This window comes from Pinus tabuliformis, chromosome X, assembly GCF_031772625.1.
Source record: "Pinus tabuliformis cultivar Carrire ecotype Pingquan chromosome X, CPIR1, whole genome shotgun sequence".
Taxonomy (NCBI): domain Eukaryota; kingdom Viridiplantae; phylum Streptophyta; class Pinopsida; order Pinales; family Pinaceae; genus Pinus; species Pinus tabuliformis.
This window is the reverse complement of record NC_142308.1, coordinates 333629754-333701842: the sequence shown is the minus strand read 5'-3', so window position 1 is coordinate 333701842 and position 72089 is coordinate 333629754. Positions and strand designations below refer to the sequence as shown.

The 72089-nt window shown below is 38.4% G+C and overlaps 1 protein-coding gene and 1 non-coding gene across 9 annotated transcripts; both read left to right on the top strand.

Annotated features, from left to right (window-relative positions):
• The first annotated feature begins 22001 nt into the window (after positions 1 to 22001).
• On the top strand, positions 22002 to 31099 carry LOC149139814 (protein EXPORTIN 1A-like). Of its 8 annotated transcripts, XM_089448296.1 has the most exons (8): positions 24598 to 25121; positions 26501 to 26569; positions 26664 to 26729; positions 26844 to 27093; positions 27225 to 27289; positions 30323 to 30439; positions 30802 to 30894; positions 31056 to 31099. In XM_089448296.1, exons 4-8 carry the CDS (start codon positions 26982 to 26984, stop codon positions 31056 to 31058), a joined length of 390 nt encoding a protein of 129 aa, XP_089304422.1. In that variant the 5' UTR covers positions 24598 to 25121; positions 26501 to 26569; positions 26664 to 26729; positions 26844 to 26981; the 3' UTR covers positions 31059 to 31099. The 8 variants fall into 8 exon arrangements, with proteins under 8 accessions (XP_089304421.1, XP_089304419.1, XP_089304416.1 ...); XM_089448295.1 differs by lacking the exons at positions 24598 to 25121; positions 31056 to 31099 and adding an exon at positions 22002 to 22317 and having other exon boundaries at positions 26501 to 26551; positions 30802 to 31017; XM_089448293.1 differs by lacking the exons at positions 24598 to 25121; positions 31056 to 31099 and adding an exon at positions 22002 to 22317 and having other exon boundaries at positions 30802 to 31017.
• A 38270-nt stretch (positions 31100 to 69369) lies between these two features.
• On the top strand, positions 69370 to 69441 carry TRNAI-UAU (transfer RNA isoleucine (anticodon UAU)). Its single transcript has one exon. It is a non-coding gene; the product is annotated as a tRNA-Ile (tRNA).
• Positions 69442 to 72089: the final 2648 nt, after the last annotated feature.

Genomic DNA, 72089 nt, shown 5'->3' with positions numbered 1-72089 from the left:
GTGCTATGCAAGGCGTTTTTCCAACTGATCCAATGAAGACTTGTAAATTCAAAAACCTAATTACGTTGACCTAATCTGCTAGCTGCCAGTAAAGAGAATGAACAGAAGTGTGACCTGCAATGAAACCATGTAATTTAACTCATGAAACTAAGCAAGCAAAAGTCTGAACTTGTAACCAACTTCTACACATGAACATCAAACAGTAGCGATTGCATGGCAAAGCAAAATCAGTGTTTTTGTGGGCAGTAAGGTTATCCTGATCCTAGCTCCTGATCCTACTGAAGGAGAGGTGAAACCAGAGATGTTTGTTGGCCCTTTTCTTGAAGCTCTTTTCCTGTTAACAACCTATCAACTAAATCTGAGCATTCAAAAGTCTTTCCAACCATTAATAGTGACCTAGTTAATCAACAAACTTTAATCTACTTAACAGAAATGTTTTTACAAATGCATAAAGAACAAATAACAATACATAAAGGAGGCCTTATCGCTCAGGTTGGGCCCAACCCCAAGAGCTGCAGGATCCTATAAAGAACTCAGATCTGATGCAAAATAAAGCTGCTTCACATTACTCCAAAATAATTTTCACAAAAGTTGTACAACAGTAGCTAGAGAAAAAAACGAGTTGAAGAAGGACAACACTATAGTGAAAATACAATAGTTCCAAAAGCAAACTACGAAGGCTGAGGCCTTTTGATTTATACAATACGAGGGGGCTAGCAACCCTCCCAGATTCAAGGGACTCGGCTGTTCCAACTGCAGTGAATAGTCACTCTTTCCAAAGCTGCTTGGCTGCCTCTATAACTCGTTTTGGTGGCCTGTTGAGCTCGGAGTTGAGGGTGAAGATTTTGAGGAAGGGTCATTTAATGCTACAGATAACCTCCCTATGAATCCTCATCTCAAGCTTGGCTGTCACGTGGGCCATAATTGCTTAGTTTTGCTCCAAAATTTGTCCAAAAAACCTGAAATGACCACGTATTAGGCTCCTAGGTAGAGTGACCACCCTTATTCGTTCAAATAACATAAAAATACTAGAAAAACATGCATAATCTATGAAAAATGGAGGATTGAACAAGGACAATTAGGCAAAATGAGCCCAATAAGTTACCCAATTTGGGGGCTCATCATCACCCCCCTGCTAAATCGATTGCTCATCCTCTAAGCAACTAGTCCAGCTCATCATCCTTGATGGCTTTTATCGCCTCCCTCACGTCCCAAGCCTCTGCTATGATATCCTCTTCCCGGTCATGGAATCCTGCCTTCCTTTCTACTTCCTCCCATTGTCTACCTTCGTCCTCTTCCTTCACTCCTTCTAGCAATCCCAGAAGTAAAGGAGGAATGAATTTCAAGCAAATCCAATTGGCCTGCAAGTTCTACATCAACTTTTTGTAGAGAGGGACCCTTGCCAAGGCCTCCCTCATCCTGGTGGGAGAGTGGTATTCTTTTATCTTCAGGCTATGAGGCAGTGTGTTCCACCACCTTGTGCAGGCATGCATACAGTTTTCTCCCAACAGTCTCTCCATGTCCTCAAAATGGGCAATGGCTTGAGCCTGTTGCTCAATGTATTCCGGTAGATCCTGAGGACTGTTGGCCAAGTGCTGGTGGGCGCTTATTACTATTGATGGGTCATCTGGCTCTGCTCTGATCATGAGAGGCTCACTGAGCTCTCTGCCTATGATATTGCGGACCTCTGCTACTCTCTTCTCCTCATGGCTCATCCAAGAGGCCATGGCCATTAGCTCGACATCTCCTATCACTGTGTTAGGATCCCATGCTTTCATGTCCGGAAGGGAAAAGTTGTGCAGGTAGAACTCTGATAATTTGGCCCTATCCTCAGATGAACTACTGCCACATAGAGCTGCAAACTGATGATAATTTTGGAAGGGGGTGATGCCCCTTTGAGCCAAGGTATTGATTTGAAATTGTAACCACTGGTCCTTGAGGTATAGGGCATAGGATTTTGCAAGTTACCTACACTGCAGAGCTTCCATTGCCCAGCTGGCCATGCAGGCCAGTTGGGCCTCCTTTTCTTGTATCTGTTGTCTCAGAGATTGTGTCTCCAATTGTTTTTCCTGTAGCTGCCGATTCAGTCTCTCAATTTCTATTTGCACCCCTTCCTTTCTTTGTTGTTCATCAGGGGTATCTCTGGCTATTGTGTGCCCCTCTTGCTACTATTTTTCCCCCAAGATGTGAGGCATGTCTTCCTTCCTCCGTCCCTGTAATTGTAGCTGCTGTCTAAGCAACTCATTTTCTTCCTGTAACCTGACTCGCTGGCAGTTTCCCACATGTTTTTCCATAGCCAATTCTCTTCTTGCCTCCTTGAGTTGTTCCTCCAGGGGACCTATATCTGCTACTCCCTTAGACTTAGCGATTTTCATTTATGTGTGGGTCCTCACTCTCTCTTCTTCTAGTGCAAAGAAAAGTGGCACTGTGAATTTTTGGGGAATGATCTTTCTGGCCTCCAAGAAGTTATAATAGGAGCCCAAGCTGGGCTGGGGGCTAGGTTCCATAATGTGCTCCACCTCTTCTTCCTTTTGTGGTGATTTGGCTGCCTCACCTTCCATTTCTTCGGTCTCCTTGAGCCTGGCCAATGTTTCCTGTAGAATAGTTTCAGCATCCTTTAGAAAGGCTCTTGAGTCAAACCTTTTCATTCTCTCCCTCCAGGTGGATGTCTTCGGGCTTCCCCGCTCATAAGTGACGGATGCCTTGGAGGGGGACCTCTCCTTTGGTGTGGTAGGGGTGTCTACAATGGTGATTGGTTCTTTGGACAGTGGTTGGGGTCTGCCGGTTTTAATCCTCACGCTCCTTCTCGCCTTAAAATATAGTGGAAGCTCCCTCTTTCACTTCTCCTTCTGCTTGGGCGATGTGCTTAGGGTGGCCAGCACAGCTGCTGCCTCCCTAGCTAAAATCTCGGCCGATTTCTCCTTTTGCTACCCTTTCCCCAGACTTCCTATAGAAATTCCTGTAGTGGTCGTTTTCTGGCTTCCTGTAGAAGCAGTTTTCTGGCTTCCTGTAGAAGCAGTCTGCTGGCTTCCTGTAGAACCAGTTTTCCCTGATTTGGCTTGCTTGGCTAGGGGTGCCTTCTCTTTGACTTGTGCTGTGGTTTCCTTGGGTGTGACTTTACTTGTTTGGCCTTTTTCAGTCCTCTCTGCCCAGGTTTGCAACCACTTCTCCCTTGGCGTTTGTGTTTTTACTTCACCCACAGCTTTGGCCTCAGCAGCTTGTCCTTTTTCTTGCTTTTCCTTTTGCTTTTCCTGTGGCTTTTCCTGTGATGGTCTGCCCTGGGTTTTCTTACCCTTAGCCTCCTTACCCCTAGTTTTCTTCTCTGCCTCAATTTTCTCCTTTTCCTCACTGCTGGATGAAGTGAGTTCTTCAGCCAGAGTCTGGATATCATCATCCTTGGTCATATTACGGAAAATATCCCAAGAGATAGGGACAGTATAAGTATGGAGGGAATCTTCTACGAGGAGCTTGATAAGCCCATGATGAGCCAGCTGTTCTGGTGTCCCCTCCTTCATTTTTGTGCCACAGTCAATCAATGATTGTAGGAGGAAGTATGGGATGCTCAATTTTTGTTCTGAGGGAAAATCCATCTTATGCCTGAGCTCGGTTAACAAGCGGAAGTGATAACCATACACAATACTAAATCGCCCCTCATAGGTAATATATTTCATAATTTGAAGGCTAACCTCGCTCCAAAATGGTTGAAGGGTGGCTCTCCGGACCCCATTCTTATCCTCTTAAAATTTTTCTTCTGGTAGGAAAAATTCCTTTTTGGCCTTTTGGCCCAATTTCCTTTCCTATTTATCCCAGGGTATCCCCAATGGAAAATCAGTGACCTGACTAATGAGTTGTGGGGTGAGTTTCAAGGTCAATCCTCTGAAATTTATAGTGGCCAGTGTTTCTAATTTGGGCTGCAGGGACCTTAGGAACTCCTCTGCTATCTCATCATCGTGACCCTGGATTCTATCACAGAAGGTCGTCCAGTTGGCACGGGTAAACAGTTCTACCACCTCAGGAGTTTCTCTCAACTTCTTGGTATCCGAGGGTTCCTTTCTGATAAACCCTCCTGGCATGGTGAAAACACTCTGTTTTTGGCTTGAGCTCTGGTTAGAATGGAAATTTTGGTATGGTTTCCTCCTTTGATTCTCAGGACAGGGTTTCTCAGCTATTTGTATCTCCCCCTTCACCAATTCTCTGGTTATAATACTGCTGCTGCCCCAAAACTCGACTGGTCAAGAGGAATTAAGCTCTCACAGACAAAGTGCAGAGCTAATTTTCACACCAACCATACAACAGTCACAATTTTTTTTTTATATGTGCACAGGTGAGCCTTACACCGGTTTATCGTTATAATGGGGAGAGTTTGCTAACAGGAACCATGGAGGTGAATATGACGCAGCACCATTTGAAAGAAATTATGTGTATTATATAAGCAAACCACCATTCTTGACCCACAGGTAGATTGGTTTTAATTTTCCCCACTTCAAACAAGCTAGTTCACCACCTTTCGAAAATTAAGCATGGGGATGGCGTGTTCGAGCCTACCTCTCTTCGAAATTTCCAATTCTGACGCAACAGACACGGGTTTCTCTACTCCGGGAGCTTTCGCTGTGCTTCCTATAGAGCTCCTTCATGTAGAGAGGTTGTGCTACTTCTGGAGGACATCACGGCGCTGCTGAGTAAGTCTGGGACGCAGAAAGAGTTTGAACCAGGTCGAAAAACTTAGGCTAACGAACTGTAGAGGAGGAGGATGCTCACGTTGCTGAAAACCGGTGGTAGGCGTAAATGACAGTGGTTAATGCGAGTGCTCTGGCTGAATGGTTTTGAAATACGGCACAATTCATGGCGCGGGGGATGAGGTGTCCAAGCCAAGCCGTTAGATAACGTCACGGCCATCATTCCCCGGCGTGTCTCTGACCGCCAATATCTATCTCTGCCATTACCTGCCGTCATCCCTGTCAGTCCGTCGATTTCACTGCAAATCTGTTGATTTCCCCGACTGGACACTTCCCATGTGTCGGCTCCATGTCCTTCTGGTGGAATTGATCGTAACCATGCTCGTTCGGATCCCATGAGGCAATTCTACTGGCTGTGGGTGGCCAGTTGACTGGCCATTGCATTCCTTCAATCCGCCCCATTCACAGATATGCAGTGTTCATAGTATAGCTTATGCAATCTGACGAAATAAGGTTAGGCACTTACCTGTGTGGCCATGAATGTGTTTCGCAGGTTTTTTAACGTGAAACAATGGTTTTTCTCCCTGTTGCTTCGTGCACAGGCATTTGAATTCCCTCGTTCATTGGCTGATGTTGGATGCAAGGCTTCAGGACCCGGTCCTCTGGTGGTGAACGTTGCATGCACGGCTCTGTCTTCTCTCAGCTGGCGAGGAGGTGTTCATATTTACGTGGAGCTGGTTGCATGCCTCCTGTGTTGATTTCAACTGCTCTTGACTCCATAGTGTGTATTCCAAGCAGATCAACTGCTACAGGATTCCTGTAAGATATCTTGTAGTTTCTTCTCCTCCTGGGATGCATGCTGAAACGGGCAAGGCTATAGTCACGGATGAAGGGTCCTGATGGAGCTTTAACAGGTAGAGTGTGCGGGCCTTCATGTGTTTTGATTTGTCCCTTGGAAAAAAATTGCAATCTAAGGAAAACAAGACTTTTTGCATGACTGTGCAGGGATACACGACCAAGTTGTGGTAATGGCGGTGGAAAGAGATGAAACAGGTGATGAATGGGAAAAATGGGTGGCTGCAGGCCTCACCAACAAACTTTAAGCTTTAAATCCTTCTCCAGAATCAATTTTGGCCTACCCAAAGGTTCTACAGGATGTTTCCTGTAGAAATACAAAACTTCCTCGAGAAAGCCCTGAAACTTCCTGTAGGAGGTTGAATCTTGGCCCGAATGTGTTCAAATCTTGGGAAAAGTGAGTGGCCATGGAAGGAGTGTCGGTGAGGATGCCTGGTAGCTTGGGATGGACCCCTGTCCTTGAGTTGCGCGACCTTCTTTATCTGCATTATATGCCTGCAACCTGCAATAATTTCAAAGATCAGACCTGTTTTTCCCTTTTTTTTTTTTTTTTTTTTTTTTTTTTTTTTTTCTGAGAGACAGCAGGGGCGCCTCCATGAACTTTTCACCCCCACTATCTGCCGTGGGTGCCTCAAATAGGTTTTCACCCAAGGATCTTTTTATTCAAATTCTTTAATTTCTAAGAGATAGCAGGGGCACCTCACTGAGGTTTTCACCCTCACTGCCTGCCCTGGGCGCCTTAGCAAGGTTTTCACCCAGGGATCTTTTTATTCCCTTTTTTTTTTTTTTGATGATCAAGGTGTAGTGGGAACAGAGGCAGAACCCTGCTCTATTACCAGCACTGATTTTTCCACAGTTTCAATGAATTCCTACCTTGAAAGGGGTTTCTTGTAGATATTCAGTCGATGCCCATTGACAAGCATGGGGATGGCCTCTTCATCAATGGTCCTGATAAGTACTGAACCAATTTCGTTACATTTCTCCATTGTATATGGTCCTAACCATCTTTTCCACGACTTTCCTTTGAAATCCTTGTATCTTGAGTCATACAGCAGTGCCCAATCTCCCGGCTGGAATTGCTTCTCATTAAGGTGTTGGTCATGCCATATCTTTCTCTGGAGTTGAACTACCTCTAAGTGGAGAAGGGCCTGCATTCTGTGTTCATCTAACCTATTCAGCTGCAATAATCTTTCACGTTGAGCATGGCTGAGATCTAGGTCCAGCTGAGCTGCCACCCTCAATGTATTGTACTCGAACTCTATGGACAGCAAAGCTTTCTTCCCGTAGACCAACTCATAAGGTGTGAAACCAGTTGTAGTCTTCCAAGTGGTGTTGTATGCATAGGTGGCCTCAACCAGGCGATCTGCCCAATCCTTTCTGCTGCTGCTCACAACCTTAGTCAAAATCCCTTCCAATGCTCTATGAGTGACTTCCACCTGCCCATTTGCTTGAGGATGATAGGGGGTGGAAGTCTTGTGCTTGATCTTGTGATGCGAAAGCAAATCTTCAATCAGGTTGGAGGTGAACTGGCTTCCTTGATCGGTGACTAACTCCCTTGGGTATCCAAACTTGTAGAAGATATTTTCCCTCAGAAACTCAGCCACCTTTTCTTTTGTTGCTGCTTTGATTGCCTTCGTTTCCGCCCACTTGGTCTGATAGTCGGTGCACACAATGATGTAAGACTCTTGCTTTGAAGGAGGGTTGATAGGACCCACAAAATCCATGCCCCACTTCTCAAATGGCTCGAAAGTCACTTGAGGTTGGAGAGGCATTTCATCCCTTGGAGTCGGTTTCCCCATCCTCTGACATCGGTCACACTGTTTGATGTATCTTCTGACATCTTGATAAAGAGTAGGCCAATAGTAGCCTGCCTGTAGAATTTTGAAGGCAATCCTTTTGGCTGCAAAGTGGCCTCCACAAGGTCCATCATGACAGGTTAGGAGGATGTCAAAGACTTCCTCCTCCCTAACACAACGTCTCAAGATCTGATCTGGGCCAAGCTTGAATAGGTTGCCCCCGATCCAAGTGAACGGGGCACTCTTCCTTACAATTTTGCTCTTCTCTTTTGAGGATAGATGCAGAGGGAACTGTGCTGAGACCAAGTAATTTTCTATATCAGAAAACCATGGAGAGAGCACTGAGATAGCAAACAGATGTTCATCGGGCATCTGGTCATCCACTGTTCCTTCTTCACCTGCAGGCAAGTCCAATCTAGACAAGAAATTAGCAGCAATATTTTGCTTACCTGGTTTGTCGAAAATCGTCAAATCAATTTGCTGTAACAAAAGTAACCATCTAATAATACGAGCATTGACATCAGGCTTATTCATTAAATATCTAATCGCAGCATGATCAGTATGTACAAATGTTTGATAACCAGTGATGCAGTGTCTGAACTTGTTTAGGGAATGGACTACGGCCAGGAACTCTTTCTCGGTTACAATATAGTTCATTTCTGCCTTGCACAGGTTTTTGCTGACGAAGTATATGGCATATGGGAGTTTCTCCTCAGCTTGTCCTAAGGCTGCCCCTATGGCTTTGTTCGAGGCATCAGTGTGGATGTGGAAAGGTAGGGCCCATTTTGGACCTCTCAAGATCGGGGTGGACACCAGCTTATCTTTCAATTCGTCCAGTGCCCCTTGACAGTTGTCAATCCATTTAAACTCAACATCTTTCCCTAAGAGTCTAAACAAAGGCGAGGCTAGCTTACTAAAGTCTTTAATGAATCTTCGATAATATCCTGCTAAGCCTAGGAAACTCTGAACATCTCTTACCTTTTGAGGAGGTGCAACCTTTTGGATGATAGCAATTTTATTAGGATCCACCTGTAATCCTTTTCGAGAAATGGTATGTCCTAGCATGGTTCCTTCAGTCATCAGGAATTCACATTTTTCGGGACTAAGGGACAGGTTCATCTCAATGCACTTGGTTAGAACTTTTCCTAGATTGGACAAGGCTTCTTGGAAGTCGGACCCATAAGGAGTAAAGTCATCCATATAGATTTCTACCGAATCATGGACCAACTCAGAAAAGATGCTCAATACTGCTCTCTGGAAAGTGGCAAGAGAATTTCATAGCCCAAAGGGAAGGACTCGGTAGGCAAAGGTACCCCAAGGACAGGTGAAGGTTGTTTTATCTTGGTCTTCCGGGCTGATTTGGATCTGGTTATACCCGCTGAACCCATCTAGGAAAGAGAAGAACTTCTTCCCTGCCAGTCCATCCAACACCTGATCTATGAAAGGCAAAGGGAAATGACCTTTCTTAGTGGATTTGTTAAGTTCTCGGTAATCTACACAAATTCTCCACTTCCCGTTCTTTTTGGGCACCAGCACTAGAGGCGAGACCCACTCACTATCGGAGATAGGATAGATGAATCCTGCATCCAATAATTTTTGCAATTCTTCTTTGACAATGTCCTTTAGGGCTGGATTCATTCTCCTCTGAGGCTGCCTGACCAGTTTACAATCTTCTTTAATGTAGATGTGATGGGTACAAACCGAAGGATGGACTCCTTTCATCTCCTTATAGCTCCAAGCAAAAGCATCTAGATGATTGTGCAGTAAGCTACACAGCTCCTTTTCCTGGGAAGGAGATAGGGAGGAGCTGATCTTTAAAGTTTTTTCAGGACCAAACTCCAAATTCTTAACTCTGGGAGAGGTTGGATCAGTCACACAGAGGTCCACTAAGGTGTTGGCTTGGGTATCTTCCACCAATTCCTCTAAGGACAGTGCACTGGGAGGTGGATTTTGCATCAAAGTCTCAATTAGATCATCCTCAGTTTGAGGGCCTCCCCTAGTGGTTTCTATTGTGCACAAGGGTGCAGAGTAGACCTCATCCTCATCTCCTTCTTCCAACCAGAGTGGTAAGTCATGTTCTAGCAGAGGTTGGGCAGGAGGGTATAGGACTAGCTGCTTGGACATAGGACCATTCTTGATGGTCATGTTTCCAGCTCGGCAACTGATGTAAGCATCCGCAGTGGCTAACCAAGGCCTTCCCAAAATGAGGGGGTATCCAGTAAGCTTTGCCTTTGGTTGAAGTACCAAGAAGTCTGCAGGATACTCCCAAGAGTCAACAGAGACCAAAACATCCTCCACAATCCCTTCGGGAGTCACAGTGGAGCGATCTGCCAACTGCAGGACTGTCGAGGTCTTCCTCAAGGAAATCTGAAGGTTGAGTTTAAGCATGGTGTCCCTGGTCATCACATTAATGGCAGCCCCTAGATCAATCAAGGTATGGGGGATGATGGTGCCATTGATGTGGACATCAACTACAGGACTCCCAAGGTCCAAATACTTTGGACAGATTACTTGCCCCAACATTAGATCAGACAGTTGTCCTATGACATTGATAGTCGAGGCATCTCTCTTTCTCCTGCCTGGGTGCCTGAAACACTTCTCCTTAATCAATTTGTTGTATATCGGTACATCTTTGATGGCCTGGAGAAGTGGTATTTTCACACACAACTGTTTCAATTCCCCTAGAAGTTCAGTCTCCTCTGGGTTTGGTTGTGTGGTTACTGTTAGTCGTTCAGGAAAGGGTGGAATGGCTTTGGGTTCAATTTCCTATTTTTCTTCCTTGCCCTCTGGGGGAGGAGGTTGGCGATCTGGAAGGGTCTTCCCAGATCACAGGTTGATCTCCTGGATCTCCACAGCATATGTGGGACATGTTGTCTCCCCAGTGTATACTTGCTGGGCCTGTCGGTTGTTGGGGTTTGGGTTCGGTTGGGCAAGCATCTGGGGTCATCTTGGAGGAGCAGGAGGTAATGGTTGTGATTGAGCCAGTGGTGGAGGCAGAATGGCAGGGGGAAAGCTATATTGGGGCCTCCACCCCAGTTGAGGTGCATTCCACTGAGGTTGTGGCTGGACATGTGAGTGAAGCGAATGAGCAGCGGGTTGAGAAAGGTATTGAGGTGGGTAAGACCACGGAGGAGGTGTAGACCAGGAAGGATGAGCAGGGGGACCCCAAGAAGGCATGTGAGCAGATTGGTTGGGGCTATAATAAGCTTGGGATGTCCCTTGCATCCCCTGCTGGTAAGGTCTGGGTCCATGTGGCCTCCTTTGGTTGAGGAAGTAGAGAGGTTCAGTGGGTGCCTCAGTCCCTTGGTACATGGCTTTGAATCCGGGTAAGGTTGGGCACTGGTTTGTGGGGTGGTCCTCCTCACAAACGAAACATACCTCTACTGAGTGCAATGGACACTCGTTCTTAGGGTGCTTCCTCATACATCTGGGACAGAAGATGGCCAAAGCCCTCTTAGCTTCCTCTTTCTTTTGTTGGATTGGGAAAGTATCAAGTTGCATGGAAATGGTGTGTCTCATCTCACTTTTGAGGTCTTCCATCTGATTATCAAACTCATGCTTGGAGAAGGTAGTACTAGCTGAAAGTGGTTTCCCCCTACCTCTTTTCTGGGCTGCCCTAGAGTGGTTTCTAAACACAGTCTTTATGTCCTCATAAGGTAGTTGGTAAATGTCTCCTCCAGCTAGCATGTGCAGGGTTTCTAAAAGGTCTTCAGGGACTCCTCGGAGCAGAACCAACTTTAGAGATTCCGGGTCAAGTGTGCACCTGGCCCGTTTATAGCTAAGTTGGAACCTTTCCTCATAGTCCTCTAAAGACTCATCATTCCCCATGGTCATCCGAAAGATTTCTCCCTTGGTTTCCTTTGACCTACAGTAATCTCGGTATTTGTTGTTAAAGGCTTGCTGCATCTGAGCCCAAGTAGTGATACTATTTCCAGGTAACCCCATGAACCAGCGTAATGCTACATCCTTGAGGGTAGAGGGAAAGAGTTTCAACTTTTGCTCATATTTTGCATAGTCATAAGTTTGACAAAGGACAACAAACTCAAACAGGAAGGTATCGGGTCTTCAGTGGTCAATCCATGGAAATGAGGTAAGGTTGAGGGAATTATCTTCTTCATTTTCATGTCCCCGTTAGTCTCTCGGATAGGGAAGGTACCTTCTATTCTCTCGTCATTGTTTCTACCATTTCTGTTGTCAGCCATGGTCTCAAAAGAAATGTTTTCTTGCTCTTCTTCTGTTATAGGATCTTCGTATATCTCAAGAGGTTCACCTATAGGTTCTTTTGGATCACTGCCACCAAAGAAGAGAGAAGGGTGACTCAGTGAAGTGGTGGGGGTGTTGGGTAGGAATTTTCCAGTATTATCTCTGTTCCTACGAGGCATGAAAGGATTTTTGGTTGTTTTTGCTTTTTTTCTCTGCTTGTACCTGCAAAACTGAAACAGATGGAATTGCAACTAACTAAAATCTATCTTGCAGAAATGAAAATGCGGAATTGAAATGAAACCAGAAAAGACTAATCTATTTTGCTAAAATCAAATTGCGAGAAGGAAATACTAGACTACACTTGCAAAATTGAAATTCTATTTTACGCTTGCAGAATTGAAAGGTTAATCTACGAAAGCAAGAAGTGTCTAATTTAATTTTGCAGAAATGAAATTGCAGAATGGAAATGAAATAAACTACTTAGCAAAAGGTTAGAGTAGGAAAATAGAAGAAAAGCAGCAATCACAAATACTCTGACGCTTCCCTGGCAACGGCGCCAAAAAGAGTGGTGAGCTCGAGTATTGTAGCAATAATGTTGCACTACTGGGACTCCCTTCTTTACTTTTATCAACCTGGTAGTTCGTAACAAACTTGGAAGCAATGGTGCAATATGCACAAGTACTAGCTCTTGTCGCAGCTGTCACTTGGTCAGCTGGCACAAGTCCGCTAGGGGCTTAAGCCAACTTCTATGAGATCTGAGAAGAATTTTTTTAACTGATGGATGAAAGCTAACTTAAATAAGGCAGATCTACTTGCAGAAAGAAACTAGAAATCTAAAAGGAAACGTAAATTCTAGCAAACCCTAATTCTACCAGCTAACCCTACTGATGCAAGAAATCAGATCCAAGCTACTAAAAGAAATTCCATTGATGTTTAGAAAGGTAAATACATGTATCTAAGCTACTTCTACAGTAACATCTGAAAAAACATCTTTTTGTATTTTTGAATAAGTTGCTAGAGTTATTATGCATATGATTTGACTGTTTTGACTGTGCAGAGGTGGATTGGTGAAAGGAAATGCTTGGAAGAGTTCGGGAAGGTTTAGAGAGGGCATAAGGGGTCCCTAACACCCTTCCAGAGAGTTTCACAGAGTTTGGCTATCAAGAAACCTCATTCGTGAGCTTCTACAGGAAGTCTGCAGGGGTTCTACAGGATGTTCTGGAATTTCTACAGGATGTTCTATGATTTTCTACAAGATGTTCAGAAATGGGATTTTTGGTGGATGAATGGAGAGGAAAAGGAGAAGGAGTGAGTGTGGAGGTAGGGTGAGGGTTGGAGATGGTCTAGGACTTGGTGGATGGAGTTGTGGACAGGTGTAGATGGCTGGATTTGGTTCAAAGAAGACTGAAGCAATGATGCACAAAGAAATTAGGGTTATGTGAGCAAATGGCGAACGTAAGGCAAGGATTCTAAGTAGGGGGTGGAGTGGATAGTGCTGATGAAGAATAAGCAGATGAAGGAGTGGTACAGGTGCTCTGCAAGGCGTTTTTCCAACTGATCCAATGAAGACTTGTAAATTCAAAAACCTAATTACGTTGACCTAATCTGCTAGCTGCCAGTAAAGAGAATGAACAGAAGTGTGACCTGCAATGAAACCATGTAATTTAACTCATGCAACTAAGCAAGCAAAAGTCTGAACTTGTAACCAACTTCTACACATGAACATAAAAAACTAGCGATTGCATGGCAAAGCAAAATCAGTGTTTTTGTGGGCAACAAGGTTATCCTGATCCCAGCTCCTGATCCTACTGAAGGAGAGGTGAAACCAGAGATGTTTGTTGGCCCTTTTCTTGAAGCTCTTTTCCTGTTAACAACCTATCAACTAAATCTGAGCATTCAAAATTCTTTCCAACCATTAATAGTGACCTAGATAATCAGAAAACTTTAATCTACTTAACAAAAATGTTTTTGTAAATGCATAAAGAACAAATAAAAATACGTAAAGGAGGCCTTAGCGCTCGAGTTGGGCCCAACCCCAAGAGCTGCAGGCTCCTATAAAGAACTCAGATCTGATGCAAAATAAAGCTGCTTCACATTACTCCAAAATAATCATCACAAAAGTTGTACAACAATAGCTAGAGAAAAAAACGAGCTGAAGAAGGACAACACTATAGTGCAAATACAATAGTTCCAAAAGTAAACTACGAAGGCTGAGGCCTTCTGATTTATACAATACGAGGGGGCTAGCATCCCTCCTAGATTCAAGGGACTCGGTTGTTCCAACTGCAGTGAACAGTCACTCTTTCCAAAGCTGCTTGGCTACCTCTAGAACTCGTTTTGGTGGCCTGTTGAGCTTGGAGTTGAGGGTGAAGATTTCGAGGAAGGGCCATTTAATGCTACACACAACCTCCCTATGAATCCTCATCTCAAGCTTGGTTGTCACCTGGGCCATAATTTCTTAGTTTTGCTCCAAAATTTGTCCAAAAAAACCTGAAATGACCACGCATTAGCCTTCTAGGTAGAGTGACTACCCTTATTCGTTCAAATAACATAAACATACTAGAAAAACATGCATAATCTATGAAAAATGGAGGATTGAACAAGGACACTTAGGCAAAATGAGCCCAATAAGTTACCCAATTTGGGGGCTCATCACGGGGTCTGTCTCAGCTGAAGGACAAAATTGTGCAGTTTTTGAGAGGAACATTCTAGGCTGCAAGAAGGCTAGTTAGGCCAAATCTATGCAATTTCCGAAGCGAGTGAGCAGTGGGAGCTTGGCAGCCAAAACTACACAATTCTTGGAGGGAACTGGCAGCTGGCTGTCGGGACACTTGCAACAAAAACTGCGCAATTCCTAGAGGTAACTAGTAGTCATCTATTGGGTCACTGGCAGCAAAATCTGCGCAATTATTGAGGGGAACTAGTAGTCAGTTGTTGGAGCTTGGTAGCAAAAATTGCATAATTCCTGGAGGGAACCGACAATCAGCTGCCGAGAAAAAACTGTGCTGGTGCTGGGAGGCTTGCCTACTGATCGCCTCTACACAGTTTCTAAGCTGAGCGGACTACTGGGCAGTAGAGGGCTTGCTCATGAAAACTATGCAATTTTCTTGCTGAGCAGTCGGTCGACTATCGGGAAGTCTGGCTGGAAAAACTGGGCAATTTTCTGAGGGAGACAAGGATGGGCACTGGGTGTTTGTCCGACTTGTCTACGTAATTTTCCTAGTTAGCAGAGCATGCAAGGTCTGCATCTTCTGCGCAATTTTTAAGGGGAGTTAGTCCCGTGGGTGGCTTCTAGGTCAAACTCTTCGGTTGACTAGCATGAAGGTTGATTGATTTGCTTGCGGGAAATGCAACTTGAAATGGCTTTCTTGGTGCTTTTGCATTGTTCTAGGGACAGTCGATCGAGTCGATAGTGGGGTGATGCTTTGGCTATCAGAGGGGAGTCTGGTCATCAAAACTTCAGCAAAATGACTAAGTGTGTGAATGAGTGAAAGATGCATGCGTGATCTTGAAAATACACACTTACATGTCTTGGCGACTAGACGACTCAAACCATCCAAACACACATGATCAGCATGACTGACCGACGGTGTAAGCGACAAGCGTGACACTTGTGATTGATCGTTGGTTGACAGTGATGACGCTTATGTGACAACGTGTGTGACTCTGTGTGTGAGTGCGACAAATGTTTACATAGCGAACACAACATGTACACTCGAAGCGAAGACTTTAAACATGACCAGAACATGGTCGCAAGCATGACATTCACCTCAACATGGAAAAACTTGGGTGAAATTATCAAGCAAGGTGGGAATGAAAACTCACATGAGCTCACGAAGTGAACCCGAGTGTGTGAACTCATCAAGTGAAACTCTCAAGGGAGGCTCCGAAGTTGGGTGCAGGCCAAAATTTTGGAGGGTGGTAGTAGCCCCTACAACAAGAGTATATGGAAAAGAGACATAATATTTATCTCTATTCCAAAAGGAATTTGGTGCTTATGAAGTGCATTCTTTCATGGTTTTCTCATAAATTACAGCTAGCATTTCTTTGTCATGAATTTCATCATAACAAATAGTACCCTCCATCTTATTCAAATCATTAGAGGTTATTTAAGAACTAGTCCCATGGGACTTCTATTGTTTTTTTATACTCTTAATTTTCCTTTACATAAATAATGGGGCCTATATTTTCATTGTACCAGTGTGGAATTCAAAAAAAATTCCTTCTTTATTATTTTTACTAGATCAACTAGTTCTAGGAATTCCAACCCTAATATAAAATCATCACTGATATGGTTCACACAATGGAATTAAATATTAAAGTTATGATCTCATACCTTCATTGGGAAATTTTTTGTCAGCCCTTGGATTGGTACATTTCCCCAATCTACATATTTTCCCATCACTGTAGGGTTTTCCCAACAAAATTTTGGGATCACCTTTCTTCTTAGTACATTAAGTTGGCATCTAGAATCAATAAGAAAATCTATCTCATATCACTTTACTTTTGGTGGAACAATAACTTAATATATATTTTTCTCCTCCAAAAGTTAATAGTGATGGTTGTATTTCTTTTGCGGGGTGTGAATATTCAAAATCATAGCTTTCTAATCTACGAGATTCTTATTTCTTTTCTCCATTTGGGCACTTCCTTCTATATGATTTATGATTCTATAATAATTCTTCGTAGATTCATGTCAACTCATATTCTAATCAATTATTATTTTCTACTCTTACTCCTTTGATCTTCTTGAGTAATTGTTGTTCTTTGATCTATATCTTTAAAATCCTTTCTCTATCATTTATGAAAATTTTCCTATCTTGATGGATAGACCTATAATCAATATAAAATTTAGTTCGATCATACTTATCGGATGACGCTTTCTAAGGAGTTCCTTTTGCAAACTGCTTCTTTTGTGAAGAAGAAATTTGTCTTCATAATTGATATTTTTCGCTTCTCAGATTTTCTCTTTCTATATATTTCCATGTAGGAGTATTTTTCAATTCTTGTTCAATTTCTTCTTTTCTTTGCTTTGGATTTCTTAAATATTGGGTTCTAAACATGCAAAATTCAAACTTTGGTTGGAACAAACAATCTTTTTTAGCCCCCCAATTTAATGCATCATGGTCACTAAATTGTTCCCTGGCCCTCATAATGGGGGTGGGGGGGAATAATATGCATATCATAATATTAATATGATTTTCATATTATCTCCTCCCAAACCCACTCTCATATTGAGGTTGTGGGAGATAACATGTAACTAATAATATTAATGTGATATGCATACTATCTCCCCCCACTCTCATGCCCATTATAAGGGCGGGGATGAGGAAGTTAACATGCATATCATATTAATATTATGATTTACATATTATCTCTGGCCACCACCACCCTCGTTAAAGAGAGTGATGGTCATGGTGGGGGGAGATAATATGGAAATCATAATATTAATATTATTTTTATGATTTACACATTATCTCCCTCCACCGCCACCCCCATTAATGAGGACAGGGTGAGGGTGAGGGTGGGGGTGGGGGTGAGGAGAAGATAATATGCATATCATATTAATATTACGATTTACATATTATCTCCACCTAACCCCACCCCCATTAATGAGGGTGGGGGTTAGGGGAAGATAGTATGTAAATCATAATATTAATATGATTTGCATATTGTCTTCCTCCATCCCAACCCTTATTAATGATGATAATGGAGGTAGTGGTGGGGGAATATTAATATGCATATCATATTAATAGTATGATTTACATATTATCTCCACCTAACCCCACCCCCATTAATGAGGGTGGGGGTTAGGGAAGATAGTATGTAAATCATAATATTAATATGATTTGCATATTGTCTTCCTCCATCCCCACCCTTATTAATGATGATAATGGAGGTAGTGGTGGGGGAATATTAATATGCATATCATATTAATATTATGATTTGCATACTATCGCCTTTCATCCCCACCCTAATTAAGGAGGGCCATGCTGGGGGTCGAGGAAGATAATCATATTAATATTATGATTCACATATTTTTTCCCCTCATCCTAACCCCATTCTTACCCTCATTAATGTGGGTGATGATGGGGGTGAGGGGACGTAATATGAAAATCATAATATTAATATGATTTGTATATTAGATAATATGGGGAAAGACAATATGCAAGTCATAAGATAATATTATGATTTACATATTATCTCCCCTCAACCCCATCCCGACAAAATGATTTGCATATTATCTCCCCTCAGCCTCATCCTATTAAAATGATTTTCATGTTATCTCCCTCTACCCTCACACTCATAATAAGGGTGGGGGTGCAGGGAGATAATATGCAAATCATATATTAGGTTACATGCATATATAAAAATAAAGTTATATATTTCTACAAACATATGTAGGAGTAAATTTATATTAATTTATAGGCATATTTAGGGATAACATTATTGTATCACCATAGGCAAATACCATTTTTCTTGAGGGTGGAGGTGGGTGGAAGACAATATGCAAATCATATTGATCATATTAGTAATATGATTTTCATGTATTTTCCCACCACCCCACCTTATAATTAATGAGTGTGGGGGTAGGGGAGATAATATGCAAATCATAATATTAGGGTGGGGTACTGGAGATAATATGCATACCATATTAATATTATGATTTACAAACTATCTCTCTCCACCCCACCCTAATCATTAGTGAGGGGACGTAATATGAAAATCATAATATTAATATGATTTGTATATTAGATAATATGGGGAAAGACAATATGCAAGTCATAAGATAATATTATGATTTACATATTATCTCCCCTCAACCCCATCCCGACAAAATGATTTGCATATTATCTCCCCTCAGCCTCATCTTATTAAAATGATTTTCATGTTATCTCCCTCTACCCTCACACTCATAATAAGGGTGGGGGTGCAGGGAGATAATATGCAAATCATATATTAGGTTACATGCATATATAAAAATAAAGTTATATATTTCTACAAACATATGTAGGAATAAATTTATATTAATTTATAGGCATATTTAGGGATAACATTATTGTATCACCATAGGCAAATACCATTTTTCTTGAGGGTGGAGGTGGGTGGAAGACAATATGCAAATCATATTGATCATATTAGTAATATGATTTTCATATATTTCCCCACCACCCCACCTTATAATTAATGAGTGTGGGGGTAGGGGGAGATAATATGCAAATCATAATATTAGGGTGGGGTACTGGAGATAATATGCATACCATATTAATATTATGATTTACAAACTATCTCTCTCCACCCCACCCTAATCATTAGTGAGGGTGGGGTTCGAGGAAGATAATTTGTAAATCATAATATTAATGTGATATGCATATTGTCTCCCATCACTCACACCTTAATAATTAATGAGGGTGAGGGTGAGGGTGGGGTGTGGGGTGTAGGTGAGATAAAATGCAAATCATAATATTAATATGATATGTATATTATCTCCCCCTACCCACACCATAATAGGTCGGGAGAGACAATATGCATATAAATGTCATATCAATATGTATCATACTAGGCATGTGGGTCTACGATATTGTAACAAAAGTTATTTATAAGTTAAGAATTTCCATGATAAAATGTGGATCAATCTTTATGGTTAATAATATTATTACATGTTTTTAAAATATATATATATATATATGTTTTAACCCATATATTTTTTTTTAATAATAATAATAATAATTAAAGTTATACTTTAATTATTTTTCATTAGGGGAACTTTGAAGTCAAAATGAACTTCAAAACAAAAAATTAATAACAAAATTAAATTTAAAAGAACCAATTAGATTCAAGATGATAATGTCTATATTTTGGAGGGAAATAAAGAAAACTATTTTTTTTAATTGTATTTTCGGCTTATCTTATTGTAGGTTTACTCAAATGTCATGTGTAAACCTACAAGGAGATAAGCCAAAAGTACAATAAGTTTCATTTTTTTAGTTAAAAATTCATCTCTTATTTTGTTATTTCCGTTAGGAGCCAAATTCCCTTAATGTGTGATTTTTTAAAATATGGACAATGCTAGATGCATCATGGAGTAGGTGTTTTGATGTTTAACATGGATTGCTAGTAATTTAATTTATATGGTTACACTAGTATTATAATTTTATATTATCTCTTGAACCCCATAAAAATGATGGTGGAAGTGAAAAGACATAATATGCACATTATATAGTAATATAGATATGCATATTAGATATAATATATCTAATCTGCATATCATAATAATATTGTGATTTGTATATTATATGCCTACTCTCATCCACCCTCATTTTTATTAATAAAAATTATATATAAACCCATAATATGTGAATCATAATAAAATTATGCTATGCATATTATGCATATAATGTCATTGTGCCCACCCAATCATTTAATTTTTCAATTTTTGTTTCCACCCTCATTCTCATTAATGAAAATGAAGTATGGACACACAATATGCAAATCAAATTATACTATGTATATAATGTCGTTGTGCCCCACCCAACCATTCAATTTTTGTTTCTATGTATACCATGTTAGTTAACGACCTTAATTTTTCCATATATTTTATCCTAAAAGATTTTTTAATCTCAAGCATAGGCCAACAATAATTATCTATTTGGTTTTGAAATTCTATTTAAACTTTTCATGCGATGTAAAATTGTTATAAGTAATTTTTTTTCTTATAAATTAATATAAATATTGAATAAATTTATATAAAATATAAGCATATAATTTATACAAAATATTTTCTTAAAAAATCACAACAATTTTAATGTAAACAAGTTTCAAATCATTTATCGTGATTTATTATCAAGATGTAGAATTTAATATTTTATTTATTTATTTTTATAATAAACTTTAAATAAATATTATATTATTAAATTTATTAAATATTTTATTTTTATTTTATTAAAAAACTTAATTTTCCTTTTTATTATGATACCATTTCCGAAAAAACATTTACTCGTTCAGAATCTGGATGTATATACGCATATTTGAATTCTTGATTATCTTAACAACTTCTTTAAGTTCTCGTACGAGATTCTGCCACGTTGATGTGGTCATTAATCCCGATTGAAATGGACTGTCATCGAGGTTAAATCAGAATATGGTTAATTGTAGATTATAAACACTATTAGGATTAAATCAAAGTACGGAAAGATTTAAATTAGAGTATGTAAACTATGAAATTGGAGTAGGGTTAGGGTTAAATCAGAGTATGGTTAATTGTAGATTATAAACACTATTAGGATTAAATCAAAGTAGGGTTATATTTAAATTAGAGTATGTAAACTAAAAATTATATTATTTTTAATTCATTAAAATTATTGTGTGATTGATTAATTTAGATATATTTATTGTGAGATTAATTAATCTAGATGTATTTTTTAATATATTAAAATAAATTTAAATTAATATATTTTATTTTATTATTTTTATTTTAAATTTTGAATTAAATATATTGTATAAAAGAAAAGTGTGATACTTATTAATATTGTGTTTTTAAAAGTGTATATGTAATCATAATGGTCTAACAATAATTTATTTATAATAATTAGTAATACTTTTATTTTATAAAAAGTTTAATATTAATCCTATTCACATTATTTTAATTTTCAACTTCCAATGGTGCGATCTCGGCCTGTGAGGGTCCATCTCATCGACTTCTCCATTTCTGGGTACGATTATATAAGGTCACCTTTCCTCCTATACGGAGGAGGAAAAATAAAAGTATTAATTTTATTATAAATAAAACTATAGCAAAAGGTGACTTTAATAGTGTTGTCGTCATTAATTTTTTAGTTGAGATGAGTGATATGAAAGGGTCTAAATGGACTGTCATAAAGGTATTCGTCTTTATTAGTCCCTGCCATCTGGTATTCGGCAGGGACTATAGTAATTTTTTAGTTGAGGTATTGTCGTCATTATTTTTTTAGTTGAGATGAGTGATATGAAAGCATCTAAATGGACTGTCATAAAGGTATTCGTCTTTATTAGTCCCTGCCATCTGGCATTCGGCAAGGACTATAGTAATCGAACAGGGTGGAGTTAGCATTAGTTCTTGTTAGCTGCGCGGTGTTATTCGCCGTTTATCATAAGGTTTCCAAATTCCCTCTGCGACGATGTGCCAAGATAACCTAACTTCCAGTTCCATCTGACGCTTCGCCATCTTATTTGGCCTCTTCCCGAGGTGGAAGAGGCTTGATCATAGCTTAAATTGCCTTTATGCCGAGTGCATTCTCCCTAACCGTCAACGGTTTGGTTTTAATGTTAACATTAATTCCATTAATTTGTATTATCTGCAGGGGTATGCTAAGGGTTCGTAAGGTTTCGTGTTAAGCTGCAGGTGTCCGTAGATGCGGGCAGGTGTCACGAACCTGCTCTGCCTCTGTACCGGCTCGTTATGCTCTGCAGCGACTTGTTACACTCAGCAGAGTCCAGTAGTAAGGTAGGCGGGAGGGGGCTCTCAAACAAGCAGGGTTTAACTGCTCCACAACTAATCAGGAGGGCAGTTCAGGGAGGACGAAGGCGAGAGCTCGATATTCGACCTCAGCACTGGAACGAGAAAGAGTCGGTTGTTTGCTGAGAGCACCAAGAGATAGGATTGGCGCCAAGGAATATGCAGCCACCAGAAGTGGAGCGGCGATCATCAGGGCACAATGTTCCGACCCAGGCTTTGTGGAGCAGGCGCCGAAAACGTCGGTTGTGGGGCTTCGAACCTGCGACCTGTTGTATCGAATCCATGACAAACTGTAAGTTCTCCTTATCTAGATAGCAGATTCTAGAAATATCTTTTGATCCCTCCTTATCCCTCTCTTCACGTCCCGTCCCTGAACACCAACTGCTCAAATCCCCATTCCCTGCACAACAGAATTATCACATTGAATTTCAAATCCAAAAACCATAATCGAATCTTTACTACTAATTAATTGAAAATATAATGGGTCTTACCTGGAATAAGTACTGTTGGCCGAGCTGCTGTCCAATTTATTCTGCAAGCAAAGCTTATTGGACATGGAATATTGCTCAATAGTGAACTGAGTATAACCAGAGAGCTCCTTCAAAACATATTTCAGTGTTTTCCTACGGGGAATATACAAATACTCATCTACATCGAAGAAGAAAGTCCAATTCGCCATGAATTTGTACCTGTGCAAACAATCGTTCACAATAAGGAACTGATTATGGTAATACCCATCATATTGTTCCTGCTCTGTTACATCCTGCAATGTCACTCGACCTGCCCTGATCCATGGCTCCAACACCTTTCTAACCTGGGGATTCACTCCACCTGCAGTGATTCTGCTGGTGCTGTTCATGACAATACTAGTATTATGCATTTTACTTGCCATGATCATATCCTTCAGCTCTGTTTTTCTGATTTCGACACTGTATGCACCAGGGTTCGAATCTCCCTGGAGAAATGCTTGTGCCAGAGATTTACAGGAGGAGAAATATTGTCTTCCAAATAGAAAATAGTGGCCTGCTATAAGCAAAAAACCCATAATTATAATCGTCTTCATGAAAAATTTAGCTCCCTTGCAGCTTGAAATAAATCCAGGGCCTGGATATTCCTTCTCTGTCTCTTTCTGTTTCTCCATTGCCATCGCAAAATCGAACACAGGGCACCCCTAAAATCTAGAATTCTCTGTCACGTCTAAGCCCAGAAGAAGACGATTAAATTAAACAAGGCAAGGCCTTTCTGAGCGGGAGCCGGCAGTTTGAGATACCAATTATCTCTGGAAAATGAAGGCAGAAAGACGCGCAGGAAAGTTCTCTGGCTTTTCTGTACCGTCAGGATCAACACATAGGCTGAAACATCCCAGGTATTCCTATACGGCATATACTGGATGGTTCTTTGATTTCTTATCTTTACTTACAACGTATTCCAGCTTCGTCGCTCGATCATGGCGATCTTAGGGTGCAGGTAACGCGACACTTGGTATCCATGCGGTAGCATGAAGTCCAGCGGTCCAGCTGTGGCGAATTTTATATATTTATATATTCTAATTGTCATATTATTTTATTTAATAATTTTTTATATAATTTTTAATTATTCGTTTTTTCTTTTTATTACTAGCCTGTTTATTACTACGTCTAGTCTCTTTGCTAATCTAATTGAAATTCATAGGCTTCATTCAAGCCTACTGACTTCTTGCATGGGTAGCTTTTCAGGGTTATATGGTTGGAAATGGAATTACAGATGAAGCATTTGACAGCACACAGGTGCCTTGCCCTGCTGTGGTTCTTAATGCATTTCGACGATTTCTTTCGTATTTATGGTTGAACTGGCTATAATTTGTATTGAATCGTGAATCTTTGACATCATCTGATCCAGGACTCCTGTGCTAAAAGTCTGACTTTGGCGGCAATTGTATGAAGACTACCTTTTGACAGCAGAATGGTGCGAACTCCGGCCTCCTTTCCCGTTTCTTTAGATGCCAATTCAAGTTTTACCGTTTTTCTGTTTTGTGGAGCTCAAACCATTGCTGGCTCCTAATGCCTTTTTTGTTTACAGAGTTGAAATGCAAACCGACAAGAAAACGGGCTTAGGCTTAGGCTTAGGCTCGTTGGCAGGGGAAAGTTTGGAGTGTTCCTCTACGTTGGCAGGGGAAAGTTTGGAGTGCTCCTCTGCATTGCGAGTTTCTACATCGGTATGCTCTTTACTAACAGAATGTGGAGCAATCCTGAGACGTACGATGACGTTGATCCCACGCACAAACGGGAATTGCAAGTTCTTTCTCAAGATTGTGAAGACAAGCATGCAAGTTTTAAAGCAGGAAGATCTGTAAGTATTTAAGCAGGAATATTTGTAGGTTAAGATGTTGAAAGTGTTAAGAATTTAAGGTATACTTCATTAGTTCTTGTTAGCTGCGCGGTGTTATTCGCCGTTTATCATAAGGTTTCCAAATTCCCTCTGCGACGATGTGCCGAGATAACCTAACTTCTAGTTCCACCTGACGCTTCGCCATCTTATTTGGCCTCTTCCCGAGGCGGAAGAGGCTTGATCATAGCTTAAATTGCCTTTATGCCGAGTGCATTCTCCCTAACCGTCAACGGTCTGGTTTTAATGTTAACATTAATTCCATTAATTTGTATTATCTGCAGGGGTATGCTAAGGGTTCGTAAGGTTTGGTGTTAAGCTGCAGGTGTCCGTGGATGCGGGCAGGTGTCATGAACCTGCTCTGCCTCTGTACCGGCTCGTTATGCTCTGCACCGACTCGTTACGCTCAGCAGAGTCCAGTAGTAAGGTAGGCGGGAGGGGGGCTCTCAAACAAGCAGGGTTTAACTGCTCCACAACTAATCAGGAGGGCAGTTCAGGGAGGACGAAGGCAAGAGCTCGATATTCGGCCTCAGCACTGGAACGAGAAAGAGTCGGCTGTTTGCTGAGAGCACCAAGAGATAGGATTGGGGCCAAGGAATATGCAGCCACCAGAAGTGGAGCGGCGATCATCAGGGCACAATGTTCCGACCCAGGCTTTGTGGAGCAGGCGCCGAAAACGTCGGTTGAGGGGCTTCGAACCTGCGACCTGTTGTATCAAATCCATGACAAACTGTAAGTTCTCCTTATCTAGGTAGCAGATTCTAGAAATATCTTTCGATCCCTCCTTATCCCTCTCTTCACGTCCTGTCCCTGAACACCAACTGCTCAAATCCCCATTCCCTGCACAACAGAATTATCACATTGAATTTCAAATCCAAAAACCATAATCAAATCTTTACTACTAATTAATTGAAAATATAATGGGTCTTACCTGGAATAAGTACTGTTGACCGAGCTGCTGTCCAGTTTATTCTGCAAGCAAAGCTTATTGGACATGGAATATTGCTTTCAGTGTTTTCCTACGGGGAATATACAAATATTCATCTACATCGAAGAAGAAAGTCCAATTCGCCATGAATTTGTACCTGTGCAAACAATCGTTCACAATAAGGAACTGATTATGGTAATACCCATCATATTGTTCCTGCTCTGTTACATCCTGCAATGTCACTCGACCTGCCCTGATCCATGGCTCCAACACCTTTCTAACCTGGGGATGCACTCCACCTGCAGTGATTCTGCTGGTGTTTTTCATGACAATACCAGTATTATGCATTTTACTTGCCATGATCATATCCTTCAGCTCTGTTTTTCTGATTTCGACACTGTATGCACCAGGGTTCGAATCTCCCTGGAGAAATGCTTGTGCCAGAGATTTACAGGAGGAGAAATATTGTCTTCCAAATAGAAAATAGTGGCCTGCTATAAGCAAAAAACCCATAATTATAATCGTCTTCATGAAAAATTTAGCTCCCTTGCAGCTTGAAATAAATCAAGGGCCTGGATATTCCTTCTCTGTCTCTTTCTGTTTCTCCATTGCCATCGCAAAATCGAACACAGGGCACCCCTAAAATCTAGAATTCTCTGTCACATCTAAGCCCAGAAGAAGACGATTAAATTAAACAGGGCAAGGCCTTTCTGAGCGGGAGCCGGCAGTCTGAGATACCAATTATCTCTGGAAAATGAAGGCAGAAAGACGTGCAGGAAAGTTCTCTGGCTTTTCTGTACCGTCAGGATGAACACACAGGCTGAAACATCCCAGGTATTCCTATACGGCATATACTGGATGGTTCTTTGATTTCTTATCTTTACTTACAACGTATTCCAGCTTCGTCGCTCGATCATGGCAATCTTAGGGTGCAGGTAACGCGACACTTGGTATCCATGCGGTAGCATGAAGTCCAGCGGTCCAGCTGTGGCGACTTTTATATATTTATATATTCTAATTGTCATATTATTTTATTTAATAATTTTTTATATAACTTTTAATTATTCGTTTTTTCTTTTTATTACTAGCCTGTTTATTACTACATCCAGTCTCTTTGCTAATCTAATTGAAATTCATAGGCTTCATTCAGGCCTACTGACTTCTTGCATGGCTAGTTTTTCAGGGTTATCTGGTTGGAAATGGAATTACAGATGAAGCATTTGACAGCACACAGGTGCCTTGCCCTGCTGTGGTTCTTAATGCGTTTCGACGATTTCTTTCGTATATATGGTTGAATTGGCTATAATTTGTATTGAATCGTGAATCTTTGACGTCATCTGATGCAGGACTCCTGTGCTAAAAGTCTGACTTTGGCGGCAATTGTATGAAGACTGCCTTTTGACAGCAGAATGGTGCGAACTCCGGCCTCCTTTCCCGTTTCTTTAGATGTCAATTCAAGTTTTACCGTTTTTCTATTTTGTGGAGCTCAAACCATTGCTGGCTCCTAATGCCTTTTTTGTTTACAGAGTTGAAATGCAAACCGACAAGAAAACGGGCTTAGGCTTAGGCTTAGGCTCGTTGGCAGGGGAAAGTTTGGAGTGCTCCTCTGCGTTGGCAGGGGAAAGTTTGGAGTGCTCCTCTGTGTTGCGAGTTTCTGCATCGGTATGCTCTTTACTAACAGAATGTGGAGCAATACTGAGACGTACGATGACGTTGATCCCACGCACAAACGGGAATTGCAAGTTCTTTCTCAAGATTGTGAAGACAAGCATGCAAGTATTAAAGCAGGAAGATCTATAAGTATTTAAGCAGGAATATTTGTAGGTTAAGATGTTGAAAGTGTTAAGAATTTAAGGTATACTTCATACGACTTATTATAATAAGTTATATTGTGTGCATTTCATTAGAAAGTCGAAAATGGCAAAAGCAGAGATATAATGGGGGAAGTTGCCAAGACACATCAAGCCATTCAGTAAGTAGTAGCAATTACTTTTTTCGACCTGTTTATATTTTTGTCATATCACCTTCAATCTGAACAAAGTCCTTGCAGTTAGAAACTTGACTTTCTCCTGTGTTCCTCCTGTGCTTCTGAAATTCTGTATATTCTTCTGTAAAATGGCTTCGCTGGCCCTCTTCCATGTTAGGATCCACAGTTCTTCCAATGGTTGTCATCGCAAGTGCCGTGTTCGCTCCCTATCTTATCTATGCCATTGAGTGAGAAGTTTTAAAGACCTTGTTCTACCTGTTTATGTGACTATTCTAGCACCCTTAATTTGAACGAAGTCATTCATGGATGCCTATGATGATTGTGTTGTTTCGAGGTAATAGGCAGCGACTTTCATTGTTCTCTTTCGATTTATGGCTTAACTTATGTCGGCTGTCATTCATGATCACTACCCTGAATATTGCATATTTCAGCTACATTGCCTAGTATTTTGCTAATTCATCATACGTATTTAGCAGTTCATAGGGTAGTCAATTGTAGTTATCAAATGCCCTTGACACTGAGGTGGCTTTATCTTTCTATGGTTTAGGCATCGATGGCACAAGATTTCTTGTTATTGTATAAAATTTGGATTTGGTCTTTGTTTGTGTGCACTTTTTTGACAACAAAATTGAAACCCTTAATTTGAGCTTGCGAATTCTTGTCTCCAGATTTTCATAAGATCCGTGTTCATGGGAGAGTGTGGGGTGAGATGGCTATCTTGTTTTGGTCTTTGATTGATATGTCTTCCTCTCATAGAGTGAGACCTATGTCTACTGTTTTGTCTGCTTTCATGTTGAGGTGCCTCTTTACCTTGAATGACAATGGTTGAATCCGTTAGGAGTGTTGCCTTTAGCCTACTTTGATCCTTCACAGCACACAGAGCCCTTGGAAATCTGCAAGAGCCCCCACTCACTTAGTAGTTGTGGCGCCTAATCCTCCTGTTTCCATTACCTTTTGTCCTCCGGGATTAAGTAATATCCCTTCTGCGCATGCCTCCATTTTGTTTTGGAAATAAATATTATGGAAAGCACCTGGCATGAAATTTATTTTATTTGTGAGATCTAATTGCAGTATGATTCAGGTATTTTGAAGCACACTAAAGGGCACTGACCTGGGTATGCATAGTACTGTACTTAGTCCTCGTTGGTTATCTTGTTTTGGTCTCCAATTGATATTTGTTTTGATTACTTTTCATCCTTTGGGATTAAATGAGATCCCCTCAATGCCTGCCTTCCTGTTGTTTTGGAAAGAAATGTTATGGAAAGCACCCGGCATGAAATTTGTTTTATTTGTGAGATCTAATTGCAATATGATTCAGGAATTCTGAAGCATACTAAATTGCACTGACCTGGGAATGTATTGTACTGTACTTCTCTTTGGTGGGTTATTTGTGGTATGGGTTAGCAGTATGGTTTTTGATCCATGCTATTCTGATTCTTGCTATTCTGATTCTTTCAATTGCCTATTCTGATTTTGATTCATCAATTTTGGGACACTTGTGACTTTGGTGTGTAAATTTATACTTTGATGATCAAATATCACCATTATCACTATTGCTTCTGCTTCATTATAGTCATATGTGTTATTTGTTTAATTGCTTGATGTAATTCTGAATTTGTTTTGTGGCTTCTAATTTTATAGCTTCATGGTCATCTCCTGCTCTTGTGCCTGTGGATTCTGTGTTCATATTTTGTGTCCTGCAAAAGCAGCAAGAATATTTCAGATATGTACTTGTCTGTTCCAATTTTTTGCCCTCAGTGATGTCTGTAGCTTTTGTAGAGTTCAGATCCAGGGATATATCCTCCAATAACTTTCTACTTACAAAGTAACTTTGGGCAACATTCTAATAAACAGTGCCAAATTGGTGGAAACAAAAGGAGTATTTGCTGCTAGAATATCTAATTCAAAGTGTAAGTGAAGGACAATATATGATACACCAACAGATAAATTCAATGTCCCATTGTTCATGTTCATTTTTGCATTTGGTGACAATGAAATTTGTATAAATTTGACTTTTTGAAATGGAATTTGTATTAGATTTGACTTTAAGATTACCCATATACAGAGAGGTCATCCATATTATTGTTGTTAGTCCCAGTTGTTGACTGATCATGAGCCAGGCTTGTCATCTGATGTTCTGTTAGTTCTTTGTCTTATGTGCGAGTGGTTGGTCCCTGGTAGTGGAATGTCTCAGCACCCACCTTATTGTTCCAGTTATGCCAGACGCAAATGGATTTTCAGTAATAACAGATCACTGATTGCTTCATGCTAGGTAGATACAAGAAGGTCATGGAGTGTAAAGACGTACACATTAGCATTGTGCACCTACATAAAGACTTAGTTTATGATTTAATGATTTACTAGCAAACATCATTCTTATCTTAAAATGTCACATGATTGTATTTTTAGCAGAGCAAATATATATTATCTTATTTCAAGTTGGGAATTATGTGAATATATATGATATCTGATGGCTAGAAGATGTGGAACTATGACAAGATTATGAGTCAAGTTCTAGATGATTAGTCAAGTTCTCTTTATGCTTTACATTTGATGAGATGAATGATTTCTGTAGTATGCTACATGTAAACAGTCTGACAGCAACGACTCAAACTTGTGACAGATATTTCACAAATATGTGTGGATATTCAATCCATCTTTTTTGTTTGTTAATACTCTATAGTGTTATAGCTATGCTTTTATCCTTAAATTGTGAGATTTCAGATGGTGATTTATACTTATGGCTAAGGCACTGTGTTCCCTGAATGTAATCCTTGAAATTCAAAATTTAGCCTGAATTTAATCACGGTGTTTTGTTCTGACATTATTTGAGCATGAACATGAACCAGGTGACTTCTCTTATAGGTACAGTGATATGCGTATAATGTTATATGTGGTTGTCACTTGTGCAATTGGAGTAGGGAAATAAAGAAAACGAATGGTTCTTGCTTTTAATATATTTTATATTGTCACGGTAGTCTGCCATTATATTTTACTGTCTGTGCTATTATGCTGCAGAGAGCAGCAGCAGAGCGGATATTGCGGGATTTACAGGCTCATCCGGATACATGGCTGCAAGTTGTTAGCATTCTGCAGAACTCGCAGAATCTGAATACAAAGTTCTTTTCACTTCAGGTACTGTTGTGCTTTCTTCTTTTTAGCCACATATACACTTGCTGAAATTGATATCTCATCTTTGATGCAATGCTCTTAGACTTGATATCTCATCTTTTGATGCAATGCCAAGATGACTATATTGGATAACAATTGAAAATGCATAGGATTGTTGCTTTGAAGACTCTGTAAAACCTTTTCACATGGTTTCGAGGTGTACTGTCTATGGTTTTTAGCTTACACTAGTAAAACTTCTAGTTGTTAGTTTAAATTTCATTTTGTTTCTTGTGACTTTAGGTGATTGAAAGTATATATGGCTTTTAGTTACATTTGTAAAACTTCTAGTTGCTAGCTTAAGTTCATCCTGTTTCTTGTGACTTTAGGTGATTGAAGGTGTAATCAAATATCGATGGAATGCTTTGCCGGTTGAACAACGGGATGGGATAAAGAATTACATATCAGATCTCATTGTTCAGGTCAATCTAATGCACGTGTATTAAGTTATTTGGTAAACATTGATTATTGTTTTTATTCTACACATCTTGTTTAGGTTTGTATTTCATTTTTTTCCCATGGATATATTAACTTCTATATGTATTGTTATCCAACTTTCAAGTAACGAAGCTTCTTTTCGCAGTGAGAGGCTTTATGTAAACAAGCTTAATGTAATCTTGGTTCAGGCAAGTAATAGAATCATCTTGACGTGTCTTTTGCTCTGCCTTTTTGTTTATGACTTCTCAAGAATCCTTCGGAGTAAACAAGCTAAACTGCTGCTACTTAAATGGTTACTGATGCTATCTATTTTCATAAGCGCTTTGTCGCTGATTCATCCACTGGTATTCGAACTGACTTAGACCTTAAATGTTAACTTCATGCAGGGACTCGCTGCCTCGCAACTTCCCTTGTTCGTCTACATTCTATTAAGCTTGTGGTCATTAATTTTTTAGTTGACATTCTATAAGGATGTGGTGAGTAATATGAAAAGGTTTATGGGTAGTTAAATATGGAGATGTTGTATTTATCAGATGCAAATTAATTGGTTTTTATGTGATATTTACGGAAAGATTTTTTAATTTATTTTTTTATCAAATAAAAAGTCTTATTTAAAAAATATAAATTAGTTTTTTATTTTAAAAATTCAATTATTATTTATGGTGATCATATTTATTTTAAAAACTATAGCAGAAGTAAAATAAAAATAAAAAAATAATCATTAATTTACTACACTGTTTATTATTTATCTTAAATACCACCAGTAATTATGACATGGGCCTGTCCAATCTGTTTTGCAATTTCTGACACAGGACATTTTATATCGTCGTTAGCTTTGCCATTAGGGTTGGTAGGAAATCTGTCAAAACATGCAGGCAAACGGTGTGACTTGACTAGTGGAATTCAATGGCAGGGATGCAGCGCTGTCAGCTCAAGCTTTTCTTGGTTAGATGTCTCCGCACCATTTCGAAACACTTGGCAGCATCTTCAATACAGCCTAGAGATGCTGTGAGTCTTTGGGTGTTGTTTACCCGGGCCATAATTTTTCTCATGGTTATGTGATTAAGCCCCGAGTTTAAAGTTTCCTTAATATGCATCCCCTTAGACTTTGGATCTATCTCAGGATTATCAGCTGCAAGAAAGATTGCAATGTGGTCGGCTTACAATTAGGTGGGGAGTTGAAGTCCTACATTTTTCAGGCTTATGTGTACTGCCTTATGGAGTGCGATGAATCTTGTTACATTGTGAATGGTGCATTATCTTGCGTGTTTGTAAATGTAAATGAATGTTTGAGTTTTGATGCTCACTGTGTGTTCGTGATTAGAACGGTGTCATGTATGCATATGAATTTTAAGGTGTGCCTAGAATATGCTATTCATTATTATGTGCATGGTGAATGTGCAATTATGTGTACTTCATATTCAATCAATTGATTTCAAAATTTATGGGTATACTTAGTTTAGCCAATCCCCACACTAGTTATTCTGTCAAAACTAAGAATTTAGGTATCAGGAATTGGGCCATGAGTCTCCTTGAAACTACAGGAGGGTGGGCGCACGACAGTTGTAGTTCTTCTTTATGGACCTAGCCTAGGTTTATTTTTAGTTTATATATGCTATGTTTTCGAGGTCAAGAGGAAGTAGGAGAACATAACTTTGTTGGCGTGTTAGCAAGTCCAACACCTAGTGGGCACTGGTGAAACCACACCCTAGTGGAACCATGCTATTTGTATAGACATCAACCATAATCCATTGACTCCAGTGATCAAATCTGAGGTAAGGGTAGGGTCTATACACTTGGCCAAATGTTTTTATTTCTTTATTTTAGGTGAGAATCCTAAAGGCCAAGAGTGTGGTCCTAGCAAAACTAGGAGTGTTGGGAACATTTTTAGCTACCCATCGCTTAGATATTTGTAGCCTACAACACCCTAAGAGTGTAAAAATTAATATGAATTTGCTACTACTGATATATTCGAACTAAAAACAAGAGATTAGATTTTTCCTCTATTATTTTGTGAAATGAAAATCACAATTTATAAACACATGCAACCATAAGAAAACACAAGAACACAATTATTTATAGGGAAACCCAATAGGGAAAAACCCTTCCACTTCTTTTCATTAATCATATGAGAATGAGAAACTATTACAATGTCTTGCTTCAATCCTGAAGCACACCCTGCACTGTAAACTTGTTCTCCTATTGATTGTCCTGCTCTGGCCAACCCTTAGTCAATTCAAGGCCCCATCTTTCTCTTATTTCCTTGCACAATTCCCGAGGAAATTAGCTCCTAAATAATATGGGAATTCACTATTCCCTTATGCAAATCCCAAGTAATTGATTGCCTGCCTCAATGCCTAGCATTTACACTCAACTAGTATACAATTAATAATTATAATGTGTCGTTCCATCCACTTTAGTTTGGCAATTCAAATTCCATGCATGTTTGGGTTATTTTTAGTTGATTGACTAGTTTAACTGAGAAATCATTGAGTTAACAACAATTCTACTACTCAACTGACCTTCAACTGACTCAACTAGTTGCTTGAGCTCAGTTAACTGAGTCAAACTGAAAATAATTGAATTAGATTGCTAAATTTTAGCAACACTACATGCACAACTCTACTTCTAGCCTATAACTAGAATTTACTGAGTAAACAAGTAGACAAGGCCATGTCACACAAGTTAACTTCCATCCAAGTCATATTGTTGATTTAGAAAATCGAATTACTAAATTTGACTAAGGAACAAGTCAAATTTAGCCTTTCTTGCTACATTTTCTAACACTCTCTCTTAGCAAGAAACAAATTTTTTACCACCCATATCATGCACCTATGGAATTTGAATTTTCCTCTTGACAATTCCTTTTTCAATATCTGTTCATCCTACTTCTCACTTGGAATGTACTGTAACATCATAATTCTCCTCTGCACACAATTCTGCAAGTGATGATACCTGATATCAATGTGCTTGGACCTGTCATGAAATATTGGATTCTCAATGATTTTGATACAACTCTGATTATCACAATAAATCATTGTCAAATCCATATGTTGACTAAAAATACCCACAAGTATTTTCCTCATCCATATAGCCTCACATGCTTCTTGACTTGTAGCCATGTGTTCAACCTTTGTTGAGTTGAATGCCACATACCTCTATTTCCTACTATACCAAGAAATAGTTGCAAACCCAACACTAAAGATAACACCCAAAATACGTTGCTTGTCTGATGGACTCCCTGCCTAATCTACATCAGTGAAGCATTGGAACTTCACTCCCTTTGTCCTCCTCTACCATACCCCATTCTTAATTGTACCTCTCAAGTAGCTCAACACATGATTTTTCACCTTCCAATAAAGCTTGGTGGGCTTAACCATGGCTTGACTCAAGTAAATAGCTGCATAACATATGTCAGGCCTTGTGTTCACCAGATACATCAAGGATCCCACAAGTTGTTTGTAGATGGTAGCATCTACTACCTCTCCTAAAGAAGAACTCTCCTTCCTCCAGTTTGTAGCTAGAGGCGTGTCCATAGGCTTGCAGTTATCCATGTAAAATCTCTAAAGTATTTGGAGGCGCACTTACCTTGACTCACAAGCATCTTACCATCACCCTGACATACTTCCACCCCAAGGAAGTAATGTATAAATTCCATATCCTTCATCTCTGAATCACTACTTATCTCCTCTAAGTATCAAGTCATCAACATACAATACCAAGATAAGCAATTTGACATATACCACAATGTGATAGAGGTTGGCATCTACTTCACTTTTGGTGAATCCCAATCAACTGATATATGTATAAATTCGAGTGTACCATGCTCTTGGTGCTTGTTTGACACCATACAGGGCTCTTTTTAGTCCACACACGTCTCTAGTCATATGTCTCAAATCCCTCTGCCTTCTCTATGTAAATTTCTTCCTCAACAACACCATCAAGAAAGGTGGTATTCACGTCCATCTGGTGGATCTTCCACCCCATTTGTGTAGCTAATGTTAGAATGGTTATGATTGAGGAATGTCTTTCCACTGGTGCAAATGTTTCCTCATAGTCCACTCCCTCTACCTTAGAGGAGCCTTTGGACACAAATCTAGCCTTGTACTTCTCAATGCTCCCATGAGCTACATGCTTCACTATGTAGATCCATATGGAACCAATTACTGACTTGTTCTCTGGCCTTGGCACCACCTCCCATATATTTTTCTTCATAAGGGATTCATTCTTCTTCATGACGGATTCATAAGAATTAATACATAATAAATAATTAAACAAATTTAATTATTTAATCAAAGTCTAAGAGTCATGAGAGGACCAAAATTAATTTATAATCTTATACTTAAAATCATAATCAAACTTAATCAAACTTAACTCTAATCACAAGATTAATCATTTAGCATAATAGACCATAGAATACTATCGTATCCATGTGAGTTATAGGTATGTAGTTAGCATACACATACCTTGTATATATACTAATAACACCAACAAGAAATTATCAAGTAATCAACCTTTTAGTAGTTAGGATAATAACTAATCATAACGTAAAATATTTGGGGAGTGGGTGTTACAAATGGGGCCACTAATTTTATCATATATATCTTACATATTATTATTTGGATATTACTTAGTAAATGAACTATTGTTCATTTCATTTTTCAAAAAACGTTTTCCCTCACTCATCAATGTATTAAAATTGTTAAGGGAGGCCGGTGATACATTGTCAATCCCCATAGATTTACCCCCTTTCTTGATCTTCAAATGGAGCACAATAGTAACTGGAAACTAAAATACCAACTAGTAACCTTAAGGGAATTAATAAGATTTTGTATCAAGAGCTCTATGAATATTTTTGTAAGGGAATTACCAATTTAAATAATCCTTATTTCTACAGCTCTTAACTAAACCTTTGACACTTTATTAAATTAAAAACATTGAAATAAAAAACATGTAAAATTAATAGTCGATATATTCCAAATTATCAAATAACATAATAATCACAACACCAATTAGTTAATAAGGGAAAATTTTATCAATGGCATGAGGACAAATATTATTGAAGTAGCTTAGTTCTATGGTGTGCATGGAAATTGTTTTATACCTCAATGCATTTTGTTTTTCCATGTAGTCCAAGAGGTTCCTTTCTTGAGAAACATATCAAGCACTAACATTTATTAATGACCTCTAAATATATAAATATCCATAGTGGAATGATAATGATATTTGTTCATATTGGAATTGCAGTCCACTAGTTCTACCTATTAGGAACAATGAAGACACTTCAATAAATTTAATATATCAATTCAAATTACACAAGTGACACCATATAAATAAAAATAAATAAATTGAGGTTGGTTATTATCATATTTGCAATGAAATTATACATTTATTTTTTCGTTAAGTCGAGCTAGTTTAGAGAAAGAAATATACTTTCACTACAGAAAATGGGCAAACAAGAAGTTAATTTTTTTTGCAAGGAAAATACAAATACATTATCACATTATTTTAGTGGTTGCCATTTATTAATATGATCATGGTGGGTCATACTTTCAAAGCTAAATTTTATGCCTCTTCATAGGATATTAGTAGAGATACTTGAGGAGAGACCTCTTTGGCTGAAGGGTTAAGGAAGGATTTTGGCTTCAATATCGAACCATCAACCATATCCTCAACATTTGTGCCATCATGGAGGAGGGGAGACATTTCTCTTCAAAAGGCTTCTTCTATTTTGTAGTTTTTTCAAAGTTGTTTGGTGTTATATTGAGGGAGGCATTGTTCCATGAATGACATTGGCATTTCAAACATTTTTTTTACTGATATTATATGTCTATTACTTTGTTCTTGGTTGCCTCCAAATAATGAATGTAATGTCTAGTTTTATCAAGAATAACATTGGGGTGAATCACATGCATCCTCTCTCATCCGTGTTGTTTAGGATATATATCAATGAGCATGATTTTTTTTTGTAGGATCACATTCAACCCTTGATTCTTTAAACATGTCTTGTTCTCTATTATCATCTAATTAACAATGTGGTCCTATTGGCATCTACCTTGAAGGGTCTTCAAAGGATCTACCTTGGGAAAATTAGGGTTTATGATCTTTAATGGCTTGAAGAATGTAGTGGGTCAAGATCTTTGAGGGGCTTTTCTTGCATATATATATAGTGTGGTCAAGATGGTGAAAACATTAAGGAATGTTTCTCTATAGTTTCTGTGTAATATTGTGCTCTTCATTCCACCTTTAACATCATTCATGTACCTTAAGGTTCCCACCAAATGTTACTCTACACTATTGATAATTTTGGCTTTGATAATTGTGGCTTACACTGTGACGTCTCTCATTCATTTCTAAGGATCCCCTATTTGTTTGGTTAGGAACTGGTGATACTATCATGCCTTGCCACAAGTCTAAACAATCCTCACTGCCACAACTAAGGAGTGTTTAAGACATTTATTGAAATAAAATGAAATGATGTCTTAAAGTATATAATACTAAAAATAATCTATAAGACCAAGAAAAGAAGGAAAATAAAGTCTACGGAACCAAAATATAAAACGAAATTATAATTTCAGCTTAAAATTACATTTTGTTTCGAAAAATTATTTTATATTAAATTATTATTTTGATGGCTAAGTTATTATCTAGGAAAGAGAAGAAGTAGCTAGCTACTTGTTATGTCTTTGGGGAAGAAGAGCGCAAGTAGTTGGATACATGTTATGTTTGGGGAAGAAGAACACAAATAATTGGCATGTCTGGAAGCCTGGAAAGATCACATCCCTTGTGAAAAGGGATTAGTGGTCCCTGGGAATGGAATCATTTTGGTCGATTTGACCCATAACCTATCCTCCAGGGAAATAGAAGACTAAGGTAAATCTGCAAATCGATGGATGCGCCTATGTTGAGCGTGGACAAAGGGGCTAAGCACACTTTGGCTATCTTGGTGGAGGAGCATGTCAAGATTGTGGCCAACTTGGACTTCTTGTTTAGGGCTATGGGATCTGTGAATTTGTGGATGTGCCAATGTCTGGCGGGGACAAATGGGATAAGGGAAACACTTTGGCTATTTTGGTGGAGGGTCGTGCAAATACTGTGGCGAACCTAGTATTAGTGTTAGTGTCTTCACACTTCCATCAGTGATCAAATTGCTCTTTTGCACGCACATTAGGTGTCTCATTCGACCAGCTGCATTCCATTAGGTCATGGATCAACTGATGGTAGTGGTTTCATTTCAGTTTCCCTCATGTCATATACCTACTGGCCCATTCAAAACCTATTTTCAATCATTTATAGTCATTTCAGTTCATTTCATTTAGTTTTAGGGTTTAGTTTCACTAGGTCTAGGGTTTGTCATCATGGTCATCCAAAATTGAATAAAAAGGTTAGCAGGCACATGAGGAGGATAAATAAGTTCATAAAATCATAAATTTACTTTTGATATGCTCAATAAATCTTTTTTACCTCAAAACTATGTTTTGAGGTGAAAACAGAGTTTTTCCATGTTTTGTAAGAAAATTCATGTAATTTAAGTGTTTCTATATGTAATAAGCTCAACAGTTGTTCTTGTTCACCTTGCCAACTCCTGCCACTGCAAAAAACAAAAGCACCAAGGCATTAGTCCATCAAATGGTCAAGAGAAAGTCAAACTTCAAATGAAAAACAGAGTTTTTGAGAAAAAGTGACTAAGACTTTACAAAACTGGGTTTGTAATGAGGAAAGATTTAAGTGCATCATTTATAAAGTAAATTCATGCTATCTATCCATTTCATTGTGCAAAACATCAAGTGGAGATCCAAAATCGCAATTTGAAGGGAAATTGAGCAAAGGAGGAAGAAAACTCGAAATTTGCAGCAAATTTGCCTGGCACTACACATCAGAGGGTTGGCGCTGCGCATCAGATCGACGCTACGCATTAGACAGTTTTTCCCAGTGTAAAAATACACAGGCACTACGCATTAGGCCCAGTGCGCTGCGCATTGGCTAGGGAGGTTCCAAAATCACTTAAGTTCATCCCCAATTCTCTCAAATGTTGCATTTCACTCCTACAAGTAAGTGTTCATCTATCATGAGCTGAAATTAGTCTTCTTCATGTTTTGTTCATGAGTTTTGTTTCTTAAAATCAAAACCCTAGCTTGCCTTCATACATTTTCACCTCATTGCAAAATTTTCACCTCATTACAAAACCAACATCCTTTTTCCCTTTTCCCAAACTTCATTGCCCTAAAACTACCCATTGATTCCATTTTCCCTTTCCCTTTTCCCCTAAGAAACTAATTCCCTTTATTAAACCCTAAGTCCCTCAGAAGTCAAAACCCTAATTTCCTAAATCTTTCCCTTCATTCCCCTACTCCACTTCACATTTGAAAAATCTCTTCATACTCATCTTCTTTGTCCTCACCCATTGTCATTGTTCACCATACCATCATCACATTACATCATTAAGACAAGCATCATGGAAAGAAGCAGTGAATCAGATTTTGAAGAGGACACACTTAGTGATAGCTAGAGGGAAAGAAATGTGCAGTCTAGGAAGCCTCACAAAGGTGGAAAAATCATTAGGGAGGAACCTATCAGCATGAGTGAACTCCTTGCTTGCCCACTAGCCACCACATGTTTTAGATATCAGTCCTATTTTGAGTTTTGTGAAATGGTTGAGAGGGTCAAATATCACCATGAGTTAGCAAGGAAGTTTGTGATAAACATGGATAATAATATGGTGCATCTTGCTGGGGTAAATTTCACTCTTTCACCAACTATCATTGTAGAGGCCACAAGAATGCCAGATGTAGGGGAAAAGTGGAACAAAAGGAAAAATATCAGTAAGCAACATTATGAACCTTATATCAAGTCCAAGTACCATGGTAAACTTAGCAAAGTGTTTCCTTTCAAATTCTTGGAGGAAAAGTATGTTCCACTTATGAAGCTTATAATCAAATACTTTACATGTGAGGGTAGGTTCTCTAGACTTTATGCCTACCACATCAAATTGCTTATTCACTTCACCAGGGTCAGAATGATGAGCATTCCTTTTTTCATATGTAAAAACATAGAGAGGATGACAGTGATTGCAAAAAGAAAACCATATCCACAGTAGCTCAATAGTATTTATCATTTTTCTGTCATCAAAATTGTTGTTTTGCATCAGCTCACTCAGTTGGGAGTGTCATGCAAAACTTTCATTGCCCATGAATGCTTCAAAGGGCCACAAATATTTCCAGATCCTCAAGAGGAAGGTGAACCTTCTGGGCAACAAAAAGAGCCTGAAAGTAAAACAGAGGAGGCTCATGTTCCTGCGTTTGTCACTTATGGAAGAGGCACTAGGATGCTTTTTGCAGCTTCCAAGCGAGTACTATCTCCACCAGGGGTGGAAGGGGTCTCGTTTTCTTCACCAGACCATAGGCAAATGCTATCTTCACCAAGGGTGAAAGGGTCTTTGCCTTCTTCTCCAGCTATATAGGTTGACCAACAGTCAAAAGGCAGAGATAAAGGAAACAAAAGATGCATGAGGAGGGCCCTCCTTAAGGGCAAGACAGGGATTTTGTTTTGATTGAGGAGGATGTCACTAATTTGTGCTCTCAAAGCTCAAGACTCAAGGACATGATTATCAAAGAGAAGGAGGCTAAAATACAAGCCTTATCACTTGAACTTGAGAGGGCCAAATGAATCATCAACCTTCTTGAGCAGGAAAACAAACAACTGACAAATAAACAAGCTATTATGGAGTTGCAAATGATTAGAGCAAATAGGCAAGAGGCAAAGAGAAGAAAAATCAAGATGACATCCCTTGAGCAAGAAATTGAGGCTGACCGAGAATCATGGTTGGAGAGGGTGAACATTCACCTTGAGAAGATGCTTGAAAAAGCTAACAAAGAAAAGAAAATGCTGCGCCATATGGCCTATCATTACTTAGCTCGGAATAAGATTTGCAAAACAAGGGTAAATAGGCTAAAAGCTAAGTTAAAGAGAGCCTTGAGGGCCAAGAAAGAACAAGATAAGCTCAAGATATTGGCTAAAGCTTCATTAGCTTATAAAAGAACTTAATGAGGTTGCCTCTTGCCAAATTTGAAGAAATTTTGGGAAATTTTTGTCATTTTGCAATTTTGTAAATAAAAACACAGGAAATTTCAGCGGCGCTGCGCATTGCATTGGCTCACTCTTTTGCCAAATGGCTTGTATTTTTGGATTCCTCATGAAAAAAAAATGAAACCCAGAAAGTTTCATCAATTTTTAAGGATATATGGGTCACTTAAAGGGCAAAAAACACCTAAAAAATGCCCTCTTTGCCACTTTTTGGACCCACAGTAAGCAGTCTTGGGAGAAATTATTTTTGAAGGGGAAAATCAACTCCAAATCCGAAAATTCAAAGTGTTTCAGAAACTAGACAGGCAGAGCTTTCCAACAAGCTATCTTGGGCCTAATTTGGTGAAGCGCAAGGCCTACCAAAGCAGCCTTGAAGCGTCATTATGCATTAGGCTCAGGGCGCTGCGCATCAGGCAAATTTTTGCCAATTTTGCCTAAAACTCATATTTTCGCCCAGTTTGACTACTAGTTGACTTTTTCTCTTCTCCTTGGTAAATTTGTGATGGTAAATGATGTAATATGATGTAAATTTGATGAAAAATGACTTGAGGTGGTAGATACATCAGTTAGAGGTGCTTTGAGGTTGAATGAATTAGTTTCCATGGTTTTAGGGGCAAGATGTTCCACTGCCTATATTCTTGTTCTTAGTTTAGATATGGTTGAAGTCACCCCTCTTCTCATGGATTCGACCCCTGATGGCTAGCATAGGTGGTTTGATTCCTATATTATGTACTTTCTTAGTCGTTTGTAAAGGTTGGACTCTTGTGGATGCTTTGAGCTTCATTATAAATCACTTCTGCAGTTTTGCAAGGAAATGAACTAGGGTTTTGCAACATTTTGTGGGATTCTTGTGGTAATGTGTCTTGGCATTATTTCTTCCTTTGTTATTTAGTTTCTCTTATGTGTTATATGTGCCAGCATCTATTTCTTTCTTCATAACTAAATGAATCAAGATAGATAGGTGGAATCCATTGATATTCAGTGCTCTGCCTTGGGAATACATTTAGTTTTTAATGTTTTTTGTTGCTTGAGGAGGACTCATAAACTTTGCATGCCCTCCCTAACTCCTCACTGGTCTTAGAATTATCATCACACTCAATTCAAAATGCCAAAACACATACCTACCTCACCCCACAGAACATCATGGAAATCCAAGTTGATTTCTCGGACCCAAGCTGCCTTCTTCATTTGATCCAGCAACCAACCATCAAAATCAAACAAAATCCTCTAACCTAATATACCTAGCCTAAAATCAGCATTCATTTCAGTCATCTCAAGCCCTAATTGCCAATATTCTAATTGAGATTGACAAGGAGAGAGCCCTCTCCCGACCTTGTAGGGCTAGCTACCAAGTTAAGCGTGGCTTGATGTTACCCTAGACATGCCTTCCTTCAGCCTGAGGCAGATTTAGGCCCTAACACCTAGAATCCCTATTTTAGGCTATGGGATGACCGAGTAACAGGCTGTGAATCCATGGATATGTCAGTGTTGAAGGGGGCAAAGGGGCTAAGGTCAACACTGGCTATCGTGGTGGGGAGCCATGCCAAGGCTGTGGTGAAGTTGGACTCCTTGTTCATGGCTATGGAATTATCGACTTATCTAGGGCGTTCAGGCTCAGGCCAAAGCTGCAAAATAGTGAATCAAATTATGGTTGTGGTGAACCTGGGAGGTCTAAGCGAGGGCCTTGTATTTGATGACAAAGTTGGGCTAGACGTGTCTAAGTACTTGTCTCTTTCCTAGGGAGAAACAGGGTCGAAGGTCATGGAACATTTGTTTGGAGAGAGGCTTAATGGACGAGATTTTTCACCCGGGGTTTTTGCATATTATATGCTTAACGATATGGGTACATGGTATGGCATTGCAGGGCACTAAGAAAATTGAGATTTCTCTTTCTGGGACTGCACTGCGTCACGAGTTTTATCTATCTATAAAGGCTAATGGAGATGGGCGGTTGTATTTTCATGCATTTATTACTGCCACTGAGAGGCTTGGAAACCATTATTTACCAGTCGCACCACTCTCAATCTGACATTGTGACTATCATGCCATGCACTGCAAAATGGAGGGTTCTCATAGCCCTTGCTCCATCCAATGTCTCCATGATTTTCAACAACCACAACAAGGGTAATATTTTCACAATATGGCCAGAACAGAAATTATGACTATTTGTTGCATGTTGAGGTATGGTCAAATGTCTTAATTATACTTCTTGCTCGAACCTTATTGATTTTTTGTTCTTTGCTAAAACCCTAGAGATGACATTGACAAAAATTTCCCTTTGTGACAAATCTCTCTATTTTTGGTTTATTTTAGGGAATTCTGAACTTCCTTTCTTATATCATGATTAACATACATTGTATATAAATTAGAAGGATATAGAGCTCATTTAGTTTTGTATTTTCGATGAATATTCACCTCTATTTTTCATGTCACGAGCATAGTTGCAAATTAGAGACCTCAAGATGCATGCTTTCTCTTAGAATTCTTTGTGGTGTTATATTTGTGTGAAATCAAAGATCCCTCATTCCTTTTTGAAATGTCATACTGGTTGAGCACACCATAGTGAGAATTGAAGAATTGGGGCCAGAGGAGCTCACGATTTAGCCAAGGTTTCATTGGAATTTTGGGAATAAATGTGGTTTCCATTGAAACTGAACGTATTTTCCTATGTTTTCTTTCATCTAGTGAGTGTAGAAATGTATCCCTAACAGACATTGTCAATTGTTAGGATTTTGTAATCAACAACTGAATAGAGTGGTAGTACAGGGTGTGGTCTACTCCTACTAGTTTTTGTCTCAACAATTCTTTCTGAGAGTGCTTTAAGAAATTTTCCCTAAAAGCTGCATTGCATAGGGAAAAGTATGCAGAAACAAGTTGCTTGAATTCATTGCTTACCCTGGATAATAATACTTTCAACTATTGATAATGTCAGCAGAGGTGGCTCTCACATCAACCAATCAATGAAATGAAATGTAATGCCTAGTTGCTTATATTCAAGATAGAACAGGAAACATCCAAATGGCAATAGGAATACAACAAACTGATGAAAGAAATTCCCTTAGAATGAACTATTATTGATCAGAAGTAATTTTCAAAATTAGGAGGCATATGTAATATAATGGGCTACGGAATGTCTTTATATACACAATGGGTAGGATTGGAGATGTTCCTTGAATTGGTAATTTATGCAATAAAAAGTGTCTATGTTTGTTCCACACATGTTCATATTGCTATTGATGTAATAATCAAACAAATATTCTAGTAATATAGAATAGAGTTGACCAGTTCAAGGCCTCCAAAGAATCATTCCTAAATCCTCTATCTTAGGAGAAAGTTACCTTGTCACAAATATATTGTCATCTATGGGCACCAGTCACATTTCTTTGCTTTCCTCACCTCTATAAACCATAGACAATGCATTACCTTAGGTTATCAGGGACAATTTATTACTATGCTAACATCGTAAAGATAATGAAAGCTCAAGACTAACAGGGTATGATCTACCAACAAGTCTAGTAATTTTTTTTTTTTTAAATTTAAAATAGTCTTGTTGTTCACCATGGGATGATATATTTGTTGTATCTAAGGAATCTTGTTGAAGAGTGTTTTACTTTGGATTTTGTTATATGTTCTATTTGCTTGTGTGAAATGTTTTGTTATATGTTGATCGGTTTTGCATAATCACTTTTTAAATGATACCAAAAAGAATTTGTTTTAGCCTTGTCATGTGGTGAACAAAATACAACCAAATTTTAGTAATGCTAAATTTCATACCCAAAAGCATGTGAATTTTTCGAAGCAACATTTTATGATTCAGATATCATATACTTTTTGTAGGGTCTCCTGGGAATGCGAGGAGGTCATATGAAAGGAAACCATGTTTCTATATGAAGACTTCAGGTGAGTGGATTGTCATATGAAAGGAAACCATGTTTCTTCCATATACAAATTAGATGTTCTTTGCTAGAGTTTGAAATCCTTGTGACCTTATGATGGGTAAATGTAGTTTTCTTCCTTTATGATAAGGTATTTTTTATTCATTTGATAAAATTTTTTATCATTACCTTATTATTGTTAATACCATGTAAATTGTTCTCATTTTGTGTAGTAGAAATAAAGGTGTAATCAAGCAATTATTTTTAGCCAAAACCCTTTGCTACATAGCTTACTTTGTTTCTATCAAGTATTTTGAATGCCTTTTAGATAACACCATTTTTCTTTAATGGGTTTCTTTTCTAATGCTAGCTTTATGAAGGTTTCACATTCAAGTTTCATAGATTACTTTCATTGTAGTCTTCCCTTGACTTCTCCATAACCCTCTATCCCATATTCTTATTGAAGGTTAGCTATAAAATCATACTTCATAATAAGATATGGCTTACCTATTTTTTCTCTCCCTTGTCTCTTATATAAAGGGTCTCATCTAACTACCATAATAAGTATTTTGATACCATTTTGGTTTTTTCATATCTTCTTCAATTAAAAATTGTCTACTTGATTTGGTCTATTTCCCACCTCTTTATTTATGCCCATGTGTAGAGTTTTTTATTTTGTCATACATATTTAGTGGATGAAAATAAAGACATAATATATCTAGATCTCCACCCCATTTCCTATATTCTCATATCATAATCACATGCCAAACTTCTTATCCCCTTATACTATCTCCTAAAATACATAATTAACACTAAATAGACTCTCTAAAAATCCATATATGAGGAATTAAAAAAGATGAGATGCACCCAAAATTATGTACCCTAGAACATATACATTCATATTCTTGATCTTTCTAGTCTCTCGCGTCTCATGGGCTCTTGCTAACAGTCCTCACAACTCCGCAAAATTAATCCCTCCTTAATTCTCTCTTGTACAGAGGGCCTTCACATTCAACCTCTTATAATCCCCTTCCTTCCTACCCAAGGAATTCCTTCGATATGTGAAAACACGGAGCAACTTCCCGCCCTTCATCTCTTCCTACTCTTCATGTATTCAATCAAGGAGCTCACCCATCCAATAGAAGATTGGTTCAACCATCAGAAGAAGAGCTCAGATGGGTTTCACCCTCCTGTTTGCATTATCAACGATTTCCTCCTTGGATGGACTCATAACATAGCTGCCAAGCTCGGCATACCCAGGATATTATTTACCCCATCGCTGCTTTTTTTTTCTTCTGCCATTCATGCTCTCTAGAAATACATGATGCATGAACAAGTATCAGTAGATAATGATGCAGTCCATATTCTTGATCTACCTCACCCTATTAGTTTTCCCTGATATCAAATCTCCCCCCTTCTCCATAGGTACAAGAATTTAGATAGTGTCATTAAATTCGTGAGATATAACATGGATTTGAATGTGGAAAGTTTGGGTACCCTTATCAATGATTTTTATGATCTAGAACTCGTTTATATAGATCATCTGTACATGGTTTTTTTTGGTAGATCTGTTTGGTATGTAGGTCCTTTGCTTCCTCCTAATGTTCTCGGGTTGAAACAAGGAACAAACATGATTGAGAGAGGGAAACCTACTTTAATCAAGGAATCAGTATGTTTGCAATGTGTGGATTATCAGAAGGAGAAGTCTGTTATCTATATTTTCTTTGACAGCCAGACCTTTGTCTCAAATAAAAAAATAAAGGAGATGGTAGCAAGGCTAGAGGCAAGTGAAGATTCCTTCATCTGGGTCATTAGGGATCCACCTTTTGGTATGCATGCTGATGAATATGGCATGCTTCCTCAAGGTTTTGAAGAGAGAACAAATGGCAGAGGCTTGGTAATTAGAGGTTTGGCAACCCATCTCTTGGTCCTCTCACACCCCTCTATTGGAGGATTCCTTAACCATTGTTGGTGGAATTCTACCCTGGAGAGCATCACAATGGGATTCACACTGATAACATGGCCCATGAATGCAGATAAATACTATATTGATGCATTATTAGTTTATTATCTCAAGGTGGGAATTAGGTTTTTTGAAGGTGACACCACAATGCTCAATAGAGATGACTTGATAACTGCAATGAAACAATTTATGTGAAGCGAAGGAGATGAGATGAAAAGGACAGAGGAGCTGAGCAAGGAAGTGAAACTAGCAGTGCAAGAAGGGGGATCCATATCTCATTCCAAGTAGATAGAGCTTGTTTTAATATTGTCTTGGGATTATGCTAATTTCATCTTTTTGGATAGGGACATTTTCTACCCATATTTGCAATAAAATCCATATTTATTCAATTGTTGTTTTATAGAAAGGAAGATTTCAAAATGTAGGAGGGATGGCTCAGAAATGTATGAAGAACTTATAACTAATTTAGTATTTTGTGATTTGAAATATGAATGATTACGGCCAATCATTCTAGTTTAATAAAAATGGAGTCAAAAACAGTTGTTCAAAAAATATAATTTTGTTTTTAGAAAAGATAGAGGATTCATTTTGATTTTATGAAAAACAGTCAAAAGTTATTAAAATAATAAGTTATGTTTAGAAAACAAATGAAGGATTCTACAATTTTGAATCTGCTTAGAAAAATTATTTCAATCACTTCAAAAGTTGAGGCTATACAAAAATTTCTCATAGGCATGTAGAAGACATGTCGCGTTTCAACTAATTTACAAGTTGAACTCATGGAAAAGTAGGATACATGGCCCTATGTGATAGAACTTGATCATAGTCCTTGAAGAGGTTAAGTTTTAAAATTGTTGCCTTGCACTTTTGAGATTTTCTTGTGTGAAGCCCTTCTTAGGCAACACCAATTGCTTCATAAAGTTGCTTATCTCCAAGAAAGCCAAACTGCTCTCGAGAAATGGCATTTATGATAATAAAAAATTATTCTAGAGGCTAGAATATTTGAAACAATTTTGTACACATAGTTGCACAAAGAGATGAGTCTGAATTCTGCAAAGGATTCTAGCCTATCTTTCTTTGGAATCAAGGCACAATGAATGTTGAATTTAGGGAGCTTGCCAAAATACTAGGATAAGATTAATACAGATTTGACCAATGTCAACTTTTCTCAAAGTGACAACTATTTGTTACTCCAATGTGTAATTTGAGCTTACAGCTTTTCCAATAGCCATCCCTAATGTTTCTTCTTGTAGTCATTGGGCTTCAAGTTTTAAACCCATGTATTTGACCCCACATTGAAAATAAATAACATATATGGAAATAGAGAAGGCCCCTTTGTTCTTATTCTTCATTCAAACCATTAAAACAAGTGGTTTATTTGGAAGTTTATTTCCATCTCTGAACCCATATTGCAACTGTCCAAAATCTCTCTCAGTTTACTTGCTTTCCAAACAGATCCATTTATAAACAACAAGACATTGTTCACAAATAAAACATGATTCACAGTAAAAGAGATCCCTATTTTAATTCCATTTAAACCATTTGATCTCTTGGCTTCTCTTATAGATCTACTTAAGCCCTTAGCTACCAAGAGAAAGAGTAGAGACAAAAAATGACTAAAAAGGGAAGATGTTGAATGATTGATCGAAAGAGAAAAAGATGATACGCTAGATTTCAAAATGTAGGAGGGCTGGCTCAGATATGTTTGAAGAACTTATAACTGATTTAGTATTTTATAATTTGAAATATGAATGATTACACCATCATAGGCCTATCATTATAGTTTCAAAAAAAGTAGAGTCAAAAGCAGTTGTTCAAAAAATATCATTTTGTTTTTAGAAAAAGCAGAGGATTCATTTTGATTTTACGAAAGATGCAATATGGCTTCCTGTCATAGATCTTAAAAATATTTTCAGGTTGGACCAATGCCTTGGAGAGACATACTCATTTCCAACAAGTAGAAGGCCATTTTTAACAGGTACCTTCAGGAGACCTGCAAATTCCACTATTGGGCATCAAATGGTCGAAGGTGAAAAGCTGGTCAGACATATAAATGTAGAAGCTAATGAAGTGTCTCGAAATCAGAAAATATCTTATCCGCGGGCCCATTTACTTCTGAATGATGGAATTCGGCTGCCATGGGCATGTTGAGGTTTGTGCTCTTTTATCTTTCAAATTGAACTCCTTTTATCTTGGTTTAATTTGGGTAGCTTGTTATGTTTGAAATCAACATTTTTGACTATTAACATAGCTCATTCTAATTTCATTTCATATTGCTTCAATGGTCATTTCTATTATTTTTGCTTCTAGAAAAGCCCCAATTGGCTATGTTATGTAAAGTGATCGACACATACTAGAGAAGTGTTAATTTTAGGTATGTTCTATGCTGAGAGAAAATTTACTTCAATTTTCCATATTATCTCAATATCAATTCCAGATTAGCAATCACATTTAGCATGATAGTAAAATGTAGATAGAACATAAACATAAATCGTAGAAAACAAGCCAAGACAAAAGGACACAAGATGTGGTGCTAAAAGGGGACAAACCCCAATGTGGGGAAACCCTTGATAAATTCTTCTTATGTATTCTTCAATAGTTTAGCAGAGAGAGAGATAGTACATATACATCAGAAGTCAAGACTTTTACCTGAAAAGATAAGAGCATAGATCTTCACCATGAAGATAACAAAATGAGGTCACTAATCTGATCTCAGGTGAAGGCATACTGCTTCAACTGAACCTCCAAGGTGACTCCATCACCATGATGCACCCATCATTGTGTGACACCTCATCATCATGTTGCACCTGACATTGTGCTGCACCCAATCACTGAGCGGCTTTCATCACTATGTTGCTCCCATCACTGAGAAGTACCACATCATCATGTTTTACTCATCATCAACTAGTTGTTGTAATGCATTGAGATGTTGCTATATTTACATGCCCATCATCACCATGATGTACCATTGTGTTGCACTGTACTGCATCCATGCTACCCATGATAGTCATTGCATTCATCATGCAATATCCATCCAAATATGATACATCTAAACATACTATCAATACAACCATGCTGATGTTGAAAATACAACCATGTTGCATCTTATTACATCATGTGCTGCACCATACTGTCCATTCTGATGCACTATACTTTCATTGTGTTCAGTCCTCCATGCTGCTGACTATGGCCTACAACCCAGCCCAACAACAAGTAAGGTTGAGTTATCTTTACCCTTGAACAACAATGTCTTCCTCTTATTGCTGAAGAGTCATGAGGGCTAAGACAGGCCTCGCCATGGACTGCATTATGCACCTTCTTTCTCTGCTATTATGACACCACTAGGGTAGTGTTTAGGCAGCGTCTAGTTACACTCTTTGAAAACTAGAGATCCCCTAGGACTGCAACCAACTCTTCTCATTATCTTCGGCTAGGTAAAGACTATGGTCCTCCCAATAAGACTGTGGCTAGGGATTGCACTCATAGTAGTTATGGCACATGAAAAACCCCCCTCAAACTGCAGCCTAGAACAATGTATGAAGGATCTATTTTAGGGCCTAGATAAGATAGCGTGTAGATATTTTATGGACATCATTTAGATATTCACCATGACTTTGTTTAGGTATTCACCATGACTATGTTTTAAAATAGCTTCACCATGACTGCATTTTAGGGCAACTTCACCATGACTGCGTTTTAGGGTAGCTTCACCATGACTGTGTTTTAGGGCAGCTTCACCAAGACTACGTTTTAGGGAAGCTTCACCATGACTGCATTTTAGGGCAGCTTCACCATGATAGCATTTTAGGGTAGCCTCACCATGATTGCATTTTAGGGCAGCTTCACCATGACCAATCTAGTGAGGCTCAACCATGTATGAGCTCAACATGCTAACTGCAAAACATATATCCGAACGGGAGTTCATCAAGAACATCAATGCTAGAATGAGTTTATGAAACCCAGAGGAATTTCCCAAATTAGGTCCGGCATCCCTACCACATAACTTCTTAAAGTTAAGCTCCATCAAGGTATTCACGGGCTTGTATTTTACCATTCCAAACCTAAATCCAACTCCCTCTTACTTTTGCAAATGAGAGGGTCTGCACCTGTTAGAAAGAGGTCACCCTCATAAGGTGTTAGTATGAGAGGTCTATCATCCACAACCTTCAAGCAATGGTTTGGATCGACTTCACTCCTAGTGAATCTAACCTTCATTAGAAAACTATCAATCCTCTCATATCAATCCTAGGGTGTTAGCTCTAAATCATAGAGAGCTTTCTTCAACCTACATACATGAGATTCCTGATCATGAATCTCAAGCCCCTCGGGTTGTTCCAAACCTCTGGACTTTCTACATGAGGGGAATGGTCCCCTAGTAATATTTTTCCTTCAGTATATCTCAGACATGTACCTTCATGTTCTTCTTGAATTCAGGCATCCCTATCACCATCTGACTCATATCAGGTAGGGCCCCATAATAAGAAGACCTTCGATGCTATAAAAGAAATGTGTCAATTGACATGGTTCCCAATGGACTTCCTACAACTTGAGACAAATTTCCAACCCTGAATCCAAGAATTAAATCATCTTGAAAAATTCCTTTCTCAAACGCGTACCTTTCCATTGATGAATGCCACCTTGAAACCTTTGATTTCCATTGCTGAAATGGACACCAGGTTCTTCTTGAGATCAGGTACATAAAGAACTTCTTGTTAATGAATCATGTTACCCTTATTCAATTGAAGGGTAGCATTCCCTACACCCTTTCCAGGATAGGCGACATTGACTCCAAGTATAATCTCTAGGATTGTTTCCATCTCTACCAAATTAGGGAGAACTTCCTTCTATTTGATGATGTGCCTTGAAGCACTTCAATCAATAAGCCAAATTCCCAAAGAGTCTGGAGGAGAAGTAGTGGAGAGGGCCAATATAAGATAATACTTCTTTAGCTTGTCATAAACAACATTTGATTCTTCATACCTGGAGTTCCTTGCTTTCTTTGAAGAGTCGGCCATTTCCTTGATGACCTGCATTACTTGTCATTCCTCTGATCATTGAATATGTCCCTGGAATTATTGTTATCATCATCAAGTTATGTGTCCCTACCTTTCAGACACTCCTTCACATAATGGTTGAACTTATTACAAGCAAGGCATCTGCCTTTCCTTCCACCCTTAGATCTGGACTTCCCATTGAAGTGATCTTTAGGTAGGCCATCAGATGCTTCTGTTGCGCCACTTAGATAATAATCTCTTCTTCGACTTCACCCTTGGCGAATTTGAAGTGGGATTATGAAACCATTGAGCCTTTTGTCCTTTCCAAATGTCTTCGGTGATTTCCCTTTCACTCTTGCTTGGGCTTTGATTTCCCTTTCACTCTTGCTTGGGCTTTGTCTTCACCTCGTCTCTGATACCATGTTAATTTTAGCTATGTTCTATGCTGAGAGAAAATTTACTTCAATTTTCCATATTAGTTCAATATCAATTCCAAATTAGCAATCACATTTAGCATGATAGTAAAATGCAGATAGAAAATAAACATAAATCGCAGAAAACAAGCCAAGACAAGAGGACACAAGATGTGGCACTAGCCAGGGACAACCCCCAATGTGGGGAAACCCTTGATCAATTCTTCTTATGTATTATTCAATAGTTTAGCAGAAAGAGAGATACTACATATACATCAGAAGCCAACACTTTGACTTGACAAGATAAGAGAAAATATCTTCACCATGAAGATAACATAATGAGGTAGTTGATATAATCTCAGGTTAAGGCATACTACTTCAACTAAACCTCCAAGGTGACTCCATCACCTGTGTTATTTTGTACCACCTAATATAAAGACTAGAATCCCATCTTGTAAGTCATAATTGGAATAGTTGCAATAAATAATGTTGAAGAAAACAAATATTTCTTGAAGTTCTTCATTAGTGTCATAATTGTATTCACTTATAAATACCATATTACAAGTTACATGAACAATATGAAGTGATTTCTTATCTATAAGATACAAGCTCTATTCTAGTCAAAGTGTTAGTAACAATAATACCAACCATGATCAATAGTGTCACCTTATATGGGCTTAATAGAAAGGCTTATACTAATAGATAGTGTGATTGCCTAATATAGCTTATCCATATTGTCAAGGTTACAACTATGTTAACTATGTACAAACTTGTGAATACGGGTTGTGGGTTGTGAAGATCATTGATTATGGAAACTAGTGTACTCAATGCTTATAGTGGTAAAGCAATAGGGCATGATTGAGCTAAGTGTATTGAGCTTGAACTATACTATCATTCATAAGGGTACTAATCCCATGACTATGACTACTCTAATATGCTACCATAATTGTGTCACAACCTTACTGTGATTGACCGATGATAGATACCCATATAGAATAAGGGAAAGCATAGGATGGCTTGTACACAATGTAATAAGTATTAGTACTATTCAACAAGGTCATGATTATTCCATAAGATTAAGTGCATAGATTGGTATCATTACAGTTGTTAACACATAGTCTAATATGCATAAGCCACCACCTTGATCATATATAAGATATCCTATAGGTATTTATGATCAAAGTGTATTCTATTCTTCTTACATTTTCATATGCCTTCTTGCCACATGAATTCTTATATTCATGGCAAGGTAGTGGAGAAATTGGTATCAGAGTAGTATAGAAAATGAAAAAAATGTAAAATTCAGAAGTACCCCCTATCCTCAATGGTTGAAAGAGGGTGCTAGGTATGTTATAGATGTAATTTTAAGAGGCAAAAATGAAGCATACATTTCTATTGATTGTTAGCCCCTTGCCCAATAACAGGTTTGAAAGAACTAAAATGATTTTCATTAAAGAATGGGAAGTACCCTACTTCACACATACGTGAGGATCCTTGACACCATCAAAATATCCCCATCCCATATACAAATCTATTTCTGGAATTTTCTGAGTTCTAGGAAGCTCTATGTTAACGAGTTTCTAGATTCCTCCATAGGAAAATCTAACTTGATGACACGCTTGGATTGGAAGAATTTCATTGCTTTGAAAGGCCATTTCATTATACTTCTCCGTAAGTTGATGGTATCAATGGGAATAGATATTTTTCAATCTATGTATGTCTTATTTGTTCTTTACTGCTAGTCATTATCACTAGTGGTAGCTCTTGATAGTTATTTTGATTGACATAATCTCTTATTGGTATACCAAGCATGGAATTTAAAGCAGGAAATTTAGTCCATATAAGCTGGGTGTATGCGTGATCAACATGGGGAAGGGAACTATTTGTGAATGTTTAAATATGGGTTGCTAGGCTAGAACTCAAGACTACTTGCAATGAGACAATCCACAAGATGGAATCTTTGGAGAAAATGAGTTTGGATTCTGGAGAGATTATTATAGACATGTAGTGTGAAGGAGAAAAGCTACAGGATAACAAGAGGATGTGGTTGTTTATTACCTATTCTTTTGTTTGGATATGTTTTGAATGCTTCAAGAACATGGTTGGAAGGGTAGAGAATTAATATGTTTTGGGAATTTATTTGTTATTAATGTAGATTTTAATTAGATCATTTGAACATATCAATTGAAAGACATCTCAACCTCTAGTTATTTGTCTTGCATGCGATTCCTCCTATAATTAGAAGTGTTGTTAGGTGTGACATGTGGGTGTTTGTATTATGTAAGAAGATTAAGGATCGGTTGTACCAGGTAGGTTATAACAATAGGACCAGATCGTTGTAGTTCAAAAACATAGTTCTAGAATATGTTATTCCACGTTGAATACAATTAATTTTTTAAATGTGTTGTGACTGAAGTAGCTTATTTACTTTCATATATATGTAGATGAAGGGAAATTTCCAATTATTGCAGTCCGTGGGTGAGTGTTTAAGCCTAAAGTATTTTTGTTACTGTATGGATTTTATTTGTCTATGATCTGAGGCTTTCCTTCTTATGTAGAGAGGAGAACATAGCATACAAGGAACTTGATCGTGGTTCCCAGGTGTTGATTTTGAAAGCACTATGTGAGATTCTCGTTGAGGTATAAAACATATTTGCATTTCTATTTTGGTGGTATCATCAAAATGAAATTATTCCATTCGTCACACGTTGTGACCAATTTTAAAGAAAGGCATGAGTTTGTTATTATTTTACCTTTAATGTAAATTTGGTGATAATATATATTTTAAATAAAATTGCATTTTTCATAAGTAAAATTGTTCTTGGTTGCCTCATGATCAACATCGCAGTTTTGTTGTAGTGCTTCCAAAATAGTTCATAGATAACAAGATCTTTGTTTTTGTATTCAAAAAAATCATTGTGTGCCTGTTTGGTGGTGCCAATACTTGCAAACCATTACATCTATATCCGTGTTTTTTTATATTCTCTTTAGTTGCATATTTTTCTTACATTTAATATTTATGAGAACAACTAGTGGCTATTATCTTTTGGCCTTTCATACATGACAACAAGAGGAAATTCAACCCCATATATATAGTTCTCTTAAGCATGGGGTTCAGATCTCAGCATTTCATAATGAGCGGATCGAGGTGGATTCACATGGAACTTCCTACTGGTAAAGATGTAGATATTATGGAGTTTTTGATGTTGCATTCTTGTTTATAGATTGTTGCGATTCTCATGATTTGAAGGCCATCTTAGCCTTATTATGAGTTCACTTGTTACAATTTTAGAACTTATACACTAAGCCTTAATTGTTATAAGTTGGAGATTCTAGAAATAGATTGCACAAAAGGAACAATATTTTAAGTATGTGGGTGCCTGCTTTTTTGAGTTGGACCATAGGTAGGATCATGACAAGTGGTATTAAAGAGCCAAAACTCTAGGGCTTGTTGTACCAAACCTATCTTTTTTCTTCTTTTTGGTTCATTCCAGGTCTTTTTATTCGAGTATTTGCTATTGTTATAATTAATGTGTTCATCATGTTGTATTCTTTATTTGGTTGTTTTAGGAAGTTGTGATAAATTGATTCTAATACTTATATGCTGGATTGATTTTAAGGTACGAGGATGATTCCATTATTTTTTACCATTTATACAGGGAGATCCAGAAGATTGAGGTAAAAAATAAGACTAGGGTAAATGTCATTTGTCCTTGCCAGTGGGAAACCATAGCAACCAATTTTGATGAATTTCAAGATGTACTGGTAAGTAATTTAGTATATAGACATCTTATCCTGTTCACAATTTTTCTGATATCCATTGCAATCATAAGTTTAAAGGTTTAGATTGTGAATAATTGTTGTGTTATATAATATATTTCATCACATGAATAACAAACATAAAATGATAAATAAACAAGTCGCTTCATAACGTTGGCGTTACAAATACTGCATGCAAGTTTTGCAGCTGAGGTGCATCTCCAGCTAAGCATGTCTAGTGGAGATTCATGTCCACCCAGAATTTTTTAGCATGATTTCAGGCCAAATCTAATTGTTTTCTCTGTCTTGCTTCCTTGGAAAGACCCTCTCATTAGGGACACTCAGATAATTATAGACATCTGCAATGTTTTATGGCACATAGTTTAGTTGAGGGATAATGGCTTTGTAGAAATTCAGGTGTATGACTTCTTTTCATGATGAACCTTCCTCCTGTAGCTGTTAGGGGAATTGAGGCTTTTTGAGTAGGAATTGGCTTTTCTTGTAAATGCCAAATTCGAAGTTTTTCATAAAGATGTTGAACACCTTCCTTACATATCAGTGATCTGATTTAAAAATTTTTAAAAGGAAATATATTAGAGCTTTCAAAGCAGGCTCTAAAAGTTGTCTTCTTATCACAAAACCTGTGAACTTTATCAACAAACAAAGAATGTTCATGGCTTTATAAAACAAAAATACATCATTGGAGAAGTCTGTAGAGAATTTTGTAGCTAAGGTTCATGAAAGAAATCATTTGTATGTCATGCTGAGAAATGGAAATGGTCCAAATACCCCACCCCATCCCCAATGCCTCTTTTGAAAGGTCGCCAGCTACATTGTTACTATCCCTGTATTGTGAGACAATAGGGTCTCTCTCTCTCTCTCTATCTCTCTCTCTCATTGTTACTGCCTTCCAAGAAGATTGCAATTGTTGATATATTTCTAGTAGTGGATCACATTGGTTTCTGTCTTTTTTTCTTCTCAAGTAGCCTATAAAATGTTGGAACAGGTACTCAAAAAAATTTATTGGGCAAGAAAGGTGGGGTAAAAAATCTTGATATTGTGTCTCTGATATGGGTAAAAAGTGATCAAGGGGGATTGGACATCCCCAACATTAGTAAACACGTGATTTCCATTGTCCTTTTGATTTGTGTAACATCTCTACAAAATTTCCACTTTTTAGGGATTCTGTTAGACGTTGATATACTTTGTGCCTGTAAAGATTTACAATGTCCTGGGACATTTATGTTAGTGTAACTCTCTTCTTAAAGTTAACCTCCTTGCTACATGCTTTAGAAGAGATATAGAAACTCAAATTTTGATTTTATTTCACTATCCATATTTTTCACTTGCTCATTTTCTTCCACGCTCCCTCTTCTATCGGTGTTCCCTTGCACCTCTCGATGCAATAGCTAGTTTTAAAATCAATGCCTATATATGCAATTTCAAGGACTACCATAACTTGTAGAAGTTCTGCAAATTCTCTCCAAATATCGCTCTAAGACCATGTAGAAAATCTAACTATAGATTAACCCGATAATGCAATATAACCAAAGAAAAACACTATAATCTACTTCTACTATCAAATTTTGCTTTGCGGAAGCTTAAAATTGAGCAAGATCAAGCTGAACACATATAACCAGAAGAAGAAGAATCAATGCACAATACACATGAAAATACTCAGGGGAAAGCCTCAACTAAAAACCCCACTATATGTATTATCATACAAGGTGGAAATACATTAGAATTATACAAAGCCTTAGCTCTCACAGCTAGCCAGATCTCAGTAAAATCCTCCTGGATGCTCACAGACAATCAAAGCTTCTCACAAGCCTTCCTCTTTGCCCTCCAAGATCCTATTTACTTGCTCTATTCCTAGTGGATGATTCTCACCTCACAAAGTGGATGATATACTCGTCTCACTTGCTGTCAGAAATGCGCAATCCTCAAGGAACCTTACCTTGACTGCATGTATTAGTTTACTTTATAGGACAACACATGCAACTAATAGTACACTGTCCTTGTCTTTACTCTCAACTGGGTATTTTTTTTTCTAGTTAAGACTAACCTAAGAACCCACGGGGGATTTGAACCAGTGACCTATCAAAAGGAGTGCCTTAAAAACACACCCATTCACTGTCAATCCAAAGCCCCATGGGTCTCTCAACTGGGTCTTTATCAGAATAGACATGCATGAGTTTCTGATGAGGGAATCTTTAGTTATTTGGAGTACACTGGTTGAGTGCATGCATGCATCAACTGACTGATAACTCACAATTAGTTCCTCAAATAGTTTGGAACTAATATAACTAGACTTAACTCAATAAACTGATCTAACTAATTACAACTCAAATATATCTCAATCTTATCTCCTTAATTAAGGGATAATCTCCTTAGTTTAAGGGATAATTGTTGCATGACTTCAGAAAGACTTCTAACTTGAATTTCTCCAACTAATTAATCCATAATGAATGAATTAATTATTTCCAAGCGACGTGTGAGACTAAATTCAATTTTAATTCAAGTACAAATTAAAATTGGAATTTCTGGATTCTATTTGTATCATTTCTTGTTGCTATTTTCAACACTCCCTCTCAAAAAGAAAGGAATTCAACTCAATTCCGATCGTGAAGCTTTGGAATGTTATTCATGCAACAATTCTCTCTAGTGTTGTTGCTCCAACAACTATAGAAACAAAAAAAACATCCAACTTGAATCAGTATGATGCATCTGTCATCAAAGTCTCTGACTGCTATTGCCTCTGTCAACTGAAAACTTTGCACTTCGGCTGACTCTGCCTTTCTGCATTGTTGTCAATCCTTCTCTACGTTCTTCAGTATCTGACCGCTCTAGCCTCTGTCACTTTGATCTCTAACTGCATCAATCCCACTGATTCCTCCCACTACTATGTACTTTGAGCTCCCGTAGCAAGGTACGATGCATGAGATAAAAACTCTTAATGGACCCTACTCAATTTCAGCCTTCATGGGACTATCACTTCACATCGCCCCACCTCACACCTAGAGGTATGGCTGTTGGCATTATGATTCAGGTGTTGTCCTTGATGGCAACCCATTCAGGTGGTAGATCACTATTCTTGATGATCAGCTCTCTATTTTTAAGAAGGACGCAGGAGATCTGTTCAGAATGTGCGTCCCCGCAGGTATACCATGCAGAACCCGCGTCCAGGGATGCAGGCCAGCCGTTCAGGAGGTGCGTCCACCCAGTGCACACATTTCAAGGCAGAGAAAAGCACGTGGGGGTTTCTTGTGTGGTATCTAGCCGACGGTTTTGTGTTTCTATGGTGTCGGCTCGTGGTATTGTTCCATGTTTTGGGGAAGAGCTTGCCTATATAAAGCAAAGGAGTTCATTTGGATTGAGCATCATCTTGGTTGAATATCTTTTGGTGAGATCTAGTCCAGATCTATGAGGGCAAATCTTCTAATGGACTGTGATCTCTTTGGCGCATGATCAGATCAGTAGATCTGAGTGGTTGGGTCAGTCCTGAAGTCCTCATATCTTTTATATCTGAAGGGACGCAGGTTCAGTGAAGGGCAAGTGCACCGAGACGCAGGGAAGACCGGGCTCAGGTGCGTCTCTGAGGCAAAGGACGCGGCGCGACTGTGTTATTGGGTGCGTCTCTGAGGCAAAGGACGCGGCGCGACTGTGTTATTGGGTGCGTCTCTGAAGCGAAAGACGCGGCGCGATAGTGTTGATGGGTGCGCCGGTCGCAGCAAAGCTTAGAGGAATAGTGCGTCTGCACGCAGAACAGCAGAAGGTAGACTGCGTCCAGTCGTAGGCCACAGAAAGAAAATATGCGTCCCTGTCTTAAGATGATCTGTTGACTGTATATTTATGTTCATAAGGTGTTCTGGGTTATTTCTGTAATTACTGATCTGATATCTGTAGTGGACTGTATCTGTTGTATACGTGTTGATCATTTGATTCTTCATGAAAAGAAGTAGGGGGTTGTAGCTCCCTTCCAGGAGAGACTGGAAAACGAGAGAGAGTTGTAGCTCTCTGCAGGTTGCAGCCTGCGTACTGGTAAAGGACTGCACCAGTACAAAATCATTGTAAAAAGAATTTCTTGAAAGAAGATAGAGACATATTGCAGCAGGTGGTTTTCTCCCACATTGGGTTTCCACCTTACATCTTGTGTTCTTTGGTGTGACTGTCTATTTTCTTTATTCATGCTCATTATTTTATGGTACTGATATGCAAGAATAATTCAAAAGATCAAATAAGGAAGATTTGGTAAATTGCTAGATAATACTGATTCACCCCCCCTCTCAGTATTATTTCCAACAATTGGTATCAGAGCAGGTCCTTCAGAAAAGCTTGATCGCTTGAAGGTAGATCGTTCATCATGAGCAACTACGAGAGAGAAGCATCAATTAGGCCACCGGTTTTTGATGGGACAAACTTCAATTATTGGAAGGTAAGAGTTACTGCATATCTTCAATCTCTTGGTACTGAAGTTTGGGACATTGTAGAAACAGGCTATGCGTTTCCTTCAGCTACTCCTACAGATCCAGCTGAGAAAAAGAAGTATGAAACAAATGCAAAAGCAGTCAGTACTCTATTAGGAAGTATATCCCAAACAGAATTCATGAAGGTAATGCACTTCAAATCAGCAAAAGAAATATGGGACAAAATGATCACAAGCTATGAAGGAGATGAACAGGTAAAACAAGCTAAACTTCAAACTCTCAGGATTCAATATGAGACTCTCAAGATGTATAATGATGAAAGTGTGGCTAATTATTTTCTTTGGGTAGATGAGATTGTAAATTGTATGAAAAATTTGGGTGAAGAAATAAAGGAGTCTATAGTAGTTCAAAAGATTCTAAGATCATTATCCCCCAAGTTTGAATCTAAAGTATCTGCAATAGAAGAAAAAGAAAATCTCCGTGTTCTCACTATGTCTCAGCTACATGGAATTCTAACTGCTTATGAAATGAGAAAGGGAGGACCATCAGACAGAAGGGAGGCTGCTTTTAAAGCATCAGGCAAAGAAGATCACTATGAAGCAAGCCATGATCCAGAAGAAGAGGAAGAAGAATCAAATTTTGTCAGAAATCTTCAAAGGGGTTCTGGAAGGTTCAGAGGTAAGCTACCTTTCAAATGCTTTGCTTGTGGAAGAGTAGGTCATTATGCTGCAAAATGCTCTTATAAGGATAAAGGAAAGGAACCAGTTAGATGGAACAAGAAACAAAGTGCAAATAAGAAAAGCTACTACACCCATGAAGATAGTGATGGCTTATCAAACAGTGATGAAGATGAACAAGGTAATAAATATAGGTTGTTAATGGCATTTGAAGATGATGATTATGAGGATGCTGTAGATGTGGATAACCTTTATGATGAAATTACTAGACTCAAGAGATGTATAGAAGAAAAGAACATGATTATTGATACTCTACAATTTCAAATTGATGAAAAGGAAAAACATCTTGAAAAATTAGAAGGTGAAATTGTTGGTCTTAGAAAAGAAATTGAGAAAACAAAAACTATTAATCTCAAGTTTGTCAAAGGATCTGAAACTTTGGATGAGATTATCAGTGTGCAGCGGTCTCCACTAAATAAGACAGGTCTGGGCTATAATGGAGAAACTTCTCAAGCATCCACTTCAAAAAGTTATCTTGATGCAGCAAGAAGAAATGAGCAAGAGCACAAGGAAGATCATCAGGTAAAGCAGGGACAAATGTCAAACAGAAACTATCAGGGGCAATCCAGCTTAAGGGTGAACAAAAGCCACAACCAGCCACAGGTAAAATCTTCTCAATTTGGTTCAAGAATAGATGAAAATAGAAATTACAATCAGTTGGCTGGTAGATTCAATAATCGCAGAAGCTTCTTCAATGGACAATGCTTTTCTTGCCATAACTTTGGTCACAAAGCAGCTCAATGTGTTGCGTATAAAACAATCATGACTAGGGAAGCTCAAAAACAAAGAAGTATGACAGGGATTACAAAAAGGACCTATAACAACTTTTCAGCTCTTGAAAATGAAGTTGAATGTTCTATTTGCAATAATTTTGGACATGAAGACTTTGAATGCAGAAGCAGGTTTCCGGAAAGAAAGGTACAAGAACAGAAAAAGGAACAAGCCTCAGGACCAAAACATGGAGAATAAAGGAACCTCAAACAGAAAGATGTGGGATAGCATTTTATGCAGAAGGACAAGAAAATCTATGGTACATTGACAGTGGATGTTCGAAGCATATGACAGGTGATAAAGAAAAACTTGAGTCTTATTCTAATTTAGAAAAGGGAAAGAAAGTCTCTTTTGGAAATGATACTCCTGCAACTATAAAAGGAAAAGGTATTGCTCCTTTAAAAGAAGATGTTAAGGCTGGAAATGTTTTGTTTGTTGATGGATTGAAGCATAATCTACTAAGTGTCAGCCAGATGTGTGATCAAAGAACCGAGGTTATATTCAGATCAAATGGATGTCTTGTTCGTGATCTTGATACAGGTAAAACAGTTCTCAAAGGAAAAAGAACTCCAAATAATCTATACATATTTGATGAAGGACAACAACAATGCTATCTAAGCAAGGATGAAGAGCACTGGTTATGGCATCGAAGGTTGGGACATCTAAGCTTCTCACAAATAAGGAAAGCTTGCAAATATCAGGCAGTTCGCGATCTTCCAGATATCAAAATTCCTGACAACACCATATGCAGATCATGTCAGTTTGGAAAACAAACCAGAACTAACTTTCCAGAGAAAGAAGGATCAGCCAGCATGCCTCTTGAGCTAGTACATACAGATGTATGTGGACCATTCAGAAAAAGAACACCTAGAGGAGAGGAATACTTGATATTATTTATTGACGATTTCTCCAGGTTTGTTTGGTTAGGACTTATGAAGCACAAAGATGAAGCATTCGAAAAATTCAAATCCTTCAAAGCTTTGGTTGAAAATGAATCAGGTCACAAAATTAAGTGCCTCAGATCCGACAGAGGTGGGGAATTTACTTCAAATGAATTTTTCGATTTCTGTGATGAACATGGGATAAGGAGAGAATTCTCTACAGCTAGAACTCCTCAGCAAAATGGAGTAGTTGAAAGAATGAACAGAACAATCCAACAAATGGCTCGTGCTATGCTTGATGAATCAGGAACTCCTGCAACCTTCTGGGGTGAAGCTGCACATGCGGCGGTTATTATTCTCAACAAGACAAATGTCCGGGTGAACAGCACTCAAACTCCTCATGAGCTCTGGAGTGGTAAAACTCCTTCGGTAAAGCACTTCAAAATCTTTGGGAGCAAATGCTATATCAAGAATACTGAGGAGCAGCTTGGCAAACTTGATCCTAGAGCAGATGAAGGTATTCTTCTTGGCTACTCTCCACATAGCAAAGCATACAAATGCTACAATAAAAGACTTGGCAGAATTGTTGATAGCATTGATGTAGTGGTTGATGAGAAGGGATACATTCCTAGGCAAATACATCGTGAAGACATCGAAGAAGATGAAAGCTACCCTCAAAGACAGAATGATGAAGAAGAAGAACCGCAAGAAGAATCTCAAGAAGAACCTCACGAAGAAGCAGAAGAACGAACAAGAATAGAAGAAAAGACTCCATCCAGATATGTTCAAAAGAACCATCCAGAATCTCAGATCATGGGACAGAAAGAAGCAGGTATACAAACTAGAAGAACAGTTGCAGAAGCTTCAAGTTATTTGGCATTACTCTCCTCTACTGAACCACAAAATGTGAAAGAGGCATGCAAAGATGAATGTTGGGTGAAAGCAATGGATGAAGAACTTGAGCAAATCGAAAAGAACAACACTTGGGAGCTGGTTCCTAGACCAAAGGATAAGAATGTTATCGGAACAAAATGGGTCTTCAAAAATAAAATGAATGAAAATGGAGAAGTAATTAGAAACAAAGCCAGACTTGTTTGTAAAGGGTATGCGCAGCAAGAAGGAATAGACTTTGAAGAAACTTTTGCTCCTGTTGCAAGACTTGAGGCCATCCGAATGTTTCTTGCTCTCTCAAGTTTTCAGAACTTCAAAGTATTTCAAATGGATGTGAAATCAGCCTTTCTGAATGGAGACTTGGATGAAGAAGTGTACATTGAACATCCAGATGGGTTCATTCTTGGAAATGATCCAAATCTTGTATTCCGATTAAAAAAGGCTCTCTATGGTCTCAAACAAGCTCCAAGGGCTTGGTACTACCGGTTGGACAAATATCTTCATCAACAAGGTTTTTCAAAAGGTTCAGCAGATAGCAATCTATATATAAAAGTTGAAAATGACAAATTACTAATACTTGTTGTGTATGTAGATGACATTATTTTTGGCAGCAATGAAGAAGCTATGAGTCAAAGCTTTGCCTCAGTCATGCAGAAAGAATTTGAAATGTCCTTTCTAGGAGAACTGACATACTTCCTTGGTTTGCAAATCCAACAAAAGAAAGGAGGAATCCTCTTATCTCAAACCAAGTATCTCAAGCAGATTTTGAAGAAATATGGCATGGAAGATGCAAAACCAGTATGTACACCCATGGTCACAGGATGTAGTCTCAGTGCAAATGATGAATCTGCAGCAGTACATCAACCAACCTACAGATCTATGATTGGAAGTTTACTATATTTGACAGGTACCTGACCAGACATCATGCATGCAGTTGGAATAGTTGGAAGATTTCAGGCAAATCCAAAGGAGACTCATCTTCAAGCAGTGAAGAGAATTTTCAAATATCTTCAAGGGACTCAAAATTATGGCTTATGGTATCCTAGAGATACAGATCTCACTCTTCATGCTTATACAGATGCAGATTGGGCCGGTAGCGTGGATGACAGGAAAAGCACAAGTGGTGGTGCATTCTTTATGGGTCCCAGACTGGTATCTTGGTTCAGCAAGAAACAGAGTTCAATTGCCTTGTCTACAGCTGAAGCGGAATATGTTGCTGCTGCATCTTGTTGCACCCAACTTCTTTGGATGATGCAGACTTTGCAGGATTATCAAATCACTTGTACACCTCCTATTCCTATCTTATGTGACAACACAAGTGCAATCAACATCTCAAAGAATCCGGTTATGCATTCAAAAACCAAGCACATACCAATCAAGTACCATTTTCTCCGGGAACAAGTACTTGAACAGAAGGTCAAGTTGGAGTATGTTCCTTCTAAGGAACAAGTTGCTGATATTTTCACCAAACCGTTGCCCAGGGACACTTTTGAATACCTCAGGCAAAAGCTGGGGGTTGTTGATGCATCATCTTATTGTTGATCATCTTCCTATTGGTGGTATAGGCTCAGGGGGAGCACATAATGCATTGTTGGCATTATGGAAAAGGAGATCTTGGAAATAGTTGCAATATGTCTCTATCTCCTTCATGATGGATTTTGGGTTATTTGCTACAGATCTGGAGGAGCATGAGCATAGGGGGAGTATACCCTTTGCCCTTGATGTCAAAGGGGGAGAATGAAGCTGAAGATTGTGTGGTTGCCATCAAGTCCAAAGGGGGAGATTGTTGGCATTATGATTCAGGTGTTGTCCTTGATGGCAACCCATTCAGGTGGTAGATCACTATTCTTGATGATCAGCTCTCTATTTTTAAGAAGGACGCAGGAGATCTGTTCAGAATGTGCGTCCCCGCAGGTATACCATGCAGAACCCGCGTCCAGGGACGCAGGCCAGCCGTTCAGGAGGTGCGTCCACCCAGTGCACACATTTCAAGGCAGAGAAAAGCACGTGGGGGTTTCTTGTGTGGTATCTAGCCGACGGTTTTGTGTTTCTATGGTGTCGGCTCGTGGTATTGTTCCATGTTTTGGGGAAGAGCTTGCCTATATAAAGCAAAGGAGTTCATTTGGATTGAGCATCATCTTGGTTGAATATCTTTTGGTGAGATCTAGTCCAGATCTATGAGGGCGAATCTTCTAATGGACTGTGATCTCTTTGGCGCATGATCAGATCAGTAGATCTGAGTGGTTGGGTCAGTCCTGAAGTCCTCATATCTTTTATATCTGAAGGGACGCAGGTTCAATGAAGGGCAAGTGCGCCGAGACGCAGGGAAGACTGGGCTCAGGTGCGTCTCTGAGGCAAAGGACGCGGCGCGACTGTGTTATTGGGTGCGTCTCTGAGGCAAAGGACGCGGCGCGACTGTGTTATTGGGTGCGTCTCTGAAGCGAAAGACGCGGCGCGATAGTGTTGCTGGGTGCGCCGGTCGCAGCAAAGCTTAGAGGAACAGTGCGTCTGCACGCAGAACAGCAGAAGGTAGACTGCGTCCAGTCGCAGGCCACAGAAAGAAAATATGCGTCCCTGTCTTAAGATGATCTGTTGACTGTATATTTCTGTTCATAAGGTGTTCTGGGTTATTTCTGTAATTACTGATCTGATATCTGTAGTGGACTGTATCTGTTGTATACTTGTTGATCATTTGATTCTTCATGAAAAGAAGTAGGGGGTTGTAGCTCCCTTCCAGGAGAGACTGGAAAACGAGAGAGAGTTGTAGCTCTCTGCAGGTTGCAGCCTGCGTACTGGTAAAGGACTACACCAGTACAAAATCATTGTAAAAAGAATTTCTTGAAAGAAGATAGAGACATATTGCAGCAGGTGGTTTTCTCCCACATTGGGTTTCCACCTTACATCTTGTGTTCTTTGGTGTGACTGTCTATTTTCTTTATTCATGCTCATTATTTTATGGTACTGATATGCAAGAATAATTCAGAAGATCAAATAAGGAAGATCTGGTAAATTGCTAGATAATACTGATTCACCCCCCCTCTCAGTATTATTTCCAACAATGGCTACATGTGATTCCTCAACCCACTTGGATCGAAATTCCCCCCCTATGGAGGTATTTTCATGAGTGGATCTCTTCACTCAGTCTCCTTTATGCTTCTCCAATTGTGGCTCCTCCACAGTTGTCTGAGACTTCTTCTGGGGCTGCATGTTGAGAGGTAATTTACTCTCCCTCTCAAACACTAAGTCTCTAACATTTTCCTTGCTCCTTAAGGCTTTGCATGCATCTTGAACCTCAAGAGGATACAGGTTCTTAACTTGTGAACCGATATGTTTCACCTGTCTCGTGGTGACGTGTTTAAGGAAAACCTTTCCCTTACTGAAGACAACATCGTAGCCTTTGTCCTCCAACATCGCAACTGATACCAAGTTATTCTTTAGTCTATGCATGTACTTCACATCTGTCAAGGTGATAATAGCTCCATGCTCCCTCTGAAACGCAATCGTGCCCACTCCTGAAACGTTATACCTTTCGTCGTCACTCATCTCTATGTGCATCTTGAGGTCTTTCTCCTCAAAGGCACTAAATAAACTTTTATTGCCGGTCATGTGGAATGAGGCTCCACTGTCAAGATACCAGACACAACCCATCATCGATGACGCCATGCATGCGATGAGGGTAAAGTCCATTTCAAACTAAGAGGCTAATTCCTCACCTTTCGATCCTTCTGAGGGTCCCTTCTTGGACTTCTTCGATGGGCAATTAGTCATATAATGTCCCATCTCATGAAAATTAAAGAATCTCACTTTAGACTTTTCACCCTTCTTCCCTCCATGAGAATAATTCAATTTGGAATGGGAAGCCTTCTCATTCCATTTCCTTGCCTTACCTGCTAAGGCCAATTTTTCTTCATCATCATCCTTTGATGAAGAACCATCTTGTGTGCTCCTCCTGATCTCCTCCTACATCAGATCCGACCATGGTCGTTCCCAATCTGGCAGTTTCTCCCTTCCATTTACAGAGTCATGTTATCTATTCCAACTCTTTGGAAGGCCAAGGAGAGTGAGGCTCACCATATCATCATCGGTAGTAGTTATTCTCACCTGCTAAGCTCATCTCTACAAGTGGTGAGCTTGTTTAGATATGTGGAAATGGTATCGCCCTTTTCCATCTTGATTCTTCAAAGCTTATCCTTGAGTGCCAATTTCCTCTAGTTGCTTCTGTTCTGCTAGAGGTCCTTCAATTTCTACCACATTGAAAATGGAGTATTCTTCCCATGGAGACTCGAGACAATATGGTCTCGAACTACCTCAAGGATGATTCGTCTCGCCTTGACCACAAACTTCTTCCACTCAGCCAACTCTTGTGCATTAGTTGAAGCTGGCTTTGGGATTTCGTTATCAATGAAAATCCTTCAAGCCATTGTCTTCTAATACGACCTCCATATGATCTTTCCATGCTATGTAATTCAAGCTACCTTCCAAGTCATACTCGAGTCTCAAGCCATAGAATGCCATTGGCCAACCTTGAAGTATGATAAGAATTCGATTTTCACTTGTAACCCCGAACTTCAAACTTCAAATTATATTCTCTGTATACTGTTCACAGCTCCAATAAACTTGGCTCCTTTACCATGTAGAAATTCTGCAAATTCTCTACAAATATTACGCTAAGACCATGTAGAAAATATGACTGTAGATTAACCCGATAATGCAATATAACCAAATCAAAATACTATAATATACTTCTACTATCAAAGTTTTCTTTGCGGAAGCTTAAAATTGAGCAAGATTGAGCTAAACACATATAACTAGAAGAAGAAGAATCAATGCACAATATACATGAAAATACTCAGGGGAAAGCCTCAACTAAAAATCCCACTATCTATATTATCATACAAGGTGGAAATACATTAGAATTATACAAAGCCTTAGCTCTCACAGCTAGCCAGCTCTCAGTACAATCCTCCTGGATGCTCATAGGAAATCAAAGCTTCTCACAAGCCTTGCTCTCTACCCTCCAAGCTCCTATTTCCTTGTGTTGTTCCTAGTGGATGATTCTCACCTCACCAAGTGGATGATCTCCTAGTCTCACCTACTGTCAGAACTACGCAATCCTCAAGGAACCTTGCCTTGACTACATGCATTAGTTTCCTTTATAGGAAAACACATGCATTTGATGGTACAATGTCCTTGTATTTACTCTCAACTGGGTCTTTCTCAGAATAGACACGCATGAGTTTCTGATGAGGGAATATTCAGTTATCTAGAGTACACTGGCTGGTTGAGTGCATGCATGCATCAACTAACTGATAACTCACAATTAGTTCCTCAAACAGTTTGGAACTAATTTAACTGGACTTAACTCAGTAAACTGAGCTAACTAATTACAACTCAAATATAACTCAATCTTATCTCCTTAATTAGGGTATAACCTCCTTAATTTAAGGGATAATTGTTGCATGACTTCAGAAAGACTTCTAACTTGAATTTCTCCAACTAATTAATCCATAATGAATTAATTAATTATTTCCAAGCAGCTGGTGAGACTAAATTCAATTTTAATTCACAATTTTAATTCAAGGACAAATTAAAATTGGAATTTCTAGATTCTATTTTTATCATTTGTTGTTGCTATTTTCAACATAACTCTCACATAATTCTTTAAAGGGTGCTAGCTCAATGGAAGAGTGTCTGCTTTATAAGCAGGAGGTTGGTGGTTCGATTCCACTGTGTCCTAATATGAATTAATCAATGATATTGTAGTTTATTTTTAATTAAATATTTTTAATATTGGTTTATTTCAATGGTGAGATATTTTCTAGATTCATTATTTTAATGTCTCTAATGAGACAAAATTGATGTTGTATTATCTTTTAATGTAATAGTTTATTATCTCTAGAGAGACAATAGTTAGGATCAAAGATATTCTCTCTTTAAAGACAATATGCTTTTAATCCCAACTATTGTCTCTAGAGAGACAAAAATGAAATTGTCTCTGGAGAGACAAAAATGCTTGTGTTATATATTGTCTTTATAAAGATAATATTTTAAGACAATTTAATTTGAGACACCAATATTTTAAGACAATTTAATTTGAGACACCCGCTTAAAGAAAATATTTAAGACAATACACAAGTTTTCTTTTGTCTCAAGTTAAGAAAATTTACCCAAAAATTGTCTTAAATATTGTCTTAAAACCCCCCTTGTGTTGTACTGATACATAATAATAATTAGATTGATTTCTAAATAGGGCCGACATTACATTAAAAATTTTAAATGTTAAACATTACATGTTAAATGTTTACATTTACGTTTACATGTTTATGTGAGATCTACCCCCATACTAGGCTCTACATTTACATGTTAAATGTTTATGTTTACATTTATGTTTAATGTTTATGTGAGATATACCCCCATACTTTGTTGTAGAGTTCCTCTCGGTGCAATAATAATAATAATAATAATGTTATTATTATCACTTTTTTTTGTAACTAGAGGAATTGACTACTGTATTAGTCTAATGGCTCTAGGGCCTACAACATGTCCTCCTCTCCGTGGATGAGGTTCCAACAAGGGGATTGAACCTTGGATCTCTTACTTTACACGATTTCACATCACTTCAATTACCAATTTTTATTATTATCATTATTTAAATAAAGTTATAATTTAGTTAATTTCTATGAAATTTTTAATGGTGGCAATGTGAGATGTATCATGAAGTAATTGGTTTTATGTTTATCATGATTGATGACTATTGATGTTTATCAATTATTTAATTTATGTGGCCCCACTAGTAATAATTTTCTAACAAGTCTTGAAGCGTACTCTTGTCAAATACTTTTGATTTTTAATCTTTTGTTGTTTCCTAAAAAAATAAATTCTTAGCCAAGAAATTAAAGCATCTTAAAAAATCATAAATTAATATTATAATAATAATATGGGATTGGTATAATTTATAATATTGAATTATAATAGAGTATAGAAAATGAGTTTCAAGTATATTTTTTCTTAAGGGTAAACATGGAAAGGAAACACTTCTTAGATAAAGAAAAATCTATGGCAACCCTAGTCTAGGTGTGTCTTTTCTCACTCTCAAAGGAATTATGGGAGGAACAAAATTTGAAAGGCATATGCAACTCAATTGAAAAAACTTTGTTAAAGTCTCCAAGTTATGTTATGAAACCAGATCACAAAATAGAAGAAGAAATATATTGACGATTTCAAAATAAGCCTCTTTGAGGGGGCAACCTCATTTTACATCACATAAATGAACAATTCTTGGATGATACAAATAAAAAGGCATCCTTGGTATATATAGGAGTCTAAGGCGTCACAATATAATTAGAGCTTACATAACAATAATAATGTAAGGACACAACAATAACAATATGGGGGCTACATGGGCACAACAATAACAATAAGAGGTTACACTAACAATAATAATAAAGGGGCTACACTAGTATTATAGGGAACTAACATACCCCTCTCCTTAAAAAAAGAATGTTTTCCTCAACCCTTGAGTAGTTATGGATGTTTTTGTATAAATTTGTCATCCTCCGATGTGGAATCTTCAGCGGGTAAGTTCCTCCACTTAATGAGATATTCTGAAATTGATCGATTCCATAATTGTCAGGTTCTTGTTTCCATGACTGCTTCAACTCCAATATGATTTCCCTTCTTAGTCAAGTTATTGAAATATTGTTTGAACTAGGAACTTGTCACTAATAACCTTCTTTAAGCAAGAAACATGGAAAACTGGGTGTACTTGGGAAGATGTAGGCAAACCCAATTTAAATGCCATAGTACTAATCTTTTGCAACACCTTGTAAGGACCATAGTACTTGGCTGATAATTTAGTATCCTTCTTAGCTTACTTGAGGGATATTTGTTTATATGGTTGTAGCCATAAAAATACCCAGTCGCCTACATCAAAAATTCTTTCACTATGATGTTGATCGACCTATTGTTTCATTTGATTATATGCCAGAGTGAGGTTGTCCTTTAAGAGTTGGAGAACTTGTTGTTGATGCTAAATGCGATCTTCCACTGCTTCAAATTTAGAATTTTCTCTTAAATTTGATGTGATAGATAATGGATGATATCCATAAAATGCCATAAATGGGGTCATTTTTGTAGCAGTATGGAAGGAAGTGTTATACCACCATTCAACCAGAGGTAACCACCCACTTGACCCATTGTATTTGTTTATCAAATATAAAGAAACAAAGATATCCTTCCAAAAATTTGTTCACTATCTTAGTTTTCCTATCAGGTTGAGGATGATAAGATGAGCTTTGAGCTAATTGATTACCAAGACAATAAAATAATTTCGTCCAAAAATTTTCAGTGAAAATGGGATCTTTGTCACTTACAGTAATATTTGGG

Excerpts from the sequence above, each read along its gene's own strand:
- LOC149139814 (XM_089448289.1), top strand. The coding sequence starts at position 24,772 with ATGCTCTGCACCGACTCGTTACGCTCAGCAGAGTCCAGTAGTAAGGTA. Across the intron at positions 25,122-26,500 it reads TATCAAATCCATGACAAACT|GGTTATCTGGTTGGAAATGG; the intron begins GTAAGTTCTCCT and ends CTAGTTTTTCAG. Across the intron at positions 26,570-26,663 it reads AGGTGCCTTGCCCTGCTGTG|GACTCCTGTGCTAAAAGTCT; the intron begins GTTCTTAATGCG and ends CATCTGATGCAG.